Source organism: Papaver somniferum, chromosome 8 (assembly GCF_003573695.1).
Source record: "Papaver somniferum cultivar HN1 chromosome 8, ASM357369v1, whole genome shotgun sequence".
Lineage (NCBI taxonomy): Eukaryota > Viridiplantae > Streptophyta > Magnoliopsida > Ranunculales > Papaveraceae > Papaver > Papaver somniferum.
Window position 1 is genome coordinate 125,238,807 of NC_039365.1, and position 72,089 is coordinate 125,310,895.

The window sequence follows — 72,089 nt, forward strand, 5'->3', positions numbered from 1 at the left end:
TTTTTTCTGGTTGCCGACAGCATATGCCTGAAAGCACAAGAACAAAGGCCTGGGAAGGTCGGCATGGTTGTTGTCCTCCTACAATGCCGACTAACTGTTAGTCGGCAGGGATTATGAGGACAACCTTGCTGACCAAAATGGACAAAAAAATATATTGTTCTTGGATGTTCTTCACATTATAGTCGGCATTGTGTTATATAAATACACTGTCGACTGTAAGTTCGTCGACAAGCTCAGTAATCTGTTAAATGCCGACTGTTCCACTGTCGGAACGCTTTGAATTGTGTATAAAGCCAACTAAATTCGAATTAAATAACTTATAGTAATATGTATCAACCTTGACGATTATGAAGAATACTTCATTTTATATAAACTAAAACATGCCGACTGTTACATTCTTAGTACATTGAGATGCACTCAACACTTAATTAGAGCATACAAACCTTAAAAACTTAACCCTAACACATTTGAGACATAGATAATATCTTTTTCCGGTACACAATTTTTTAGGAGAGGTAATTAGCTTCATCTTACTGTCGCAACATGGATCTGTGCATGGTAGAAGGTTGATTTTAGCAACTTCATCTTCATAAGGAGCTAGGCGCTTATCTATCCAATATAAAAACCCACAGCAGGTGCATTTTGAAACATACGGTTGAAGATGACCACTTATTGCAGCTTTCATAAGAAATAAGAACCCCTTACAACCATCAATGGTGTATTTTCTTCCTTCAAAGGGACAATCATTTGCAAAATGACCACTTAGTGTACAAAGACTACAAATATTTGGTTGACTTACACCTGAAACTTCCATTCTTTATGCAAGGTTGAATATGAAGTTGAAACTGCTTTTATAATAACAACCCACTTAATGTCTTGATTTTGAAAGTTTTAGCCGTTGAGCATTCAATGGGTTGTACTTTGTACCTAAAAGTAATATTTTTATACTACTAACATTAACATGTTATAGTAAGTCGGCAAGGTCTAGAATTTCCAACCATGCCGACTACCTATCCCTGACAACACTGTAACAGAAAGGCTGGGATGGTCGGCAATGTCGAGCATTTCAAACCATACTGACTTACTACAACTCTAATATTGTTTAAACCTGCAGAAAAAAGAATAAGTTTCTAAAGAAAGTGAAACTGAAAAATAACAGAAGTTTAAGAGTTACCGACGAGTCTAAAACGACAATCTAAGAGTTCAAAACATAATACTGGAAACATAATAATGCAAACATATCAAACAAAGTTTCATGGATACTTCTCATTGTTGTTATTTTCCTCCGCATCACTAGTTTTTTCACCATCACCAGCTTTTTCACCAGCATCAGCTTTTGTTTTTCCCTTTATTAGACCCATGTAGTCACCAGCCTCATTGTAATAGGGGTTCACTCCAGAAAAGTCAGATGCCTTGAAGAAAACTCTTGGATCAAACTCCTCTTCTTCTTCCTCTGATGATGTGCATTCAACATAGTTGGGGGGATTGCTATAACTGTTCATGAACCTTAGAAATTCTTCAGGATCTTTCTTACCCATCATAAATAACTTACAGGGAAATTCTCTTCAGTTTTATCGGAAGGATCTTGTAAAGAAGGATGAATCTTGTCAATCCATTCTAATAGATATGCTGAGTTGTTAGGACAAGGGATATCTTCTATGTTTTCCCCTGGGAACCTAAACAATACACAAATAAAAGACACGAATTTTTACACATTGAAACATGGTTCTAGTCACCTAGTCGGCATGGTCGATATTATACAACACTGTCGACCAATATACAGTTGGTAGTGTCCTATTCATCAATAATGCCGGCTAATACTTAGTCGGAGGGGTTATGTTAATCTACGATGCCGAATAATAACAAAATCGAACTCAGGATAATAAAGTTTTTGCGAAATAAAGTCGTGACGGTACAAGTCTAGGAATATATTTTTTGTGAGTTTGAGACCTCATCAAAATTGGAGCCGATGTCGGGGAGAAGTCGATAGTTTTATTTGTTATTTAGTTTTCAGTTTTCGCTTTCTTTGATTTTGCTAATTTTTTTTTCTTTTAGAATCTTATTTTCAGGTACAATAAATCACTCCTTTTGCGTGTGAACAATTGGAACAAGAGGTAAGTCTCTAAATTAGTTGTGTTCATAAGTATTTTTCAAGATGAATCCTTTTGAGAGTAATGAATATGGTTCACAAGGCAGTGCATACTATGGTGATCAATTTAACTCTTAATCTTATTCTTATGACTTCCAACCATACTCGGGATATAATCAAAACCAATCTTTTGGATATAATGAACGATCACAATGATGAGAGGATAGTTGTACTTTTAATCAGTTTAATTCTATACATGTGTAGATGCTCGATAACATTATTTGTGAGATAAAGGCAGTGGAACAAATTGGTAGAAAACCAACCGGACCTGGATACAATGAGTCTATCCCGGGACCTGATCATTTTTATGATCATTCACCCATTCAAAGGGATGAGGCTTGGGCTGAAAACAATGAAAGTGATGATGTATCCAAGTCTGATGGAGCAATCTTCAAATCAGAAGTTTGATAGTTTTGTTGAATGTTTTATTCTCGTGATGCAACAGATGCTTCAACCTGATTGAGTCTGACACCATGCAGGTTTGCCAAGAGGAACCAATAGTAGTTCTTTCCACTTATGTTTTGTATACACTTCCGAGTATATAAAAGGTCAAGTGTGGGGGTAACTCGTTTGAGTCGATAGTTTCACTTTTCCCATTATTTGCTAATATTCTTATAAAGTTATTGTTATATATGCATATTGTTTTATGGGTAGACCCCCAAATTTTCAGATTGTTGATATATGGGGAATCTATTTTGGAATGTTACTCGTATGCGTCAATCAGGTGAAAAATTCCAATTCTTACTTCCTTGTCCTTTTCAAGTATTCCTCTTATTCTTTTTGCAATGTTTTGAAACATTGATGACAATGTTTGATGTAAGTGTGGGGGTAAGGTTTCTTAAAAAAATTACGTATACAAACTTCCAACTTTTAGATATTTTGGAGTCACGAGTATACTTCTAGCTATGTTTACACAATGAATTGTCACCGAAAGTAATGGAATTTAGAATTACGAAATAATATTACACATTAGGTGTTATTAATCTCTGTGAGAAGCCATTACTGTTTATGGCTCAACTTACCCATACCGGTGGCAAATGAGGTGCAGAGGGAAATGCATTATTAAAGTTGTTGATCAATCATTAGTGGAGACTACCTATTTTCATATCAACCGAGGGCACCAAACCAAAAGTTCTTTGTAGATGACTAAAGAGATTTCTTTTGAGTGTGTGTCACCGTACGTTAATTTCGGGTAGAATGGTGAGCTAACCAACTTCACAACATTTTCAGCACTATTTTTGATCTCTTGAGTGCTAATTTTGTCAATCATCAGGGTGACGTCTATAGATGAAAGCCTCCTTCTTGTAATTTGATTTGCAGTTAGCACCATTCTCTCGATAAGAACAAGTCCATAGAAACACACATCATCATCAACAAGGGAGCAACATCAAAATCTACATGGAAAGTTGAAGACATTTAAGGTTTAAAAGCAACACTACAAGGAAGAGCAAGTTTCATATTCAAGTAAAGCAACAAACATTGGGCAGATTTTTATATACATGTAGAAGACTTACATATAAGGAGCAGAATTCTATATCCAAGTTGAAAACTTATTTATAAGAGAAAATATTTCAAAAAACATGAAAGTTATTGAAGTTCACGATATCGAGACAATACAAGTTGTGAAGAATCATGCGGTAAAGTACTTCTTCCATGACCATATTTATTTTATTATTTTTCCAAGAGGAACTAATAGTAGTTCCTTCCACTTATGTTTTGTATACATTTCCGAGTGTATAAAAGGCCAAGTGTGGGGGTAACTCGTTTGAGTCGATAGTTTCACTTTTCCCATTATTTGTTAATATTCTTATAAAGTTATTGTTATATATGCAGATTGTTTTATGGATAAACCCCCAAATTTTCAGATTGTTGATATGGGAATCTATTTTGGAATGTTACACGTATGCGTCAATCAGGTGAACAATTCCAATTCTTACTTCCTTGTCCTTTTCAAGTATTCCTCTTTTTTTTGCAATGTTTTGAAACATCGAGGACAATGTTTGATTTAAGTATGGGGGTAAGGTTCCTTAAAAAAATACGTATACAAACTTTCAACTTTTAGAGATTTTGGAGTCACTAGTATACTTCTATCTATGTTTACACAAGGAATTGTCACCGAAGTAATGGAACTTAGAATTGCGAGAGAATACTACACATTAGGTGTTATTAATCTTTGTGAGAAGTCATTACTGTTTATGGCTCAACTTACCCATGCCGGTGGCAAATGAGGTACAAAGGGAAACACACTATTAAAGTTGCTGATCAATCATTAGTGGAGACTACCTATTTCCATATCAACAGAGGGGATCATACCAAAAATTCTTGTAGATGACTAAAGAGCTTTCTTTTGAGTGTGTGTCATCGTACGTTAATTTCGGGTAGAATGGTGAGCTACCTAACTTCACAACATTTTCAGCACTATTTTTGATTTCTTGAGTGCTAATTTTGTCAATCATCAGGGTGACGTCTATAGATAAAAGCCTCCTTGTAATTTGATTTGCAGTTAGAACCATTCTTTCGATAAGAATAGGTCCATAGAAACACGCATCATCATCAAAAAGGGAGCGACATCAAAATCTACATGGAAATTTGAAGACGTTTAAGGTTTAAAAGACTCAGTATTAAGAAAGGACAAACCATTACCTATATCGCATTCAACGAATCCTACCCGCCCAATCGGGGTATTACAATACCACCACTTTAAATTGGAGCCGTCCTCGGTCTTGTAATATACCCAATCCCATGTTTTCGACGTTCCTTTCCCCTAATGAGACAAGTACCTGACATATCCATCCAGTGTACTCTCCCACCCTCGGCAGGTGACGTGTTTGTCGGCTTTGATACCATTTGTAATGACCTGACTGATATATTCCCTACTTATCCATTACGGATATCCGCCAATGTGGGGTTTTCAACGGGCACCGTTGCAGTTGTGCAGCAGCAGCTTCTCTGTAGGTCACCCATCCCTGGATTATTGTCGTCGTGTAGAGTTTTCTGCCAACTCTGGAGCAAATTGTGCTGAAAAGGCCTCGTTTTTAAGAAAATACACATCATTACTTATATTCTAATCAACGAAGCCTACCTTCCGAATAGGGGTATTACAGTGCACTGGTGTATGTATTTATGAAGTGTGTCGCTGTTTTGGTTGCCATATAATGGGCTTTATCTCTTAGATTCAGGAAGATACTGTTGAAGACAGATTATCAGTCGTTAGTATCAACAATTCAAGGCAAACATCTAGTGAATTTAGAGCATCGCTAAAGGTAAGTAATTTAGAGAGTTGGTGTTGTATGCACACAAATAGGCTTGTTAATAACTGTGCATATGAGTTGGCTAAGTATGCACGTAAAAAGGGTGTATCTAACTGTTTCCTAAACCATTATCCAATTATTATTGTTTTTATAGTCTTTCATTATGATGTTGAGTAATTTTAATACAACATTTTTTTTGAATAATAATAACAAAAAAAAAAATCATTATGCGTGAACTTCGGTTCGCCGACCCCTACGAGATACAATTAGTTCGTTTGCTTACTGATGTGATGTGATATCTTGCTTGTTCATGGGATTCTCTCTATTAAGATGATGCATTGATGTGTTATGATTTGGGTTTCAAAAGGTGTCTTCCTTTCATCGAAAAATCATCTTCGGATTTGGATTTTTCCTGCTACTCAAGGCTTTTTCTTTTCTCAGTTTGACAAGTAATCATTCCAATAAACCCCATGTGATCAATTTTAAGCACTTTGATTGAGGGGGTTAAACCTAGGCTTCCTCCGTCCTAGTTCAATCTTTTGTATTGATTGGTTACCTTTGCCTTAACATATGTAAAATCTCTCAAGGTCTGCATAAAACCTATTTCAATTCAAAATTAAATCTACTCAAACTACCCTGCTCAAATCCTTTAGCCATGTTCAATTATTTTTTTAATTTAATTAGACCCATCAATTTTAGTCTTGTTATTCCTCTTGATTCTAGTTTCATGTAAACATTTTGCTCTAAATCCGAAAATATTTTTTCTCCTTGACCAATCCTTGGTCTGGTGAATCATCACCTTTAACCCTATCCATGTCGTGAACCAGATTAATTATAAACATTAATACTCTCAAACCCTACCAGAAATCCTAGTTGCATCTATTCTTCACTGGTTTTTTATTATTGTTGTTTTTGTTGGTGGCTTCCTCGTGTTGGAAGTTTCTTTGTGCTTGATTAGCTTTAATGATAGGTTCAAAATTGGTTTTCTATTATAAGTTTGCTTTCAGTTTTTCTTCCTAGGTTTGAGTTCTTTCTATTTGGTGATTTTTTTTGAGCAAAATCTTTATATTGAGATGGGGGTATGTCGATGAGTTGAGGCTTTGGAAGGTTTTCTTCATAGGGTGTTAACAAGTGAAGATTTTAATTCTTGAACTGTCTTCAAAACTTTCTCATCTTATGCAATTGTTAGAGAGGATACTTGTTTTTATCTTTTTGGATCTTATGATAAGCCGGGAAGCAATTTTATGTTTAGAAGATTTAGATGTCACGATGAAGATATTGGACCTTGAAAAGGACCTTCATGATCTATAATTAACCTCCGAAAATTCGAATGATATTCTTATGCTCTACCAGATCATGCACCAAGTAAATATCATTGAAGGTTACTTAAATCAGCGAAATCAATCAACCTATACCAACACCAAAGAGTATCCACTATAAGCATCACAAAAAACAACACTGTTGATGGTAATTTTCGACAAAGACTAAAATCATAAAATCATGATCTTGCATATTTCTGACAGGGCTTTAGACATGTATGTGAAACTCATATTTTAGAATTCGTGAAAGCTCATTTTACAATCTCTGACTAAGTGTACACCCTCTCAAAGCATGCATGACTATATGATCCTTAAATCCTCTCAACCGAGCTTTCAACACTTCATATAGTTCATCAATACTTATGTATAGGAACTTATGACGGTTGGACGGCTCCTAGACATATTGCATGCTGGTATAGAGCGTTAAAGTCTTCAGGATGTCTCAATGTTCCCCGAATATATAGAATTAATATTTAGAACGAGTATGATGTCTCTACCATCTCATACCTCGATTTCCGAATAAACGCTCCTAGACATATTGCATGCTAGTATAGAGCCATTCATAGATTAATTCTAACGCAACATTCATCAATTGAACTCCTAGAAAATAATCTATTTTATCTCATTACTCCTTTTCATGGCTTATTCTCAACTGAATTCCATGGATTAGTGATAGATATTCACTTTTCGGGAATTTAGGCCAGCATCGAGTAAGCCCCGAGAAAATGGTGCGAGTGTACTAAAAAATAATGCACGAATGAGCACCCAAATGCATAAATGAGTTTTCAAAAATATGGACGAAGAGGAAACCTATGCAAAATAGGAATGGAAAATAATAATAAAAAAATAAAAGAAAGGCACGCAGGGGACCGGGCCAACCGGCCGGCCGGTCATGCCGCCGTGGCTGGTCCCACGCCTCCCCTTTTATTTTTATCTTATTTTATTATTTTCTTCATCTCATGAAAACTCCCTTTTTTGAGCAAAACTCCCAGTTTCTCCATATTTCCTCACACAAAGATGAAAAATAATAATATAAAATAGGGAAAGCGTTTCGGTACCGGGCCCACTGGCCGGACAACCATGCCTTGGCCGGTCCCACCCCTCTCCAATTTATTATTTTATTATTATTATTACTTCTCCCATCTCATGGAACTCCCTCGTTTGAGCAAAAACTGATTTTTTTTTCTTCATATTTCTCCAATATTGCTCAAACTATCAAAAGCCAAAAAGTCAAAATGGTCACATGACCGTCAGGTCTTCTCACGAAAAATATTAAAATATAATTATTTTAACGGTCCGAGATTTATAACCCCAAAGGTGTCACTATCCATCTACAAAAAACCCATCAAAACGAAAGTAACACAAAACCCCCCAAAAAACAAAATTAACATAAAAACCCCAAAGAATTCGATGAAACCAATTTTGGTTTCATCATAACATTTGATGAAACATCAAAGAATTTCGATGAAACCAATTTTGAAATTTGGGGTTTTTGTATCAATTTTTAAAATTTTGGGGTTTTTATATCAATTTTGTTTAAGATGGAGTTTTAATGGAACCCAACATTTGAATGGGTTTTTGTATCACAAGTTTGGTCACTTTGGGTTTTTATGACTAGTTCTGTTGTATTTTAGATTCTTAAAATATTGGTCGCACGAGCAAATTCCTACTTGCTCATTCAAGCAAAATCAAGAGTTTCAGTCAAGATCAAACTCTTCTGAAAATACAAAATATTGCTCGAACGCACACCAGGAAATATCAACATTCTCATAATTGAGCCACGAGCAATATGGTGACACGGGAATGCTACCTTGATTGACCAATGTTGGTCCTTTGGCTTGCAGATCCGGTCCCACACCTGACCTAATTAATCTTCTACAGTTCATATTGGGTTCAAACATTTTCCAAACAACTTGAAATTTGATTAATTGACCATCAGCTGGTCCCACGACCACCAAGGGCCGATTTCATACCTATTGGTCGGTCCCTCCTCTCTCCATAATTAGGTTTATTACCTAATTCTCAGACGAACATTGCTCGACTGAGCAATATTCCTCATGTTGATTCAACTATTAACATTCGAGAATTCCACTATCCAGCTATTAATATTTCGTTGGTTCATCGACCAATATTTGGTTCGTCAGTCGACCATTATAATCTTTTTTCTTCGACAACTCAGGACACATACAAGTTCTCAACAATATTTTCTGTTAGCAATTCCATGATCGAGCAATCTCGTTGAACGCTCGTCGATTCAAGTTATCAAGACGTCATTAATACCTAAACTGGTGAAATGATGTATCATAACCCATCAAGACTCACTGTCTGTGGATTATTCTACCGGTAAAATGATATATCACAATTCAAGAAGACTCAACGTCTTTTCATCATTGTGCCCCATCAGACACCTTATGATCAATCCATGAATCTCAGTGCATACAACATTCGTTCATTATGCTCGACTAATCAAGGCCAAGACTCATCGTCTAGTCAAGTCAACAACTGACTAATTAAATACATGTCAGCCTTGCAGACTCCACATTCATGAGACATCAATCATGTCACATGAGGGATATTCACTAGGGATTTGGTCTGGCGTCCTACGGAACGTGTGTGCAACCACGATGAGAAATGTGAGTAAGTCGTGCAAGCAGTTGAGGGAGTTAGCAAAGTAGTGGATGGACAATCAACCAAGTCTCTTAACCATGATTTCCCACTTTCCCACTCTTTCACTCCAGCAACTGTCACACTTACTCGGATCAATGTGTCTACTATTCTTGCAATATAAATAAGTTTTTGAATCCACGATTGAAAGACAACAACTTCGACCAACAAGAAATTAACATTCAATCAATCAGAACTTATCTCATCCGAACCAGCAATTCACAAACTTGCAGAAACATTCACAATCCTTAATCATCATTGATCTCACACACGCTTCTCAGCTTTCCTCCTACAGATCGAACCTCATCTCTCTTTGTGGCCGAATTGACTCTGGAACGACCATTGTCTTGGTTTAGGCCGGAGTCCTACAGATTGATCTCTCGAACTCAAAGCACTCCCGTGCAGTGCATCTGTTTGAAAAAGGTTTAGGAAATTTGCTCGTTCGAGGAGTCTCCGCATGTACGCCCGAGTCTCTGCTTTCTTAAAAAAATAGCAAATCGTTTTTCCCCATCAACAAACACCATCAGCAGTTATGTTGTGAACATAGTTTCCATGAACTTACAATTCCTGGTATCACAAATCGGAGCACCGAATTTTAAATTGTGTGATTTATGGGCCGGTGGGATATCCAGCATTTCTTGTGACAACAATTTATAACTTTGTCTTGTTTTTTATTTTTATTTTTGTTTGCATGTTAAATTTTAGTTTATAAAGTGTATTAGTTCTTTAGTCCTTGTCTTCGTAAGTTGTAACTTAAGTTGTAGTAGAAGTTTATTATTATTAGTAGTAATCTTCGTCGTTTTTGGTGAATAAAACCTGGAAAGACTATTAGTGATATTATTCGAGCCTTTGGCCCAGATAGGTTCGACGTAATTGAGCACCTACTCAATTCTTCTTCTTCGTATTATGGTCTCTGGTTGTGGAATTCTCGAGTTATCTTCCACTAGCACCAAAACCTTCAAGGGCATAGATTGGAGACTACTTCAAGCCACAATCAAAGTTAAAGGCTCATTTAGAAGTCATGAGTAAAGCCGGGAACAAAAGAAATAGACAAATATCGTTCGGGCAGTACATCTCAGCATATGGATGCAAATGCCTGACTAGCGCCTTCAATAAATTGCGTCGAATCCCTATACAACATCTAAGTTTCCATGGATATAAAAAGTACAACTTTTTGTGTGGAAAACATTGACCGACAACCTTTCGACCTTTGGCTCCAACATCTGTTCCCGATACGACTCCAGTCTGAAAACTGCTATTCACATTCTGAACCAATTTCATGATGAATATAGATCTGTAGCCTTCCGATCTAATTGTAATTGATGAATTTTGGGGCAGGACAGACCCTAGTGAAATACTCCCTCCGTTCTTTTTTAATAGGCCAGTTTTGTTTTTAGCGAAATTTAAGGAAATTAAGAGAACTAATCATTGAAAGTGGTCCTCATGACACTTGTCAATAAAAGAAGTGAAGTGAAATGGTCCCCATGACACTTGTTAACAAAAGAAGTAAAGTGAAGTGGTCCACATGACACTTGTCATCAAAAGAAATTAAGAGAAAAGTGGTCCCAAAAAATTAAAATAACATTTGACTTTCCTAATTAGGAAACTGGCCTATTTTTTTGAAACTTTTATTTATAGAAACTGGCCTATTAAAAAAGAACGGAGGGAGTAACACGAAAGGACACATGAGCGAACCGATCAATGCACACCTCTCGCAGGTGTAATTTATACGGGGTGTGAGTCGTGTGATAGAGAGTACCCATGAAATTTTGAAAAATCAAAAAGACTAGCAAAAACTCTGGTTCTATCACCAACTAAAAACATTTCTGCCTGCAAATCCCCCACCTCTCCCCCCCTTTCCCACCTAATGTCCCGACTCTCGAATAAGTTATAAGTAGGGTTTAGTCTGTTTTGTTTATTTTCTTAAATTTATCATTACTTCGACCATTTATTTATCTCTGATTCGGATCTGTACAAATCTAGGGTTTTCAATTGGTCATGGGTTTTCAAAGATCATTTGATTTGAACTTCTGAGCTTCAAGTTGAAAAAAAAATGCAGAGTTCAGGGAACTCAATTGCCCAAGCAGAAGCAATATTAGAATGGCTTCAAAAAGAAATGGGTTACAGACCACAAGGTCCATTCTTGTCATCAAACAAACCAATGTTACCTTCAATCGATTCAATTCGAAAAATTTGTCGTGGAAATATGGTTCCAGTTTGGCATTTCTTGTTGCAGAGAGTTAAGTCAGAGAAAACAGTGGAGAAAATTAGGAGAAATATACTTGTTCATGGAAGTAGTGATGGTACAACTGAAGGGTCATCGACATCTACTAGTGAAGATGTGAGAAGAAAGGGAAGGAAACAAGAGAAGGAAAATGTTAAACTAAGATTTGATAGAGAAAGATCAGATGGGTCTTCTCCTTCAGATAGTAGAGAGATTGCTTTAACAGAAAGAGATTTAGCTGAGAAAGAGGTTGAAAGATTAAGACAAGTTCTTCAGCGACAGAGAAAAGAACTAAGGGGAAGAATGTTGGAGGTGTCTAGGGAGGAAGCAGAAAGAAAAAGAATGCTTGATGAGAAATCTAATCACAGGTATGTCTTATGGATACATTGCCCTAAAAACCTCATTTTTTTGCACTGTATGATAATTAGTTGCTTGGAGCCTTAACTTCATACATGGATCAAATTCTCAACTAGTTTATGTATCTGCGTATTCAGACACAGGCAAGTTATGCTGGAGGCTTATGATCAGCAATGCGAGGAAGCGACTAAAATATTTGCTGAGTATCAAAGGCGAATTCATCACTATGTTAATCAAGCAAGGGATGCACGGAGGTCTACTGGTGGCACATTTGATGTAACTGACGATTTCCACCCAAATAGTGAGAAAGAAGCAGTTTATTCAACTGTTAAGGGCAACAAATCATCTGACGATATCAGTCTTGTTGAGACTGCTAGGGACAGAAATATTAGGATTGCTTGTGAAGCCCTTGCTGAACATATGATTGAAAAAATACGCAATTCCTTTCCTGCTTATGAAGGAGGTGGTATTCATGTGAACTCTCAGTTAGAAGCTGCCAAATTAGGCATTGATTCTGATGGAGAAGTACCTGATGAGGTGAAGGCTGCTGTTTTAAAATCCCTAAAGAATCCTCCTCAACTTCTTCAGTCAATTACAATGTACACCATGCGGCTGAAAACATTGATTAGTAGAGAGACGGAGAAAATTGATATCAGAGCTGACGCAGAACTCTTGAGGTATTTTTGTACTTCTTTGTTTTTTAATTTCTGATGTTTAATGAAGGCTATAATAGATGAATTGTGCAAAACTTTGCTGTCTTTGGTTTTGTGAAATATTCAAATTTTAGTATTACCCCCACACATTTGCATTTCAACTGCATATGCCTATGAGAAGGGTTCAGACTTCAAATGTCTTCTTATGTAGAATTTTGACCTTCTTCTTAACATCTACTCCATTCAGCGGAACCTTTTATTTTCTTTTTTTAAATTAGAGGCTTGTACTTGCTCCATATGCACATTCTCCCGTGACTTGAGTGGAGAATATTTGTCTCTAAAATTGTAATGCATTTGTCTTCATCTTTGGCTCCTGGCTTGCCTAATAACTACTTCCATTCTATGATTGAGGAGTGTTGTATACTGTGAAAGCCCCACTATGCATTCATGCTTTAGGTTCATGAATTTTCTGGTACTTTGTCGTGATTTAGGATTTCTAATGTTTTTGAATATTTGAAAGCCTTTTGATAAGCTTATGCTTGGTATGCAAGCTCCAGGTGAACTGGTTGTTGGATAATTATTATTTTTCTAATTTTCGTCTCTAGATACAAGTATGAGAACAACAGAGTAATGGATGCTTTGTCTTTGGATGCAACATCACAATTACATTCTCAACTATATGACCCTGGGAAGATAGGAGTTGATGTTCCGAGCAAAGGTACTCACAGTCAGCTTCTCGAGAGACAGGTGCTAAATATCTTCCATCCTTCAATTTTTCTTCGTTAATTAGGGTGTGTTTGTTTTTGGTTAGTTATCCAAGTTGTCAATCTTGTGATGCTTACTTCGAGTGACTACTTACCTTTTTTCTCAGTTGAAGCATTATACCCAAATAGTTTTGGACTCTACTTTTAGGGCGTATCTGATGTCAGAGGACTACGAGATATCTAATTGTATTACTTTCATTGATGCAGTTATCTTGTTGCTTTTGATAAATATATACGTCACTGTTTTTACAGAAAGCACATGTTCAGCAGTTTGTGGCTACTGAAGATGCTCTAAATAAAGCTTCAGAAGCTCGAAACCTATGCCAAAAGCTTATAAAGCGTCTGCATGGGAACTCTGATGTAGATAACCCACATTCAGTTTCTGCTGGCAGCACATCACAGAATGCAGGCAGTCTGAGACAGTTTGAGGTATGTTTAATAGCCACATGGGCCATATTATAGAGTTTCAGATGATTTTCTCACCGGCAATTGTTTAATAAGCATTATTTTCTGTTAAAGCTCATTTTGTAAGTGGAATTTTACTTGTAAAGGCACTTTTCTACATCTTACTTTATGTGCCTAGAAAATATGCATAGATATCTATGAATTTCTATGAATTCTTTAAGTTCTAACTACTTAAGTTTGACATTTACTTTTGTCATTCCTCTTCATGCTGCTGACTCATCGTAAATTGCTTTTTACTGCCTGTGTCTGTCAGTGGAGCACGTTGGGTGTGTGGATATTTTTGATGTTAGCATTCAGATCCCTGTTGTAACAATCTTCCCTTTCTGTTGGACAGTTGGAGGTCTGGGCCAAGGAAAGAGAAGCAGCTGGATTAAAAGCGAGTTTGGACACATTGACATCTGAAGTCCAGCGCTTGAATAAATTGTGTACAGAGTGGAAAGAAGCTGAAGAGTCTTTGAGAAAAAAGTGGGAGAAGATTGAAGAGTTTGACGCACACAGATCAGAGCTAGAATCCATATTTACGTCTCTCATTAAGGCTAACATGGTAGGTTCACTGGCCTTTTAGATTACTCTATCTGTACACTAGTAAGTAGTAACTAATCATGTGACTGCAAAATTCAATCAAGGTGTAATCTCAACATGGTTCTCTGACTAGCCATGCCACATAATTCATTATATATGTTATGTTTACCACTGAAAATTTAGTTTCGAATCACTTCCACGACAGATCTAATGGTACGCAAGATTTTAGATACCATCTTTTTTATTCTTGTCATTCAAAGTCAAAGTGTTGCTATAAACTATGGTATTAATAAACACAATGCATTCCATTATTGGCTACATATATATCTACTTATTACATGATACTTGGATAGTCTGTCCACCAATCTCACTGACTAGTTATTGTACTAAATTTGATTTCTAGTATTTTTGGCGTCAAAACTTGGTGGAGCATGCAATTGGTTATAAAGAACGTCTTAATCATGAATTCTTTGTGCCTGTAGAACGCTTCTGCATTCTGGCATCAGCAGCCATTAGCTGCACGGGAGTATGCTTCAAGTACCATCATTCCAGAGTGTGCAGTCGTCACAGACATATCAAATAATGCAAAGGATCTTATCGAGAAGGAGGTTGCAGCTTTCTATAGAAATCCTGATAACAGCCTTTACATGCTGCCGTCTACTCCACAGGTAGGTTGAGATTCAGTAATCTTTCTTTCCCTGTCTCTTTACTTATCATTTTGCGATAGAAATCCTTAATCATTATCTGTACATGATATTTGTGGCTTTTTAGAGTCAGCTAATAACCCCTCCTGACGTAAAAGAAGATGAAGAGGTTCATGAGAATGATATATAAAACTGATCTCATTGGATTCATCAAATTAGACAGATTTTTTATTGGAGTAATCAAATACATGGCTGAAGGGTTTAAAATGCATATCCTTCTAGGCACTGACTGAGTTACTTATCTTCCCAATCAGGCTCTCTTGGATTCCATGGGTGTGAGTGGGTCAACAGGACCCGAAGCAGTTGCAGCTGCAGAAAAAAGTGCCGCTCTGTTGACTGCTAGGGCTGGTTCTAGAGATCCATCAGCAATTCCTTCTATATGCCGCGTATCTGCTGCCCTTCAATATAATGCTGGTGAGTTTGCACATTTGTTCACAAGTATGCGTCGGCATCGCTACTGGGAGTCGGTGGCACTTCCATGTGTTTCTTTTTTTGTTGTTCTCAAATCTGTCAGTTTGCTTTCATCTCATTAAGAAATTTTATGAATTTCTTTGTGTGGTTATGGATTTTCTTGGTTCTTTAATTCCCTCGTAGATAATGTTTACTGTATATGCTGGTTAGGTCTGGAAGGTTCAGATGCTGGATTAGCATCAGTTTTAGAATCTCTTGAGTTCTGTTTGAAGCTAAGGGGTTCTGAGGCAAGTGTTCTGGAGAACTTATCGAAGGCTATTAACTTGGTCCATTTACGTCGTGATCTTGTTGAAAGTGGTCATTCACTGCTAAACCATGCATTCCGTGCACAACAAGAATGTGATAGGTAAAACTTGGAATTACTCTCTCCTTTTATGTGAGAGGGCAGAGTTAATTCTCTGAACGCTTACATATTTCTTGTGTATTTAACTCGTTGGTTTGGGAAGTGATCTAGTATTGAACTTTTTGATGCCTGCAGGACAACAAGCCATTGTTTGACATTAGCTTCTGAGCAAGAAAAGATTGTTGTAGACAAATGGTTGCCGGAACTTAGAACTGCTGTTTTGGACGCCCAAAAATGCTTGGAAGATTGTAAGAACGTCAGGGGTTTGGTAAGTAACTATGAACAGATGAAATGATTAATCAACATGTTATATGTTATTAATTGGTCGTTGCATTTGAAGCATGCAGCTATTTCCTTTCAAAAGATTGTCTTTTATGAATTTTCAAACTATGGAATGCAGAATTTTCAATTAAGCCAATTATTCCTGTCCAACTTTAGTTCCAACTGTATACTCCTTTATATTTATAATGGATATTGGTTTTGTAGGTTGATGAATGGTGGGAGCAACCTGCTGCAACAGTTGTTGACTGGGTAAAGGTTGATGGCCAAAATGTGGCTGCCTGGCTCAACCATGTTAAACAGCTGCAAATGGCATTTTATGACAAGCAGCTTCTTTGAGTGAAATTTTCGTTCCTGTGTATTATTTGTAACATAGTGCAGCATTTGTAGTTCTTGGGTTGTCGAGGTGGTTTTTGATTTATATCTCAAGAGTTGATTGTCAGTTCATGTAGGGAATGCTTCAAAAAAAAAAAAAGAAGAAAAAAAAAAGTTCATGTAGGGAGAAAAAAAAGGGTCATGCGTTTGTGTACATTTTGATTCATGTAATTTCAATTCATATAATTTTTGTGTGTACTGTTTGAAATCCAAATTGGGGTCTCCCAATGGCTTAGCCCCAGCGCTAATGAGAAAGCAAATTCATTTTCCAGCTCTCTTGTCAGTTCTTTAATTCATCAGTTATAATTGACTAAGTTATGATTATAAACTTATTGTGAATGTGTTCTTTATATCCAATCGACTAGGTTATGATTGGATTTCGACCGTGTTCTTCATTTTCAAAGAACACCTCGTTAGCTGGTTTGGTTTTGCTTAAATGTAACTTGGCTGCATGGATGCTCTGAGGTGCACATCATTCTCCATTTAACTCCAAAATCCTAGGATACTTCTCCCTGGGACTCAAGATTGGAATCTAAATCAATGGCCGTTGTCATACATTGATTCTTTTCTATGCATTCTTTTTGTTGTTTTCTTTGGACAAAGTATTCCTTTTGTTGCTAGTGGCTACCCCTTGAGCCATTTCTTGTTTCCATCAAAATGACCAAAGTCTTGCCGTGAGAAGATGCACTCTAGTCAAGTCAAGTGTTGATGCAGCATCTTGATACCTTTCCTAATTTTGGTCTTTTTAGATTTCCTTTTTCTTTTATAATTCCTTTTCTTAGATGTTTGATTTTTAGGAAAGATAGGTTCATATAAATAAGGGATTGTAAGATAGTTTTATTCATTCAGTTTTTAAGAGATAATACGCTAGAGTTTTCTCTAAAGCCTTGCATTGATTTGATTCTGTCATCAATTCAAGAGCCTTGCATCGAATTTGATTGAACTCTTCGATTCAAGAAGTCAGGTCTCTAGAAATTTTAACCTATATTTCTAGATTGAGCTGAATCACCGTTGATACGCTGCGCCAGGTTGGTATCAGAGACAGGCTACGTTCTTTGTCTGTCACTACAATGGTGAGACCTCGTCGAACACCAGTTCGTACTGCAGCAGAAATCAATCGTGACGCCATTACTGAGCTACAAGCCCAGATGGCTTCCATCACAACTGCCCTCCAAACCCTTCTGGTTCAACAACCAGCACCAGCCGTACGCGAGCATGTTGCTCACGTTAACAGTACCAGAGACGATGTTGATGACGAAGAAAACCCGTTTGCAGACGACGTTAATCCCTTTGCTCCTCTACACACCAACCGTACTCTAGCACCAGATAACGTACCAAACGCAGCAGCTCATATTCATTGGGAATCGGGTTTCAAAACCGAGATACCAGAGTTTCATGGAAATTCTTCAGCTGAAGAACTGCTCGATTGGATAGTCACGGTAGAAGAGATCCTAGAATTCAAACGAGTTCCAATGGATCAATGTGTTCCTGTCTTAACAATGCGTTTTCGTGGCAGAGCAGCTGCCTGGTGGACACAATTGAAGACAACTCGTGCACGTCTTGGAAAACCAAAGATTATGTCATGGGATAAACTTTCATCAAAACTTAAGAAAACATTCTTGCCTTACAATTATGACCAGCTAATGTTTCAGCGTCTCCATACCATCCGTCAGGGAAATCGATCTGTGGCTGACTACTCTACTGAATTTTTTTTACTTCTCAATCGAGTTGATATACAAGACTCTGAGCGTCAACTGGTGGCACGGTTTACAGCAGGATTACGACAACAGATCCAACACACAATCAATCTCTTCCATCCATCAACACTGTCAGAAGCACATCAGCAAGCTTTGACTATTGAGGCGCAAACTAAATTATCCTTCTCATCATGGTCTACTGTTCGTTCTTCTCGACCAAATCAGACTCCGACTGCGACAGATGACGCTATATCTGTCAAAGCAGACACACCCATTGTTCCAGCTCTTGACACTAGACAAACTCGACCAAACTCAATTCGTTGCTTTTCTTGTGGAGATTTAGGTCATCGACAGTCTTCCTGCCCCACTAGAAACAGAAGAGGCCTCCTCCTTGACACTGCTGGTAATGACGTTGAAGTAATTTACGATGAGGAAACTACAGAGCCACAGGATGAAGTAGAGGTTCTTAAAGCAGATAGCGGACCAGCATTAATGTTGCGACGTGTGTGTTTAGCTCCGCGTGGAACAGATATCAACCCTCAACGACATAATCTTTTTCACTCAAAGTGTACTATTGGAGGCAAGGTGTGTAACTTCATAATTGATTCTGGTAGTAGTGAAAACGTCATTGCTGAGGAGGTTGTAACCAAACTTCAATTATCAACAGAACTACATCCTAACCCCTACAAGTTGGCATGGTTGGATCGGAATACTGATGTACTCATAACTCGACGAGCATTGATTTCTTTTTCGGTGGGAGATTCGTATAAGGATCAAATTCATTGTGATATTGCTCCAATGGATGCTTTCCATCTACTTTTAGGACGTCCTTGGTTATCTGATCTTCGAGTACAACATGATGGCTATCGTAATACCTACAGTTTTCGTTACAATAATCGCAATTTCACTCTACAACCTTCTTTGCCCGAGAAACAACATACACCATCAGCTCCAGTCCTTTTCTTGCAGCAAAAAGCTTTTGAAGAAACACTTCGCGAAGAAAGATATGTTCTAATATTGATCAATTCGGTTGTCAGAAAGTCTTTGCCGTCACCTCCAGAACATTTTCAAAGACTATTGGAAGAGTTTCAGGATGTTTTTCCTAATGAGTTACCACCCGGCCTTCCTCCACTCAGAGATATTCAACACCATATTGATCTAATTCCAGATGCTGTTCTTCCTAATAGAGCTCATTATCGTATGAGTCCGAGTGAGCATGAAGAACTTAGACGACAGGTTGAGGAACTTGTGTTGAAGGGATATTTACGTGAAAGCTTGAGTCCGTGTGCAGTCCCAGCTTTGCTTATACCAAAGAAGGATGGATCTTGGAGGATGTGTGTCGACAGCCGTGCTATAAATAAAATTACAGTACGCTATAGATTTCCCATTCCCCGTCTCGACGATCTATTAGATCAAATTGGAGCTGCAACGATTTTCTCTAAACTGGATCTTCGAAGTGGTTATCATCAGATACGGATCCGCCCAGGAGATGAATGGAAGACGGCTTTTAAAACTCGCGAAGGACTTTTTGAATGGCTTGTCATGCCCTTTGGCTTGTCCAATGCACCAAGCACTTTCATGCGTGTTATGAATCAATCTCTTCGGCCCTTCATAGGTAAGTTTGTAGTTGTTTATTTTGATGATATTCTCATATTTAGTAAGTCCTTCACTGAACATCTTGCACACTTAAGAGAAGTACTTCTTGTTCTCCGTCGAGATCGACTATTTGCCACACAAAAAAAGTGTGAGTTTGGCTCTCCTGAGGTTCACTTCCTTGGATACATCGTCTCAGCACAAGGTCTAGCCGTCGATCCGAGCAAGGTAGAAGCAATAAAATCTTGGCCTACTCCTACTACTTTATCTGAAACTCGAAGTTTTCATGGTCTAGCATCTTTTTATCGAAGATTTGTGCCGCAATTTAGCAGTTTGATGGCACCTATCACTGATTGTATTCGTCATGATAGTGTCTTCACTTGGACTGCCGAAGCAACTACAGCTTTTGAGATCATTAAGACGAAATTGTTATCAGCACCTATTCTAGCTCTTCCAGATTTTACTCAAGTTTTTGAACTTCATAGTGATGCTTCTAAGTTGGGCATTGGTGCTGTCTTGAGCCAACGCAACAAACCTATTGCCTTCTTCAGTGAAAAACTGGCTGGAGCTCGTCTACGTTATAGTACTTACGATGTGGAATTTTATGCAGTGGTTCAAGCAATCAAACACTGGAGACATTATCTTTTCCATAAAGAATTTGTTCTTTACACAGATCATGATGCTTTAAAACACCTGAACAGTCAAGATAAAATCTCAGCTCGTCACGCATCATGGATATCTTACTTGCAACAATTTACGTTTGTTATCAAACACACGTCAGGTGTTTCTAATCGAGTTGCTGATGCCCTGAGTCGTCGCCATTCTTTGCTGAGCGTTCTTCATGTATCAGTTCCGGGATTTTCCACCTTTGCTGATTTATGAGTCTGATGACTTCTTTGGTCGAGTTCTTCTTGACGTACAGAATGGTCTTTCTCGAGATTTCACTATGCACGATGGCTTTCTTTTTCGAGACAGTCGTCTTTGCATTCCAGACTGCAGCCTCCGTCTTAAACTTGTTGCTGAAACACATAATGAAGGACACATTGGTCGCGACCGGACGTTGTATTTACTTTCTCAGTCTTATTTTTGGCCTGCATTGAGACGTGATGTTGAGCGTTTTGTCGAACGTTGCACAGTGTGTCAGACATCAAAAGGTCATTCCACGAATGCCGGTCTATACCTTCCTCTCCCTATTCCAACACAACCATGGACGGACATCAGTATGGACTTTGTGATGGGTCTTCCTCGTACACAAAAGGGTTTCGATTCAATCTTTGTCATTGTTGATCGTTTCTCCAAGATGGTGCACTTCATTCCATGTAAAAAGACTTCAGATGCAGTCCAAGTCGCAACACTTTTTTTTCGAGAGGTTTACAGACTCCATGGATTGCCAACTTCCATCGTTTCTGATCGGGATTCTCGATTCTTAGGACATTTTTGGAGGTCTTTATGGAAATTACTAGGAACCAGCCTTGACATGAGTTCCGCTTATCATCCTCAAACGGACGGTCAAACAGAAGTGACCAATAGATCTTTGGGGAATTTGCTTCGCTGCCTTGTGGGAGATTCTATTAAAACTTGGGACTCAAAGCTTCCTCAAGCAGAGTTTGCTCATAATCATTCACTTAATAGAAGTTCAGGGTTCAGTCCATTTCAGGTCGTTTATGGTCTTCTCCCTCGTGGTCCTTTGGATTTATCTACTCTTCCAGACCGTACACGTCTTCATGGTGTAGCTGATGATTTTGTAGACAACATTCATACGATTCATACGAAGGTTATTACCAATCTCGAGTCATCCTCCTCAAAGTACAAAGTTGCGTCTGATTCTCGTCGCCGTCGTGTTCTCTTCGAAGTAGGTGATCAAGTTTGGGTATTTCTCACTAAAGATCGAATGCCGGCTCATGCTTATAATAAACTCAAGGCAAAGAAAATAGGTCCTGTCACAGTTGTGGAACGAATTAATGACAATGCTTATCGCCTACAACTTCCAGCAAACATCAACACTTCGGATGTCTTCAATGTTCGTTATTTATCACGTTTTGTTCCACCAGACCCAGTTCCAGATTCGTGGTCGAATCCTTCTTCCCCGGCGGGACCTGATGCAGCATCTTGATACCTTTCCTAATTTTGGTCTTTTTAGATTTCCTTTTTCTTTTATAATTCCTTTTCTTAGATGTTTGATTTTTAGGAAAGATAGGTTCATATAAATAAGGGATTGTAAGATAGTTTTATTCATTCAGTTTTTAAGAGATAATACGCTAGAGTTTTCTCTAAAGCCTTGCATTGATTTGATTCTGTCATCAATTCAAGAGCCTTGCATCGAATTTGATTGAACTCTTCGATTCAAGAAGTCAGGTCTCTAGAAATTTTAACCTATATTTCTAGATTGAGCTGAATCACCGTTGATACGCTGCGCCAAGTGTGGCCAAAAGTACATGCGCTGGTATCTGTAAACCAGAGAGCACTATTCAAAAATCACAATTTTCTCCTTCCAGTCTACACCCTGAAATTAATAAGCAGAGATTTTCACACTTTTTGGTTTTGTTCCACCACACAGTCATCACCGCACAGAGATTTTCACACTTAAAATCGCTAAATCTTCACTCTCTCCTACAAAATCCGAAGATTTTCTATTGCTATGCATTTCTCATAGTAAATTCTCGATTTCTTCTTCTTCTTCTTCTTCTTCTTCTTCTTCTTCTTCTTCTTCTTCACTTCCATATACATCTCAAGATACACAAATACTTACTTGGCTTCTAGTTACAACCCTTGAATTTGATTAGATATATCATATGATAAGCTGAGAGGAATTAGAGAAGATCGATCTAACTCTTTTGATTTTGAATCTAAAAAAAACTTGTCTAAATCGCTGATTTGGGGTTTCGAATTGTGGAGAGTTTAATCTGTTAAAGATGCGGCGACGGGCTGCCGAGTACCGGCGCCCGGTAAGAAGGAGGTTTTCATATTGGATCTGGGGACTTCTTGGATTATTCTCTATTGCAGCTTTAGTTATGTTTGTTATTCATCATAAGCATGAAGATCGGATTGAACCACCAAAAAATGTAAGTTTTATTTCATTTTATTATGATCTTTGGTTTTCGATATTTCGTGTTTATGGCTTAAATCAGGATTGAGCAGAAAAGAATAAATTTTTGATAAATCTAAGCAATGTGTTAGTATTTAGACTTTAAAATAGACGAAATATCTGAGGAAATGATTTGATTACTGTTGAAATTGGAGTTTAATGGAAATTACTCAGTGGACACTGAAATTTAGCGGCAGGAATAGGTTTCTCAAGACATTGAAACTGAACACAAGTAAACACATCTGAGTATGTTGAAAGTATAATCTATCTGTAAAAATGAGCCTTGTTTTGGGCATTAGCCTTTTCTCTCATGCTTGAACCAGTCTTTCCAAGTGAACATAATTATGCACATATGTCGGTAGATAGGGGCCTCTACGTCATGTGTACTTTACATACAGTCTTAGAATGGGCTACAACCATTCTAAGAATGTCGCAAGTGTTTTAAGTTTCTTTTTCTCTGACAACAAATACCAAAGAGAAAACTCTTTTAAACTAACTAATACCATATAAGGATTGGTAAGATTTTTTAATGATGAAGAGTTAATAAAGTTTAGTAACGTATCAATTACTTTGTTCATAGGGGTATGAATGTGTGTCGGGAAAATGATGCAGGAGCACATTAACATTTCCTTTCTACTTAGGATCAGTACTAGTTTCTATTCTATAGAAGGATGTTTAGTTCTGGAATAAGTATTTTAATTCTTTTCCTAGTGGTTCTATTCTACAAAACGTAGATAAAATTGAGTTCCAGGGAAGAAACCAAGATACACTTTTATTATCATCTATTACTTTGTTTAGAAACATAAACCTAGGCTAACATTTGAAAGACCCTCTAACAACTACTTACATTAGAAAAGAAAATCCTGGACACAGAAACAGAAAACCAAAACACGGTTCTGTAGAAACTGGTAAACAAAACTAAATAGAAAAGAAATGTGAGATTCTCCTGCATCAGCAAAGGAGGGTACATAGTTGTTACAGCTAACGATGTTTGTAGGGAAAAAGAAAGTATGTGGGTTCCAAATTTGGGGCATTTACACGGTATTTAGATGTTACTGTCATATCCCACTCATGGTCCTCACCTACCCAATGTACTCATGTTAGGCGTTGTAGTTTGTTAATTGTTGATTTCATTTGGAGTACGTTATCAAGCCCCCATTGCACGTTTTGTGCACTCTTGTGTTCTAAAGATCTACTTTGTCTTATGTCCTCCTCTTCGAAATTGTTTTTCTCACGATACCTTGTGGGGAAGTGCAACTCTGGTTTGCCTTACATCCAGCAACTGTCCACCTTCCTTGTGTTTCTTTCAGATGCATGTGTTGTTAATGTTGTGTTTTAGTTTGTTACACCTTTGCATTTTATGTCTCCTTTGTTTGTGTATGTGTTTTTTATGATTAAATGCTCTTATTACTAAGTGAGCTAAGCATTCCTATCTTAAAACCATATTTGGTCCTGTTGAATTTTGTAAAATTAATACATGCGTTGGTGGAAAATAGTTAATTTGGGATCCCGTCTTTATTTTCTTCCCTATAGAGCTGTCTTGTTATTCAGGAATTCAGTCTCATTAATGAACTTTCCACATGCTTGAATCTTTTAGTTTCATCTGATATCTCTTGCAGAGCTTAGTGTTTTTCAAAGGTTTAGTTCAGTGTCATTCTAAATTAATACTTGATTGTAGTTAGAAAATCAGTAAGCTCAAATATGAACTTTCCTGATGTTTCTTTTGTTGATTTGATTAGTGATGCCTCTTTGCTTTTTTCTTCAGACAAGCATTGTGAGAGAACAGTTTCCCCGTGAAGGTTTAAACTTTACTGAAGAAATATTAAGTGTGACTTCGTTTGCAAGGCAGTTGAGCGATCAAATGACTCTGGCCAAGGCTTATGTTATTATTGCAAAAGAACACAACAATCTTCAGCTTGCTTGGGATCTCAGCTCCAAAATCAGAAATTGTCAACTATTACTTTCAAAAGCTGCCATGAGAGAGCAACCCATCACACTTGATGAAGCAAAGCCTCTTGTTAAAGGCCTATCATCACTGATCTATAAAGCACAAGATGCCCATTATGATATTGCAACCACGATTATGACGATGAAGTCTCACATCCAAGCCATTGAAGAACGTGCAAATGCTGCAACAGTACAAAGTACAGCTTTTGGGCAGTTGGCTGCAGAAATGCTACCCAAGAATCTTCACTGCATGAATATCAAGCTCACAGCTGATTGGCATGGGAACCCTGTCTTAAGGGAAATTGCTGGAGAAAAGAAAAACTCCCCTCGGGTCGTGGATAATAATCTCTATCACTTCTGTATTTTCTCAGATAATTTCCTTGCAACTTCAGCTGTCATGAACTCCACTGTTTCCAACGCAGACCATCCAAAGCAACTTGTTTTCCATATCATCACAGATGGAATCAGTTATGGATCGATGCAAACATGGTTTATTGAGAACGATTTCAAGGGTGCCGCTATTGAAATCCAGAACATAGAGGAGTTTTCTTGGTTGAATGTCTCCTACTCCCCTGTGGTGAAACAGCTCCTTAATCAAGAGGTTCGTGCCTACTATTTTGGTTCGTCTGAGGATCCAAAAAGTGATGCAAAGTTTCGAAATCCGAAATACCTCTCTTTGCTGAACCATTTGCGGTTTTATATCCCTGAGATATACCCATCGCTCGAGAAGGTGGTCTTCCTAGATGATGATATCATTGTTCAGAAGGATCTGACTCCTCTTTTCTCTTTGGATTTACATGGAAACGTGAATGGTGCAGTGGAAACTTGTCTCGAGGCATTCCATCGGTACTATAAATATCTCAACTTTTCCAACCCAATTATCAGCTCAAAATTTGACCCACAGGCCTGTGGATGGGCATTTGGAATGAATGTCTTTGATTTGATCGCATGGAAAAAAGCGAATGTTACCCAGCGGTATCACTACTGGCAGGAGCAGAATAATGATCGAAATCTTTGGAAGCTTGGTACCCTTCCTCCAGGTCTTCTGACATTTTATGGATTGACAGAGCCACTTGATAGGAGATGGCATGTATTAGGGTTAGGTTTCGATACGAATATTGATAACCGCCTAATTGAAAGCGCAGCAGTCATTCATTATAATGGGAACATGAAGCCATGGTTGAAGCTGGCTATTGGCAGGTATAAGCCTCTGTGGGAACGGTACGTAAATCATACCCACCCATACGTTCAAAATTGTGTTACAAGCTAAAACTGCACATACTATACCTTCAGGGTTTATCGTGGTGCAATTGGTCTTGCCCAAAATGCCAAATTCTCAGTCATACAGAAGCAAAGAAAAAGGCAAAAGTGGATTCTTTTGGTCTGGTTGTATATGCCTGTCCTTTACTTCTTTGCTTTAAAACGGGTCATCAATTATTTTTCTTCTTATATACATCAGAAAGACAGGAATTTGTATTAGGCCTTTAGGTTTTGGGGGGAAATTCAATTTTGGCTGAAGGGGTTTCTCAATTTTCCCTTTCAGGAAGGTGTAGAGTTCTTTATTTATAGCAAATTTTGAAATAAACTCCCCATGTTCTGCTTCATTACGGCATGAATATTTTATTTATTTTGGGTATAAGACGTATTTGTAAACCAGATTTATTTATCAGTTAATCAATTTCATCATAGATAATTTATTAAACCATCTTTCTTCCTTCCTAGCAAGATTCATTTCTGTTTCTTATGGAGTTCTGGGTTTATTGGATTTTTGAAGTCTGTTGATATGAAACTGAGGCCAAGGCTCATGAGTTCCATATCTAGTGAAAGGTTTCTAGACTTGTTAATTTCACTGTAATTTTTTGCTAGCAGGAAGTTGCATCTTAATTTGAATTCATAGATCGACACTTTGTTGCAGCCTAAGGGGTCATTAAAAAGGGTTCAACATGCCCTGCACCATCTTTCTTATTACCTCACAATCACATCACCAGGAATGTAACCAATGTTTCTATGTAATCATTTGCCTCTTTGTTTAAGAAATCCAAAAGAGGAGACAAAAGAACATTGGATTACTGTGGCCATCAAATTCTGTGGATCATCAGCTAGATTCTCGAAGTTAACTGATTGGCATAACTCTCATGAATTTGTCAAGTTTCGACACAGACATACAGTTTCTTTGACTTGTTAAAGAGAAAGACGAAACAAAAATCTATCTCTGGATCAACAGAAAACCCTTCTCAATTCCGAAAAAGAACAACTCTGAATTCATAGACCATGTGATATGATATCCTTGAGCACCCGTGAGTAGATTAACACTTTTATATACCACTGATGCGTTACTACTACATCGACATCCAACAACCATACAAAAATGTTGTTATTATTATATAGTCTTTCTCTACACTATCTAACATTCTGACCTCTCGTTCATCGAAACGAATGCTACCTACTATGTAATAATGGATGTTGTTATCTTGTTGTATCCAGAATACATGTTAGGGATGATGGGTAGAAAAATCAACTCTTTATATCAGAAATAATAATAAAATACATTCTTTCGGTTTCTGCAAAGTGTTGATATCGCTTTTTCATTTTAGGCTAATTAAACAAGTTAAAACTTAGCTTGTGCATGCATATTCGAGACCAAAAGATTATTTAGGTTGGCAAATAGCAAGGAAGGTTGTTCGTTATCAGAGAATTTAAGAGGGACTAGGAATGTATTTTGTCAAGCCTGGTGATTAATAGGCTGTCAAAATTTATTGTTACCCAACATCTCTCGTGAACCAAATTGGACCTCTACTGTCCTTCCCACAAATTTATGATTGCCCACACCATACCGGTAAAAAGATATTTTTCTTAACTGGCAAAATATGAAAATTCACACACAGTGCGATTTAGATCAATGCGACAGAAGAATATCGATCTATCTATCTATCTATCTATCTATCTATCTATCTATCTATCTATCTTATCTGCAGTTGATTTCATTTCCGTGTTAGTTGTTAGGTTGTGAAGGAAACAAACCCCACAACACATTCACTGTTTATTGGTTACAGTTGAAATTTCCATGAAGAAGTATGATGCTTTTACTTGGAACAACAAAGAAAGTGGTAAAGACAGCTTCTCAAGAAGGAAAAAGATTGAAACCAATTCATTATAAATATGACTGCTTGCAGAGCCAAACCAGCTCACTAAATAGGTGTTCCTTCCATTTGAAAATCCTTTTAAGGCTCAGACAATTTCAGAGAATATGGGCACTGTCAGTTTAAGAATGTTATGGTTTTTCATATCAATTTTAGGATTTATAATCATCTTCAATCATGGTTCGGAAGCTAATCCTGACACAAACGATCATCCTTCTGCAGTTGTCATCGGAACAGTTTTTTGTGATGCATGCTTTCAACAAGATTTTTCAAGAACTAGTAGTCACTTCATACCAGGTTAGTTCAGACTAATATTTGTTTACCAAGTAAATTCGAATTCGTGATCTTCTAATAATCCAACAAACTTGCTGTTTTTTTTTTTCAGGTGCTACTGTTGCTGTGGAGTGTGGTAGAGATGAAAGCAGTTCTAAAGCTAGTTTCTACAAGCAAGTGAAAACAAACAAACATGGGAAGTTCAAAGTTCATCTGCCATTGTCAGTTGGTAAACATGTTAAGAAAATCAAGGAATGCACAGTGAAGTTGATAAGTAGTAGTGAACCATTTTGTGCAGTTGCTTCTTCAGCTACTTCATCCTCACTCCATCTCAAGTCAAGGAAACAAGGAACTCATATTTTCTCAGCTGGGTTTTTCACCTTTAAACCTTTAAAAGAACCAGAGCTCTGTAACCAGAAACCAAGCACTGCAACTTCTAAAGAGTTTGATTCCATCAAACATTTCTCCTTTACTCCAAGTATTCCAACATTTTCACCCATAACACAAAATCCAATCTTGCCACCCATAGCTCAAAACCCAACTCTACCTGATATTCTGCAACCACTCCTTCCTCCTACCGTGCCCATGGTAATGCAGCCTCTGCAACCACTCCTTCCTACCCCACCAATTACTGAAAAGACTATCTCGAAAATTTCAGGGAATTTGGCACAAAACTCTATTAGGCAGACGAAAGTAAAGAAATCTAGGAAGAGAAGAAGGATGTCATCGGGTTCTAAACCAACTATAACTGAGGAGAAAACCTTCTTTCCAACCCCACAAATACCACCAATATTACCATCACCACAGCCTACTTTTGGTGGAATTCCTCTACCACCAAATCCGTTACAACCAGCACCACTTCTCCCAAACCCATTACAGCCACCATCTGGCGGTCTTCCACCTCTCCTTCCCACGCCACCATCTGGTGGTCTTCTTCCCACACCAATCATTCCCCTGCTAACTCCGCCGCCACCACCACCAGTTTTTCGATTCCCTTTCCCACTCCCACCTTTCCCTACGCTCCCATTCCCACCTTCACCTGGATTCCCCGGGATTCCACCAGCTTTCCATCCCAAGCAAACCTCTCCATGATAAGACACCCTATCTAATGCCTACTGAGGCAGAAATACAACTACAATGTACTAAATTCGTTCGGTTTGTCTTCTTCAGTATGTTCTTTATCAGTTATTATAGGTGTAAAAGTGGAACCTTCTTTTTACTGTAATAAATCTATGCAACCCTATTTCTATTTTTTTATTATTTTAAGCAAAAAGATTATATGTATATCGAAGAAAAAAAACCTCAGAAAAAACTAAGAATTAGCACCAAGAGCTCTCTAACACATTAATAGTTGTTTCCCAATTAGAAACCCTTAATCTTCCAGCATTCTCACTTCCCCAGCTGTCCTCAGTCTGCCCCCATAAACTAACTCTACTCTTTAGCTCTCTCCATAAGCACCAGATTATAGCATACTGAACCAACAGCCAAATTCTTTTGCACCTTCTGTTCAGCCCTGCCATCGTCCGTCCTTCAAGTTCTATGCAACCTTAACTGCAAATGAGAATGTATGACCAAATAGAAATATCCCTCGTGGCTACTTTTAAGTAAGAATGACTGCTTGATAGTGATTAAAGGCTAACTAAAATTTCCTAATTAAATCTTCTTACAAAATTTACAAGTCTAATGTCTATGGCAATTGCACTAGTTCACCTGTTAGGATTTTCAGCTTTACACCAAGTTAAAGAAAGACTCAGAGTTGTGCAAATGAAAATGAACAGAATAGAAAATGAACAGATAATAAATTTCATAAACAGTTTTCATTCTTTTGGATGGAGCTGCATTTTTCCCTTAGCCATGCAGCAAAACATGCCTGTGCTTTCAAAGTAACATCTCTCAACTACACCCAATTATAGGTTACACGTCAGATCTTTAAACCATTAAGACACAGCAAAAAGAATCAAAAGAATACTAATTTCTTTACCAAAGAAAGTCTGGTATAGTGTTACATATATATAATATATACAAGAATCCTACTGTTTGAACTGAAACCTGATAAGTAGCGAAGAACCTAACATGATTCAGCACCTAGGAAATCAAAAAATAAATCAGAACCAGGCAGTTGTGACCATCTCTAATTATAGCACCTTCTTATAATAAACGCAACGCATAAACAGAACTCATAATAACTCAAAACAGTGTCACAATATCCATTACGTCAAATTGGTAATAGTTTCTCCTTCAAGCGCGAAATAAGCTTGAATTTCTCCTCTGCTTCAACCTGTTCACAGATGTTATTTCTTGATGCTCGATCCGGATGGAACTTTAGTAAGGCTTGTTTATAAGCTGTGTGTACCTAAATAAATAATCACCAATTGTATTAAGAAATGTAACCAGTATAGAAAGGGTGACAACTAAAAACATGGGATTAACACACAAGTCAAAACAGACCTGAAATTACCACTCCACATCATACTGTATACATAATGTACACTTTGTTTGAGTGTGCTTACCTGAATACTCACTTCTCATTGGATGCAGTCCAAATAAAATTTCAACCAATAAGAACTTAAAGAAATTTAAGATTTCAAACTAATAAGAATATAATGACACCCATTAATATTTGTTAGTAAGTCTTAAATCATACACACACTCTTGTTTAATTACCATAATATTTTAAGCCCATTCTAAAATACTGTGATAATTTATCCACCTAACAAAGAACATCAAAACCAATTCTCATATGGCATACGGTAAGTATATTCTGTGCATTAATCCATGGTAAGTATATTCTATGCATTAATCCTTCTTTTCTCTCACTACAGTCAGAATACATGATTATGAACAAAAGTACTCCTAGATTCCGCATTATTTGAGTACCTGAGAATAATAAGAGCAACTAAATACATTCGGATATATCCTCTTCAACAGAACGTGAAGTCTACATTCTACACAAAAACTAAGTTTTCAAAAAGAAACGTTCATCTGCCAGACTGACTACCATGATTATATACAATTAGTTTAGCATCTGACACACAAGTTTTACGGACTGATTAGTAATAACATTAACTAGGAAACATGATTAATACTAATGTTTAATGAATGCTTAGATTCATAGATAAACTAAGCTAGATGTGTCTTTCAACATTAACTATTTATATTTCATAACATCAATACTCCTTGCTGATATTGTCTGGGTAAATTCTTCATGCATCATCATTTTCATCTGGCATGATAAGACTCTTCAATAACAGATTATAGATTTTTATTTAATTCACATCATATTGATTTTAATAGAGGACTATTAGTTAGTCGTGGTTATGATCTTTCTTTGGTATCACGCAATACAAAGCAGTACCATTCTTTTCTTCCTATATTCAAGAAACTGCGCAGGAATTCCCATAACACTATAATGAATGATGTTTGGATACTGTTATTTATCACTGTTGCGGTTTCATAAGAATGGTGCAAGATCCCTATATATAGTGCAAGGCATGCAATGCCCAAGGATGTAAGGTCGTAGAGAGGCCACTTGCATAATATTCTAAATTTTTAGTTTCCAAGCTAAATGTTTGACATTTGAACTTAACATTTGTCTAATCACATCATTTGCCTAAAAATAGGTAAACTTAACAAGCCAATACAATGTAAGTGAATAAGAAAGACATGCAACTCACCTCACGCGGCATGGGATGGGGCCCCCCTCGCACATTGATCCCCAAGTAACGCAGTAGCGAAGCCATATCATAATATAACTTTTCTACTTTGTCGAGCTCTTTCCTTACTTTTGCACGAATCTCTTCTTTCAAGTTCCGAGTTTCAACGTCCTGATTTATTTGATCACATAAAAGAAACAAAATAAAGGTAAGTGATAAAATGAAGGCTATAATAATAAGATTGTATGTCCAGCAAGATAGAGGAAGAAAAAACATGGGTAGGAAAATATTGAACAACCGGCTAAATGAAGAGATTGTAAAAAAAACTGCTCCTGTATAAAGGGAATAGATGAAAAGAGAAACATTGACCTTCTTTTGTGTTTGCCGCATTTCTTCCAAGCGTTGCTTCTGCCTTTTCTCCATGTCTAACAAACGCGCAGTCTCAGCCCTTCTTCTCTTCTTTAAACGCTGTGCTTCTTCAGCCTGCCAGTATGAAAGCATTAGAAGGATCCTCAAAATTTAGGTAGTAAACTCACCATCTCCCATTTAACTAGCTACATAATATATCTTTGTGGTCATTAAAGATTGCAGTAGAAGGTCCGGCAAGACATGCTATAGGTTCTGAGTAGTGTCCTACATATTCTCAATGTAATTCCACCAGTCAGGGAATAGTGTATGCAAAGATACTCATAAACACCATGTCAATGTCAGGTTTACTAGCGAATTAGTAATGAAAGAGCTTAGTAAAACTGTACAGCTCAGTAGTTCACAGCTACATCAAAAGGCGATTTCGACAATCCAATGGTTTCACCTATTGCTAGAGCAAGTAAGCGGTATTAATTAGCAAAAGAAACATCTTTCTTTTCCAAGAATTTACCATTCGGCAAACCATAAAGTAGGATTATGGGTCTTTCCAGATAAGGTGTCACGGTCAACCCAATATCTATTCTAAACTCTCATTAAGTAGAAGCACAGAACACCAGAAGTGGGAACCTAAGAATGATAAATGGAATTTCCAAGAGACTATGCAGGAAAGGATTTTTAAATTTTGTAAGATATAATTATCACCAAAATTGACATCAAGTATATCTTGCAACGGTATATACACATTTCTTTCCTCGGGTGTTCCAGCGATGAGTATCCTTTTAAAATATAAGAAAAGACACTCAAGCATATAACTGCTTAGGAAGGAAAGAGTCGGATGTTTGACACCTTTGAAATTATCTATTTTAGTTACAATGTATGCAAGTGCTCTAACAGCATGTTGGCACACACAATAGAACTCCAAATGCATAAATTTGTGAACAGTTTCTGTTGTACCTTTTCTTGTTCAATCTCTAGTAAACATCAGTAAGAGACTAAACTACTACTTCACAACCAAAAAGACGAAGAAAACAATTTTGGGAAATAAACCACACGGCTTAATGAGATTAAAAGGAATTCAACGAAGAACATTTGTGTGTGCGGCAAACCTGATTTTGTAACTCGCGCTGCCTAGACGCCCATTCGTCTTCCATTGCACGCTTGTACTCGGCAGTTTCCTTGTATTTTTCCCTTCCGTCAATTAAATCATTCTGGATATCATGTGCAGTCTCCGCCTCTTGATCATTGCACAACAATGGATTGGCTGGTGATGATTTTTCTTCAAAAAATGTTTCACTTATGTGCGATGTTTGGGCATTGCAAAAATCAGTTTTCCCAGGAACTGACTTCTCTTTCTCCATTGAACAGGCTATACCATTATTAGATCTGTCGCAAGGAGTTTCTTGAAAATACCCAACATCTTCATCCCGAGTCTTGTATTTATCATAATTACACTCCGCTGCATCTGATTTTCTACTGTTGCTACCACATGCCTCTGTATCCTGTGACTCAGTCTTCTCCTGGGAAACTTTTTCTTTACCCAGGAAACAAGCTTTCCCAAAATCAAAATCCTCAAACGCTTTTCCCTTTTCCATGGAACAAGTCACGCCAGCGCTGGCTCTGTCATATGACGTCGAAAGCCCTTCATCTTTGTCTACAGGGTAATTGTCATGATTAACATGTGAATCATCCATATTTCTCTTTTTACTCACAAAGTCCTCCTCATTCGGCAATTCAAACTCGTCGTCTTTATTGGCCCTTTCATATATTGAATCCATGACAATGTCATTATCAATAAGCCCATCACCATTTCCATTGTTTGTACGATAACAATGCTCAGTCGTCTTTGGAAAGGCAGCATTTTCTGAATTATCAGTGAATGACCCAGAGGCACAGGCCTGATCCTTCAAATTAGACTGATCATTTACGACACGATCAAACATTTTTTTCTTTGAAGCAGCCCTTTCCCACTGCTCACGTATTTTTCCTGAAGAACCTTCCATAACCTCAACGTCAGAACTATCACTTTCAGAGGAACTACTATCAGAGTCAGTGTATAAGCCATAACAATTAGATTGTCTAGGCTTCGACTTAAATACATTCGGATGGGATGGACTTTCATGGGGAAATCCATGATGACCACTGTTTGATTCTTCAGAAAGTGATTGGTCAGAAGCATTACCAGATCCATTTCTTTGGCCAGCATGTCTCAGTACATCATCACTATTTACAAGTTCGTCAACATCGTCATCATCATCATCAATGCTAATAATGACACTACATGGTGACTTCTTTCTTTCAACTGATACCCTAGAACTTTGAAATATCTTCTTAGAACATTCTGGCTCATCGACGATGATAAAGTCATGTTCCTCACTACTATCAACATCGATTATGACCGCATTATTAACTTTTTCTTTCCCTCTACACTTTCCTAAAACTCTCCTGCCAAACTGAGTGCGTGTTTGAGATTGTCCCCTGGACATTCTTTTGAACTCCCTTGTTCCCATGAAAGGAACTTCGAATCTACTGTGTCCAATTACGGAGGAAGCCACGATATGCTACTTGACAATAATATTAGGAGTTGCACCTTAATTAACTGAACCAGTGCTACATATGGACCCTGACAAGAAACAAAATAGTCTTAGATGATAAAACAACTAAAGGTGAGAAAGCTAAACATGACAAATAACCATCTAATCAAACCACAATTCATACACTAGAAATAAGCCAGAAAATGGGAAATTTGAAGCTATCAAGCCAACAGGAACTTGTTAATGCATATTATCTTACCTAATACCAACACTCCTAGATCAAGACTAGTTTCACAAGTCTAACCCACACAATGATTAATTCACAGTCACTAGTCTGATCAAGAACGACGATAACTCTAATTATACATTCCAACACAACTTTAGCAACTGAACAGGATGGCAGGTCCTATATGAGTGTCAGACCCTAAAATTGAACATCAATATACAAGTATAAAAAGTACGAGTTTGTCGACTATCAACGAGTTCCTATAAATTAGGTAACTTCTATCATTGGAGTATATTAACTCATCGACATCACTGGGTATAATTAATGGTTCACTGAGTATATTAGTTCATGACCTTTGCATCCTCATGGGCGGCTCAAAAATCTCAAGCACATGACTAGGGCACCTAACATACGGGCATAGCTTCCACTAACAGATTAATGGTTTAAAAAAGAAATTTTAAACACATAGAAAACCCCTAAAAACAAAAACAAAACTTTTCATTTAATAGACCGATAATCTCAAATATTTCATACACAGGAAAGGAACAAAACCCTAACAAGAACTAGATCACCTAAATAAGAAACTTTTCAGGGATTTAGGTCAAACGGAAGCAAATTAACTGTGCTATTTCAAGACCTAAAAAAAAAAGATAAAATAAAAACAAAACAAAACAAAACAAAAAAACTCCAAGATAACAAGCCCACCTTTTTCTGAAACCACGCACCCTTGATTCTCTTTGGTAATAAAGCGAGCAGACACTAAATTCAAGAAGAAGATGAAGAAGAAGAAAGACCTCAAAGCACCAGGAAGATGAAAGATTTAATTACAGTTACCTACCCAAAAATGCGCATCCCGCGTACACCACATTGAATCGGGATGATTTATCTTCGTTAGATGACACAAATACCCCTAGAATTAAGAAGTCAGCGGCAAAGCGGACTGCGTCACATGTCCGAATCGTAGCTTGCGTTTGGAGTTTTAGAGAACCGGTTCAATTACTTATGGACCGTAACCGGTGATACCATGGTTCAAGGAACTCTTTTCAATGCAAAGAGTAAATGTGGATTCTTTCTTCTCTATGGACTTTGTTTGGCTTAACCTGAAAGACGATCCTACAATACGCAGCTTGTAAGTTGTTGATAGCTAAGGGCGTTAGCGGTCGTCTAAAAACCATCAAATTTATTTGAATTTGTTATAGTGCTTACGGTTCATGGATGTGCGGTCCATCAGATGATTAGGATTTTCCTCTCTTGTGTATATAAAGAACATTATATCTATGTATTATCCCCTGCCTCTTTTATCAATAAGAAATTTCTCTTTCTCTTTCTCTTAGTTTTACCTAATTATAACTCCACAACGTTATCACGCACGAGCTCCTCCCTGATTTTTTTTTCATCAACCCTACTGTGGTCTCGGGAAGCTAGATTCTTTTTTGTTGGTTCCCTAATCATTTAACTGGGCTAAACTCGAGATGGACCCAATTCGACCTGAATTTGAGCTTTTGGACTCAGCTGGACTTGAGTACCATCGTTGGGTAGCTGATGTGGAGACTACTCTCGTGGCGAAAGACTACACCGCTACCATCAAGCCTTCAACCGCTGCAAATGCTGTTCCAGCGACTGAGAAAGAAAAATCCAATGCCCTCATGTTTCTCAAGAGGCATATTGACCCTAACTTACTATGGGGCTACCACCATTTGAAAACACCTAAGGAATTGTGGGATGCTCTCGAAAGTCATTTCGGTAATATTCACGACTCTTTACTTCCACAACTGCAAGTCCAGTGGAATGAAATTCGTTTCCTGGATTATGTCAAAGTGAATGACTTTCAAAAGGACATGCTGCAGCTACAAGCACGTCTGGATTTTTGTGGCACCAAACTAACTAATGCTGAAATGATCCAAAAGACATTGTAAACTTTCCCAACATCTTCAATGATACTAGCGAACCAGTATCGGTTGGAGGTGGATAACAAAAGGATAACTACTTTTAGTAAGTTGATTAACTTACTTCAAGTCGCTGAAAGGCATAACGAAATCCTGGTCAACAACAATGCCAGAGCTGTGGGCAAAAAGAAAGTTCTCGAAGCAAATTATGGCAAAGTTAACGGAGGAAAGAACCCCAAAAGTAAGAGGGTTGGACATAATGATCATTCACATTCCCATGATTCACATTCCCGTACTCCATACGCACGTGGAGAAAGCAATACACGTGGAAGAGGACACAAGGGACCCAACAGAGGTCACGGATGTGTCCAAGGGCGTGGTGGTAATTCAAATGTTTGGAACAGAGATGTACTTTCTGGCCCAAGTGGTGGCAACTCCAAGGTCGAGAAAGCTCCAAGAAATCCCCCTAATAGAAAGGACGAAGTTGGAAACGGGCCTTGTTATAGGTGTGGATCCACTGCACATTGGTACCAGCAATGCAAGGCTAGTAACAAAGTTGCATACATCTACAAGAAGTATCGAGAGTCTGTGGAACAAGAAGCTCACTATCTGGAAGAAGATGAGAATGCCCCTGACATAAACCTCACAATATCAGATTTCCAAGGCAACAAGAGTCATGCCATATTGGATACACCTGATTTCGATTGAAAATGCTTCTTTAGTTACCTTTTGATCTCAGACGTTTATTTTAGTGTTTTACGTTTATTTTAGTAGAATTTGGTTTAAATAATTTTTCTTGATGGCTTGGACTACTTTATATGTCGTCATGATTACCTTATGAATGGATTATCTATGAGTATTTATTATATTAATCATATTTTGGTACTGATTTAATAGATTTTTACTTTGATAATTTGTTGTTTAACATATATATTAGAATGAAAAATATATCATTCTAGTAAGACTCAAATTCTCCAAAGTACATGAGATAAATTATTCGGATTTTGTAATGATACCACATTATCTACTTGTAGGAATGTTTCAAGGAGAGATTGAATGTCTGGATGATAGTGGAACCACCCATACTATCTTAAGAAATAGACAATTGTTTGTTAACTTGACCCCTTATAATACATCTGTGACTACGATTATTGGATCATCACAAGTGATAATTGGGCGAGGTAATGCTCAATTCATGTTGCCAAATGGCACAGTGATTAAAGTCACAGAAGCTCTATATGCACCAAGAGCTAACCACACCTTGTTAAGTGATGTGATTTGTAGATAGTGGTAAAAGTGGTTCGATTCTCAGACTTGTGAAGGATATTAATTAGACTTAAATTCTAATATTAAAATAGAAAACTCACTAAAAATTATAGCAAATTCAATCAAAGATGATATCAACACTAAAAGAAACACTGAGGCTAAGATTCCACTATTTTCCAAGTTCAAAGTGATTAAAACAATACTTATATTTATGCATTCTCGTTTAATTTGATTCCAAAATATTGCAACAAGTAGATTTTCAAAAGTAGTAATTGTAAATACCAAGTATGAAGCATCAAAAGTATTAAAACTAAGCATACTCCATCAAAATATATCACAATCACTCAAATAAAAATCATATTAAATAATAGTTCAAGCAAATAATCATATAATTATTGCAAATAAAAAGATAAAATAGAATTTACCACCTTTTATTGGAAAAATAGCTTCCTATATCGCCTCAGCAATGGGGTTTAGCTCCTCATACTAATCATGATCTCAAAATATGTGTTTGTTGCTCAAAAGATGATTAAAAGAGTGAAAAGTAATAACACAGACTGTTTGCAACGGTGTGTTGGTGTTGCAAAACAGCTGTTACAATGGAACTGTTACAGAAAACTGTTGTAAGTACTGTTGCTTTGTCGCTGATTTTAAGACCCTAGAATAGGACTGCCCTGCACAGCTTAATGTTCTTCAGCTGTTAAACAACGACACTGTTCTGCGACTGTCTCCTGTGCGTCAATGTTCTTCGCGTTCTTCCTCTTCAGCAATAGCAGCAGCAGCAGAAACAGAGTTTGGTAAAGCTCTGATTTCTTCTTCTCTGGATCTCCTTAGGTTCCCAAACTCTCGACACCTCTTCTATATAACCCAAGACATCTATTTATATCAAAAATACCGATTAAATCTCTCCCAAATCTTCCAAAATCTCTTTCCTTATCTTCACGGCCAAGTTGCGGAAATTTCTTGTTTTAGAATTTCTACGCGTTTCTGAGCTTTCCTTTTTATTCTAAACTCTTCCTTAGATATATACAAATCTTTGGGAAGGTTTACAGCACTTTAATCTCTCTAAAATTCCCTAAAACAGGTCACACACGTGACTTTCCATATTTTATGTTGTGAGAAAAATCCGTCGATTGAGCCCAGTCTAATCGATTTAAACACCCATATCAGATTCCTAGACCCATAAGGAGTCTATCCTATGAAAATCAGAGGTTTAATCGACCTCAAACTCCTCCAAATCACGATTGCCAAAATTGTTCTTCACTGCACCTATTTTCCCGCCAAAACCTGGTTTTTGAAATGTTGAAGATGGTTGCCCCTTATCCAGGGTAGGGGTGCGATTAGCAACTGCCTGGAAATGGGATGCCCTTAGTAATTAGGTTACCCCTTATCCAAAGTGAGATTCCGAATAGCAAATGTCCTCCGGGTGCTTTCCGACAACTTTTCGGGCCAATTTTTTCCAAAAATGTTTATTGGCAAAAAATACCTACAAATAAATAAAACACCATAATAAGTACAAAAATGAGCCCTAATAATATATAGAATGGAGACAAATCGGACACAAAAATGTGTCTATCATTAAGTTTCAAAGATATTCGTGCAAACGGTTATCATTTGGAAACTCACAATGAAAATGGAATTGAATACATACATGTTGCCTTTAATGAATGTGGAAGAAAACGCATTTTAGAGAAACTAATGAGTCAATCTAGTGGATTATATCTCACTACTATTCGGGTTATTGAATCTCATGTTGTTACCAACGATGAGTTGTTGAGTAGTGACTCATACAGGCTTTGGCACGACCGATTAGGGCACCCAGGTCGTGACATGATGATCCGTGTGTTTAAAGAACTCACATGGACATCCTTTTTTTCGAGGAAAAAAGAAAATGGGACAACAGACTGTTACAGTGCAAAGTAACCAACTACTAACTGGTCAGAGTGTTACTCCAACACGACAGTTTCCTTCTCAAGAAGCTGATGCGCAACATATTTCCTATTCTGCTTCATTGACTATGTCAAAAGCACATCATTTATTTTGCAAAGCCTGTTCTTTAGCAAAAACAGGATCAAGACCATCATATGCTAAAGATATAAAACAAAATATCCCATTTTTACATAGGATACAAGGTGATATTTTTGGACCTATACACCTAGAATGCGGACCATTCAGGTACTTTATGGTTCTGGTAGATGCTTCGACTCGTTGGTCACATGTTGCATTATTGTCCACAAGAAATGTTGCATTTGCAAAGCTCCTAGCACAATTTATTCGTTTGAGGGCACACCACCCTAATTACCCTATCAAGACTATCATACTTGATAATGCTGGAGAATTCACATCAGAAGGATTTGATGATTACTGTATGTCTAATGGAATTGACGTAGAGCATCCCGTATCCCATATTCACACTCAAAATGGTCTCGCAAAAGCTACCATTAAAAGATTACAGATGATAGCTAGGCAACTGGTTATGCGTACCAACCTTCCTATTACTGCCTGGGGATATGCTATATTGCATGCAGCTCTACTTATTCGTTTTCGACCCACTGCTAGCCAACCATTTTCTGCATACCAGTTGGTAACTGGATATGAGCCTGATATTTCACACTTACGCATATTTGGTTGTGCCATATATGTGCCTATTACGCCCCCACAGCGTACTAAAATGAGTTCACAAAGACATTTAGGTATTTATGTTGGATATGAATCCCCAACTATTATCCACTATTTAGAACCTTTGATAGGCGATCTTTTTACCGCTAGATTTGCGGATTGTCACTTTGATGAGACAACCTTCCCGTCATTAGGGGGAGATAAGAAAAAGGATTTTCTAATGGAATGACAGGAATTGTCGTGGTGTGTTCCCACGTTGTCTCACCTTGATCCTCGTACTCCACAATGTGAGAGTGAAGTGAAACGAATCATCGATCTTCAAAATGTAGAAGATTCAATGTCTGATGCATTTATTGATATCGTCAAAGTGACGAGATCACATATACCAGCTGCGAACGTGCCTGCAAGGTTAGAAATCCCTACTATGAGACTGAGCATTCTAGATAGAGGTGATAAGCTTACACTTGGTGGAAGTGTAGCTGAGGCCGTGGCCCCCCAAAGAAAAAGGAGGAGGCCACCTGGTTCGATAGATACTCACTCAAGGAAGAAAAGAGTGAGTAAGGCACAATCCGATCCATTTATCATTAATGCAGATAATCCTTCTCATGAAGTTGTCTCTGATTATAGTTATGTCCATGAATCAATATTGGAGGACGCTCCGATGTTTGAAATGACTCCAGAGAACAAAGAAATCTCTATGGATTATGAGAGTGCATCTGTGTTGATGGAGAGATCCTCCACGCGCATTGATGATATATTTGCATATATTGTTGCTCGAGAAATCATAGAGCACGATGATATCGAACCACGCTCTATAGCAGAATGCCAAAGAAGAGCAGATTGTCCTAAATGGAAAGTTGCAATCCAGGAAGAACTAGATTCACTGGCAAAGAGACGGGTATTTGGTACGGTAGTGCTAACCCCACTAGGTGTAAAACCTGTAGGACATAAATGGGTATTTGTCAGAAAGCGTAATGAGAAGAATGAATTCGTAAGATATAAGGCTCGCCTTGTGGCGCAAGGTTTCTCACAACACCCTGGAATTGATTATGAAGAAACATATTCTCTTGTAATGGACGTCATAACTTTCCGCTACCTAGTTAGTTTGGTAGCTTCAGAAGGACTTGAAATGCAGCTTATGAATGTGGTTACATCATATCTCTATGGGGATCTTGATTCAGAGATATACATGAAAGTGCATGATGGCCTTCCATTGCCCGAATCAAATAACTCCAAACCACGGAGTGCGTTTTCAATTAAGTTGAAACGCTCACTTTACGAATTAAAACAATCCAGGCGGATGTGGTATACCCGTCTAAGTGATTATTTGATTGGGAAGGGATATACAAATAATGAGTTATGCCCATGCGTATTTATAAAGAAAACGAGTTCCGGATTGCAATTATAGCTGTTTATGTTGATGATATGAACATAATAGGTATTGTTGATGAAATAAGAGAAACCGCAAGCTATCTGAAATCTGAATTTGAGATGAAAGATCTTGGGAAAACTCGATTTTGTCTAGGACTTGAACTAGAACACCGAGCCTCTGGAATATTAATCCACCAGTCTGCATATGTCGATAAGATACTCAGGAAATTTAATATTGACAAAGTGCACCCTGCTAGAACTCCCATGATTGGTCGAAGCTTAGATGTAAATAAGGATCCATTTCGTCCTAAGCAAGATGAAGAAGAAATATTAAGAGCTGAAACTCCTTACCTAAGAGCAATAGGCGCATTATTGTACTTAACACAATGTACTCGACCAGACATTTCATTCTCAGTGAACTTGTTAGCTAGATATAGCTCTGCGCCAACGCAGCGTCATTGGAATGGTATAAAGAATGTATTTAGATACCTTAAAGGAACCATTGACATGGGTTTATTTTATCCTTATGAGGACAAAGGGAGGACTGCTAAGACAACCCCCTACACTGAAACCCCAAATAATGTTTTGGTTGGTTTTGCTGATGTTGGGTACCTTTCAGACCCACATAAATCTCGATCTCAAACTGGTTATGTATTTACCATATGGAAAACATCGATTTCCTGGCAATCGACTAAGCAAACTCTTGTGGCTAACTCCACGAACCACTCTGAGATCATTTCCCTACATGAGGCAGTTCTTGAGTGTATATGGTTAAAGTCTATCATTACACATATTCGAGGGACAAGTGGTTTGAATTCTACCACTGAAGAGCCGACATGCATTTATGAAGATAATGCAGCTTGTATCGAACAAATGAAGCAAGGGTATATCAAGGGTGATAATACGAAATATATTTCACCAAAGTTCTTTTACAATCAACAACAACAGTGTCTCTTAAACATTCAAGTCAGCGAAGTACCGTCTGATGAGAATGTGGCAGACTTATTTACTAAGTCACTACCTAAGTCCTTATTTGAAAAGCAAGTAAAGAGTATTGGACTAAGGAAATTGTTCGAACTCCCTTGAACACAATCAGGGGGAGATGACGACATCAGGGGGAGTATCTGATGATATGATGTCGACATCTAGCTTGGTGTGCTGAGCTCTTTTTCCCTTAACTGAGATTACTTTTTCCCACTGGGTTTTGTTACTCGGCAAGGTTTTTAATGAGACAACACCAAGATTACAATTTCTCAATTGAGGTTTTTCTTTTCCCACAGGGTTTTTCTATTTTAGGAATTTCAGAAGCGACAAGAGAAGTGGTCAACTTTATGGAGCAACTTTACTAGGACTCAGCACGTTGTACTCTTTTCCCTTCGTCAAGGTTTTGTCCCATCGGGTTTTCCTTGTCAAGGTTTTAATGAGGTAACACATTTGGAAATCCACTTTTGAACCGCACAAGGGGGAGTATTATAGGGCCTACGACCCATGGATGTGCGGTCCATCAGATGACTAGGGTTTTCCCCTCTTGTGTATATAAACAACATTATATCTATGTATTATCCCTCTGCCTCTTTTATCAATAAGAAGTCCTCTTTCTCTTTCTATTAGTTTTACCTAATTATAACTCCACAAGAATTCACGCAAGACATTAAATATTGTGTGACTACCAAAAATATACTATATCATGTGGCTCGAGATTAAAGGTGGGGTAACTTAATATGTTACTAAGGCATACATTATATCGCTTCTTAGACCGCTTAGTTACTAAGCTATCTCTATCAACATGTGGCGCGATACTAAAGGTTGGAGTAGCATAGTGCCCTACAAACGAATGCGCCGCAATATTACCAAGATTGTTTAATTATTAAGCAATAGGCTATAGTATAGACACGCGGATATGTCTATTTGTCAGAGGCGGCTGAACAATCTACTCGGCATTAAATGCGAAAGGACGTGGTCTTCAATCAAGAGGGCTCGGAGTACGTATCACCCTTCAGCTGGAATAGGTGAACAGATGACGAAGGTACTAGATTGACCAAGGACCGTTCTTATTTGATGGAACGGAAGGCAACAAAGATGTGTCGAACACAAAGGGAGCTATAAATACTCAGCATTGTCTCAAGAGAAAGGGGGGACTTTTGCGTCGACATAATACTTTCTCTCCTCTCTCATTTAGATAACTTTATCTTCTTCTTTAATGGAGTTCCTCCATCCTTTTGTAAGAAGATCAATAATAAACTTAGCCTCTTTACCCCAATAGACGTAGGTTAGAATTAACCGAACCACGTAATCTCTTGTGTGATTTATTAACTTAGTTGCACTTAATATTATCTACTTATACTAAGCTATCTATCTAACTGAGCTATTTATTTTATAAGATGTCTCTTTATTTAGCCTGTTTGCTTCCCCGCCTCTATATTACGAGCATACTTTTATTTTTCTTAGCATATGCTCATACGAAGGATCTTTACTCACTTGGTATAGTGATCTTCTGAGCTGATATGATTTTGAAGGTATCATTATTTCTTAGTGTCAACTCAACCGAGGTATCTTTACTAACATAGTATCTGATCCACTGAGCCGATCTCATTACGTAGGTTACCAGAAAATTAGTAACCATAGTTTGGCGCTAGAAACGGGCTTGACTAAAAATCTTTCTTTTTTCATTATTTCATCATCTTTTTTCTTTTAGATGTTCATGCGAGGATCAGATCTAAGAGTAAGAAAGGTGGATCCCATTTTATAGTGACGATTTAACTTCTTTTTTTTTTTAAAGTTTTTAAAGTAATAAATCTCAAAAGGATTTAAATCGTATGGATCTACAAAAAGTGGTTAAGAAACACCATTAAAAGCACTTTCTAAAGCTCAAAAAGCTATTATTTTAATTTTATTTGCTTGCACATGAGTAAACCTCCTCTGGATCTGAAAATCTCTGTTTTCGAGGGAACCTCGGTGAAAAGTTTTGAAGTAAAATCCCCAGGGTCATTTATAAACTAAAGGTCGTTTTTAATAGACACGTTCTTTAACTCAGCTTACAATACTCTATGTCGTTTTTGAATATGAGATTCATTTAGGAACTAAGTCCCAAACATTGAACAGTTTCATCAAATACGAACTTAGAAAAACATACTTTTGTTAAGCTCTATACTTAACTCTTAATTGCTTTTCCTAACGGGGTTACCTAGAACGTACCCTACCCCTTTTTATCTTCACTCTCAGGAAACGAAAATACGAAGGTAAAAATCACGAAGCATTGGAACGAAGAAAAAAAATTATCTTTGGCTCGAGCGTATTCATATACATTCTCGATAACTAAAGATAAGAACGAAGACCTTCTTTGGATCGTACATATCTACGTACGAACTAGGGACGAAGACAATGGGTATCTTTAGCTCGAGCGTATTCATATAAGTTCTCAACAGCTTAAGATAAATACGAAGACTGTCCTTGGCCCGTACGTATCTACATACCAACAGTCAAGGACAAATACAAAGGTTATCTTTGGCTTGATGTATTCATATATATTCTCAACAGCCAAAGACAAAATTGAAGAATGTTCTTGGATCGTACGTATCTACGTATGAACAACAAGATATGAAGGTGAAGGTTATTTTTGACTCGAGTGTATTCATATACGTTCTCAAAAGTCAAGGACAAAGAAAAATATGAAGGGTATCTTTATCTCGACCGTATTCATATACGTTCTCAACAACTAAAGGCAAAAAATAAGGTTATCCCTAGCTCGAATGTATCTATACACGAACAACTAAGGATGGACGCGAAGGGTTATCTTTGGTTCGAGCGTATTCATATATGTTCTCAGCAGTTGAGGACAAGAATGAAGATTGTTCTTTTTTCGTACGTATGAACAGGAGGGACGAAGATGAAGGTTATCTTTGACTCGTGCGTATCCATATACGTTCTCAACAGTCAAGGACAAAGACAAATACGGAGGTTATCTTTGGCTCGAGCGTATTCATATACATTCTCAACATCCAAAGATAAAAATGAAGACTATCCTTGACTGGAACGTATTTATATGCAAACAATCATGGACAAGGATAAAGACAAGGACGTCTTCCAGAGACAAAGGCACGCCGATATCATCTCATGACCGCAGAGGAAGTTAAAATCTAAGGTCTGTCCAAAGAAAATGAAAACATGGTTGTGTATCACAACTTAAAGACCAGTTTCGCATTTATGGACACAGCATAGCGCGGGGATTACCTTTTCGTTATGCTGACTAGGGAAAAAACGCAAATTAGCAAGGATATATAACCTTCGTGTATGCATTCTATCGAAGGAAATGAGAAGAAGCTCATTGAAAGGATATACCCTTCGTCATTCAAAGAATCATTTGTTTTTATTTTTATACAGAAATATAGCGATAAGTGGCAAACCTGCTACAAACATGTTTTTTCTAACTAAGACGGGCCGAAGTGAAAAATATTCAAAATACAACTCACGTGGAAGAACAAAGTTTTGTTCTCTAAATGCTTAAGCTTATATCTTTGTGATTTTCCGTGGGCAAAAGAAGTTAATCGGAAGACATTACCTGCTCAAGGTTCATAACCTTGTATACTTCGTAAAGCAGAGTTCATCCAACAATAGCTCTGGGAACTACTATAGGCACGTAACATCAACATCATGAACGAAGGTCAATTCCCCCAACCGGATCTATAGGCGAAGGTGGAGGTCATGTTAATTGGAACCAAAGATGTTAGCAATGGTTTTGTTTCACAACTTACGTCTGAAACCGAAGGCATACATCGGAGCGAAGCCTGTAATACACGGATTCACCACTTCCAAGAAGTAGTTATTCAATCCCCATCTACAAAGATACAAATCAATAAAGATCAGATCTGTATGTGTACGCATACTTAACAAGATCACAACTCAGACTCAGCTACGAGGAGTCACACGACAACACATAAGCGAACACAATCTCACAACAATCATACTACGATGCCCCCAGCCTAGATATGCACGAAGCCTATATATATTTGTATACCCACAATACCTGCTTGGAGAAGGAATACCTCAAGTACACAACTCAAATACAACGATGAGCGAAGTATGTATACATCTGTATACCCAAAGGGTCGTTCCCCAATATCAAGCTTATAAGTATGAAGGTACTGTTTAATTATGTGGCCCCGGTGATACCCTAACTGATGTAGTTTTGAAAGTGGTAGTAAAGTTCGTTCAACTCGGACTTGATAAGATTGGGTTCTAGACTTAAAATAAAAATAGAAAATATATATACAAAAGGTTTGTCACAATGTCGAGAGAGACTGACACTCAGGATTCCACCAAATTCCATTCATGTGATTCAAATAATAATTCCAATCAATTATAGATCAAATATTAAAAATGTGGACTCTTATTCTTTGCCAAAAAGTAGATTTTTGAAAAGCAATGATTGTAAATCAAAAGCATGATGTATCAAAAATACATAGACCAAGCATACACCATCAAACGAAATCACACCCATTCAATAAAAATCATAAATCGATCAAAAATCGATGAAAATAGTCATAAAAGAATTATTAGAATTACCACATGTGTGAAAAAAAGCTTCCTCCGTCATCCCAGTGTTTGGGTTTAGCTCCTCGTATTAATCATGGTCTCAAAATATGTATTTAAAGCTCAAAAGATGATTAAAAGATTGAAAAGTAGTAACACAGAATGTTTAAAACGTTATATTGGCGCTACAAAAAAGCTGTTACAATGGACTGACTGTTACAGAGGGTTTGAATGTAACATCGTTGCGAATTTGAGACGATGTTCTTATTTGCAACGTTGTTCTTCAGCACCAGCAGCAGCAGCAGCGGACTCCCTGCAACTCGATCTCTAGAGCTCTGTGGTGCTCTAAAGCTCTCTGAAACTCGTCCAACTTCTCCCCAAACTCCCGATCCTCTTCTGGGACTCGTAGAAACTCCTTATATACACAAAAACCTAATCGAATCCGAGTATATCTCAGATTATTCTTTTCTTCCAAGTTACGGATAATGGATTTTTCCTGTATTCTCGCGGTTTCTTTTGTGTCCTGATGTGTTTAGAACTCTTCTATGATGTCCAAGGAATCATCCTAGCCATTGGTAAACTTCTAATACCTCACGTAATCTCTTCCTCCAATCAATAGAACCCGTGAAGCCCTATTTTTCTTGTTTTGATTAAAACTCGATTTCCAGCCAATTTGGGTACAAACCAATGATCATACTAGGCCTGTTTGGGTCCAAGGAAGATACACACCAAGTTTCAGCGATTGAATCGTCCTAGAACTCGATCAAATCTTCTCCCAAAATTCAACAGATGTGATGAACACTCCCGCCAATTTCAAAATTCAAAAGGTGAAGGTGACCTCCCCCTTATCCAGTTCCGGTGTCCCTTTAGCACATGCCCGAAATGGGTTACCCCTTATCCATAGTGAGAGTCCGAATAACACTTGCCCCTTGGGTGCGTTTAGTAATTTTTCTGGGATGTTTTCAACACTTTTCTCGGGGTTCCTCCGGGGTATTTCTGGGATGTCACTGGTACGTCTGCTACGGAGGTTCAAATGCCACGTTTTGAGCCAATTTCGCCGCAAAAGTTTATTTCTCAAAAAACACCTACAAAGAGATAAAATACCAAAATAAATACAAGAATGAGAACTATCAATATATAGAATCGAGACAAATTAGACACAAAAATGTGTCTATCACTAACTCTTCCATATGAGCAACGTGTGAAGTATCAAAGACTAATGCAGGGCAGTTCTTCGAAAGAAGAAAACCTTTGAGGCTATGAAGAAGCAAAACCTCAATCTGAGGGGTTACCCTTCGAATACCCAATGTGTCAAAGGAATTTTTATTTCAATTTTATGAAGGAACGAAGCCTGTAAGGGGAAACTCACTGCAACTAGAATGAAGCCTATAAGGCGAAAACTCGCTGCAACCAAAAAATTGTTTGTCAATTTTCTATCCAAGAGCGACAAGCTCACATGTGGGGAAAATTAAATCTTTGGTGGGAAAAGACGCAGCTCAAAGTGCAGGACTTTGAGAATTGTTTATTGCAAACAAAGTACCTTGTGACATCCATTAACTAAAAGCAGCTTCCCATGGCAAAAACGTAGCTGACACCGACGAGGAGGCAATCTCAACTTACATGGGGGAAGGCTCCATATATGCAAATACTTTTTATTTCAAAGCTTTGACAACCAGCTTTCAAAAGCGAAAATGGTAAAACATACACCAACCTTGTCGCCTCTACAACATCAATGAAAACCAATTGTTAGAGCATTGCTCGGTCGAACTCGCAAGCGTTGCTATCTCAAGCTTGTTGTCAATTTTAGTTGCCAAAACTATAAGTCTTGATTTCTAGCCTACTTATAGCTAAGTCTCGGATTAGGATAGAAAGTGTAGTTGAGCATTAAACTTCACGGCATTCATCGATCAAAGACGAAGAAAGTGTAACTAGCTTACTTATAGCTAAGCCTCGGATTAGCCTACTTGTCGAACTCATCTATCACTCAAAAGTCTATCTACTCTATCTCCTATTTGAGACAAAAGTCGTATAGCTATATAGACTTCGATTATGCACATTTGATATTTCGAGCTGAGTTTAACTCGCTTACATATTTCTCGAAATATGTGTTTGTAAGCTTTTGCTTTAACCAAGTTCATCTTATATTCTTGACGAAAGTCAAAAGATGATCATGTAAAAATCTCCTTATAACATATTACATGATTTGTGTGAGACAGTCATTTGATGTGGACTCGGAATGTTTCGTATTGATCATTCCATCACTTGAAAATTTCTTCAAAGCTAATAGTTTGTGTGAGACAGATATTGTCGTCTTCTAAGAATATTTCAATGATTGAAATGGGAGTTTAGAACACTTAACCATAATTGGATTTAATCACAGCATATGTGATTGGTCCAAGACCGGAATGTAGTATGCATACTGGCGAGGTCAGGTAAAGTCCGGGAGCTAGAGTATGCGTACCTGTACGCGTACTGGCGAAGTCAGTTGAAGTTCGGGTACTACAGTATGCGTACTTGTACGCGTACTTGACTTAATTGAAGTTTGGTAGTGTACGATAGTATGCGTACCCGTTTTCATACTGGAGAACACAGTCCAAGTCCAGCTACTTAGGTATGTGCCGGTTTGCATACTTGAGTGGGTTATGTTCTAAAATCGGTTTGTTCATGAACTAATACATTTATATAATAAGGAATGCAATCTTTTGCAAACCGTGGCTATGATGTTCATGAATTGATTCGAGTGAATCAAAATCGATTTTGTTTCAATTGTTTCTTGTATAATTCTATGAGAATATAAGTAATTGAACAACTCTAGAACTAGTTTCATTTAAGTCATTTGAACTAGTTATGGTTAAGATGAATAAGGTTGATATAAAAGTGTCCATATGGCTAACTTCGGTTAACTATTGTTGAGCCAACAAAAGTGTACACGTTTAGGTACGGTTACTCATATCTAAATGAAGTCATTTTTCATTTGTGTGTAACAAGCTAAGTTCGATCTAACAGTTGAAAGATGTTAGCTTGAGTCTAATCAGTTTTTCATGTAACGGTGAATATTTAATGCTTTGTTACCAAGGTAACATTGATTGCAAACCCTGATTTGAAGACTATGTAAAGGAGAACTCTAAAAACTGGGAAACCTAATCCCCGCACCTCCTGTGTGATACTAGTTGCGACTGGAGTCGATTCTCCTTTAACCTTAGGTTTTTACTAAAATCATGTAGGTTAACGAATTGAAGACTTCATTGGGATTGTGAAGCCAAACCCAACTATTTTTTATGTAGTTGCGTATTCTGTTTTCTCTCGTGATTGAGTACTATCTTCTCTAAGATTTGCTCGAGATTTAATCTCCGATAGGCAAGATAAAAAGTAGTCACAAACATCTTCGTCTCATCGTTTGTGATTCCACAATATCTTGTTTTGCTAGCATACGATTAAGATTATTGTGAGGTGATTGATATTTCTAGGCCGTTCTTAAGGAATAAGTCCGGTATATCAACTGGTTCCTGTTCACCTTGATTTATCAAAAGACGGAATAAAACTCATAGGTATATCTGTGGGAGGTAGATTTATCTATTCAATAAACTTTTCTGTGTGAGACAGATTGGTTTATCAAGTCTTCGACTTTGGTTCGTAGCAACTCTTAGTTGTGGGTGAGATCAGCTAAGGGAATCAAGTGTGCAGAATCCGACGTGGTTCTAGAGGTGTAAGGAACGCGACTGTACCTTGATCAGTGTGAGATTGGTTAGGGCTCAACTACATTTCAGTCTGAAGTTAACTTGGAGTAGGCTAGTGTCTGTAGCGGCTTAATACAGTGTGGTGTTTAAATCTAGACTAGGTCCCGGGGTTTTTATGCATTTGCGGTTTCCTCGTTAACAAAATTTCTAGTGTCTGTGTTATTTTTTTTCCGCATTATATTTTCTATATAATTGAAATATCACAGGTTGTGCATAAGTTCAACGAATTGTGAATCCAACCTTTGGTTGTTGATTGAATTGATTGACACTTGAATATTGGTTTTTGATACCGTCCAAGTTGTTTCTTGTAATAATCAGGCTCACGGATTTCTATATGTTTGATTTGCTTATTACATTAAGAAACATGGATATAACTCTTTGATATACTTTTATTAAGATTGAGTCTGAATGTCTAGTTGATTCTCTTAAAAGTATATTGGAGTAAGTCCATACATATTTCTAGCGAAATATTGGGTGTGGTTGTTAGACCCCCGTTTTTTCAATTAGTATCAGACCAGGCAAACACGTTTAAGACCTCATAAGTATGTGGTTGTAGCGATCTGACTCTATGGAAATTAGTGTTATCTCTGAAAACACAACACCAGTTCATAAGCACTCTTATTTGGTTCAAAGTCTTGAGTCTCCCTAGAAATATCTCACATCTTCTCCATTGACTGAAACTGTGTTCGACTGGGAAAAATGCCTAGATGAACAGTTGGATGATCTTTCAGATGAAAGTGATTCAGAAGAGGGACAAAATGTTGATGAGAAATTCTCACAATATATCAAGATTTTTGACCATATCATAAATAAAAAGAAGTCAACAGCTTGCTTGGCTGAATATCTGACACCTCTCTGTCAAGAAAACGGGAAATTGAGAAAACTCTTTAAGGGACATGATTGTGGTTACAAACTCCTACAATCTATTATTAAAGATCGTGAAGAAGATGTGCATTCAAAAAATTATGAATGTGATAACCTTCGTCGAAATCTCTTTCTGTTGAAAGAAAGACTTGCAGAAACTGAAGCAAGATATGACTCTCAAAAAAAATGTTTTAACAACAGAGAAATCAGCCTTCTCGCCATAGAAAAACAGCTGGAGGCTAATCTAGATGCTGCTCTTGATAAGGTCAAATCATTGGAAGAGAATCTGAAAAGATTCAATGCTAGCTCTACAAAATTATCCACTATGCTGGGAGGATTTAAGGAACACCGTGATACACGTGGTCTGGGCTATAAAGGAACAGACGCTCCAAGTACTAATAAGATCAATTTTGTTTGTGCTAATGACAAGTTTCTAAGTGAAAATTTCATTGACATCAAAAGTGAAAAACTTCCTTCAGCAGCTGATGTTCCTATGAGCAAAGATTGTCCACCTTAGAAAATAGCTCATATGAGAACAATCAAAAACATTCCCTACAACTGTTATTATTGCGGGAACAAAGGTCATCCTGAAAGGATATGTCGTTTCGACTGCGAAATGAAAAACTTCATAACATTCTTGTATGGATGTCTAAAGAAGTAATAAAACCTACTTCTCATTTTGCTGGAGTAAAAGGTCTTGCCTGCAATCAAGAAAAGTGATGTGATGACCCAATTCTTGATTGTAAATATGACACAAAACCTGTTTACAATTGTAAAGGTAAGAATGTCATATGGACAACTGTCTCTTCAAATTACTCTATGAAGAGAAAAATTCATCGAAGGAAGAAGAAATGTCCAAACTCCTTGCCTCTCACTGAAGAAAGTCTTGAATCTAAAATGTCTGCTCCAGAATACATTCACATCAATAATCGTGTCTCGGAGCTCAAGACAAGTATAAATAGACTTAAACGCAGAATTAAGAAGGCAAGGAGGGCGGCAGTTTCAGGTATCTCTTGCCCTCCTCTTGTTAATTCTCTTTTGACTAACCCCATTGTTTTTCTGAATATCTTCAAGAAAGTAAAAGGGAAAATGTCAATATCCTTGATTAGCAATATGCTCATCAAAATACAACTTGACTGCTCAAAAGAGAATCCTCTTTGAAACTGTGCGAGGATGCTAATGATTCCCAAGAAATTCTTTTGTATTGAGAAAGTGGTCTTTGTATTATTATTATTGTTTCTTTTTTTTTTTATTAAAATGATCATCTTACTGTTGAGCCCTGCTCCAGTATATTATTACATATTGTAATATATTTGATCATTAACTCTTGAGAATATTCTCTTTGTTGCTTACCTTGAAAACTCTTGTTTTCTTACCTTTGACGGGTGAGTTGTTGTTTATCAACAATTATCTTATGTTCCTTTGAGATAAGATTGTCTGTCAATATGTTTAGAATTTGTCTTTGATTTTTTATCAAAACTACTTCTAAATTAGGCTCCATTGCTCTCTTGGTTTTGAACCTGGTTCGCAACCATGAGCGTACGTCCACCCGACCCTTACCGAACGTAAACGAGTAACAGGGTTTCCCTATGAATCACATATATGTATCATGGTTTCCTCTTCTCCTGATACATACACATTCCGTAACGTCAAAAATTCTCTGAATCTTTGTGATGAACACAATGGATGGATGCAAAAAGGAAAACAAAGTTGAAAAGGGCAAGGTTATTGAGTTTCACGAGAACCCTGTTTTCATAACTTGCTATCATGTTGTTGATCATGAAAACAAACTTCCAGTTCAGATGTCATCTCAATTGGAAGGAACTTTTCTTCGAGATTTTGAGGTCGTTCGTGAACAACTTGGAATTGCAACAAAGAATCTTGAATTTATGAAAAATGAACCGAAGAAAGCAACTAATGAACTTGTTAGTGTTCGGTCTCTGGTTGCTGGTCATGTTTGATGACTCTCAGTTGCGTTTTCCCTAGGAGTTATTTTCATTTTGTCTAGGAAACTTCTTATGAGAATTTATTCTTGTGTTTTAAGAAGGATAACTAGGGTTTAGAATAACAATTATTGTGAGTACACATAGCTATTGCCAACGATTTTCATCTTGCAATGTTTTTAGATTTATTTATTTAAATTCTAAAGTTTATTTGGAAGATATTTTTGCAGTATTAATCTTTCTGGTTTTATATATTGCAACTTGTTATGGGATATGAGTGTTTGCGACCGTGAACTATGATTGTCCCATATATGTCAAAATTAAGCATATTATGTCATTATGCAAATATTGATGAAGATAGGATAAACTTTTGATTGCAAAGATTAAGTCTATTATATGTCTTTATGCGAATATTGATGAAAAATAGAATGAATCTTTGAATATTCCGTAGTATTGGTCTTTCCCTGATCCACTTTTATGTGAATGTATTGTATGGCTCCATAAGTTCTCTTATGTTGAGCATTTTCGATTAAATTAATCATGGGTTCTTGTTATTGTATTTCGATTGCGGTAAATAAGGATTCGTTGCTCGGACTTGTAAAGATTTAAAAATAAAAATATATACACAATATTTGTCACAGGATCAAGAGACACTAGGACACAGGATTCCACCATTAATAATTCACACAATTCATATATTTATTCGAAACAATTATAGATCAAATCATAAGGACTCTCATTCTTGCCAAGGTAGATTTTTAGAATATTTATTGTATATCACTAGCATGACGCATCAAAAGCACTGCGACCAAGCATACATCATCATACGATATCACAACCAATTAAGAAAAATCATAAATCGATTAATAAAAAGTGCAAGTAGTCAAAAAAAGAATTAATATAATTATCATATGCGTAAAGAACGGCTTCCTCCATCATCCCAGTGTTGGGGTTTAGCTAATCATAATAATCATGTTCTCAAAATATATATTTGATGCTCAAAGTATGATTAAAAGAGTCAAAAGTTATAAAACAGTGGTTCTGAGACTCACAAAACACGTCCAGAAAGAAACGATACAAGAAAACTGCAGCTAAACTGCGACACTTCTCCACTGCTGCTGGAACTGTTGAAGAACGACGGTCTTTGGCCGTCCGTTCTTCGTGTTCTTGAGCTCCTCATTCTTCTTCAGCAGCAGCAGGTGAACAATCCTGCAAGTCCCTATTTCTCGCTCCTCTCGGCTCTGGCTCGACCCCAAACTCTTGATCACCTTATATGAAACTCGAACAACTCCTTTTATACCATCTATCTCCACCAAATCCTCACCAAGAATCTCTTTTATCTCCCAATATTTTTTTTTATTCTTCACGTAAAGTCTGGTATTTCTTTCCCTGTTAAACTCTCTTTACGCGTCAATGATTCATCCAAAAACCTCTCCCTGTTTACTACGTACTATTCTAAAGATAAAAAAGAATCATGAGAAGATATTCTCCTCCAATATCACGCATGTAATCTTCCAACAGGACCCGATATTCTCGCAAAGATATTCTTCCTCTCTGTTTAGCTAAGTCCGGCTATTCTAGCCCAAATTCATTGATCAAAACAGACGTACAAGGCCTGTTAACTCCATTCAAGACCAGCCCAATGGTTTCCAGCGATTGAATCTCGCTCAAAGCTGCTCAAATACGAAGTCCAAAATCTGTAACCGTCTGCATGCATTTTCCCACCAATTTTTGAGTTTGAAAATTTGAATAAGAAAAGGAGTTCCCTTAATCCAAAATTTGGACGCCTTTAGCAGCTGGGGTGTCCAGGGGTGCCCTTATCCAAATGATGGGTGCCTTTAGCGATTTTTCTGGGGTGTCTTCCGCACTTTTTCGTGGTCCCTCCGGGGTATTTCTGGGGTACTTCCGGTGCATTTCTGCGGTGCCTTTAGTACTTTATCCTGGGGTGTAAAACACTACTTTCGAGCTCATTTCGCCGCAAGGACTTATTTCTCTAAAATTTCCTACAAAGACATAAAATAACACAATAAATACAAAATCGAGCACTAAATATACATACAAATGAGACTTATTAGACACATAAATGCGTCTATCAACACCCCCAAACTTATTATTTGCTAATCCTCGATCAAAACTAATATGGAAAATAAAATCTTAACTCACTAGGTGTCCCTAGTGACCGAGTTAATCTCGGGAGGGTTTACCAGAGGTATACCCACAAAACCAATACTCCAGACCCTAGCTATCTACACAGAACCTTGGAAGGCACTAAAGAATCTCCTTGGTTGGCATACAATCATTGACTATAGGAGGAAGTACCCTGATGCGAAATTCCAATTGCTGTACACGAGTTTGCACTCAAGCATACTAAAATTCATATAAAGTGACAGAGCTCTACTCAGATAGTTGCACGATGGACATCATACTCGGAGTCAGACTAATCATATGGATAGATTAAGAGATGGATATAGAAAAAATATAGATGGTTTTGATGTTAACTAGGTGAACGATGTTTCTCATATCTGTCTGAAGGCCACTGCCGAAATAAACCTATCCTAAATGACTGAGATAGTCTGACTAATATCAAATCACTGGCATATACAAGGGAACCAGTGTTCGATAATCCTAACTCTAGGTCAACACAACTGGGATATACAAGGGTTCCAGTGGTCGACTTTATTGAATTTTATTCCGTTTGGTCAAATGGTCTGATCTAAAACTTTTTTTTTTAATAATATTTTTTTTTCAATACTCTGTCACTCTATTTTACCCTAGCAGTGGTAACAACTTGAATCGTGAGCCCCACCTAATCACCTAGAGAAATATAGTTTAAAAATAAAAATAGAAACAGAAATGAAAAGGACTCAACGAGATATGGCGAAACTATCATGTTATTTCTAACACCCGAGCTCTGTGCTTTTATGAATAGACTCTTTATATGTTTCCATCTAGTCAGATTGGTCCCTCAACTCCTAAAACCAAGATGCTTCCATCCACTTAGATTAGTTAGTGCAAACCTTAATAGGCATAAATTTCTAGGCTCTGGAGTTTAATAATTGCAACTAAAAAGTTTCTCCCATACCCCCAAACTTAAATCTAACATTTTCCTCAATGTTCTAAAGATGAAATTAAAATCATGAACAAGGAGAAACTGTTACCAATGAAGCAAAAGAGATAAGGAAAGATATTACCGTGTCGCATGAATATTGGGTTACCTCCCAAGAAGTGCTAAGTTTAAAGTCTTCAGCCAGACTAAGCAGGGATTAGTCACCACGTATAATCATATATTAACAGTCGAAATAACTGTGGGTCATCTGGATCAAAAAGTGTTACCCACAAGAAGAGGAAACTGCAACAGACCAAAAAGATGCCGAACATACCCTTGTTTAAGACAACTACATCTAGTTTTGGCTCAGGTTCAGGATCTATAACTGGGTCTAGATAAAAAAAATTCATTGGCTGTGTTTCTTCATAGGTGGGATCCGAATCATTAGGTCCTAGAGTCTGGAAAAACTCAAATATGATCTTAGAAGCGCACAATAATAACCTAAATAACTGAGGATCCTCTAAGTCAATAAGATTTGACTTACATAATTGACCACAATGAGAGTAGTGGTCATTCTTAAGCAAATGTGTCGATTCTAATTTCCTAAAGCATTTAGGTTTAGTCTCACAACTTAATATTCGACACATTTAGAATATAAACGTTCCCACAGTTGGAAGAAAACTATTTGGTGGGAAAACAAAGTCAATCTGGGGATCATAGCCTGGGAAAACCACATCAACCAGAGGATGGGTTTCTAACGACTGAACTTCTTCCTGGACATCATTAGGTTCGGGAAAACGAGTATGAAGGTAATCTTGTAAAATTGTCGAGGCAGATATATCAAGTCCTAAGTGAAGGGACTTTCTGAGAGTTAAAGGTAAGGCACTAGGAAGGTGATAATCACCCCCAAACTTAGAGTTTTGGGTATCTCTAGATAGACTAGCTACAATTTCCCTAATTTCTAGGTCATCAAATTCCTGGAAATGGTCAATTGATTCTTCTAAGTCAGGTTCATCCTCACTCATCTCTACGAGTTCATCTTCTTCGTCTAAGACTATTGTTTCTAAATCGCTAGACTCTAAAACATTATTCTCAGAATAAACTCGTTCCTCTAAATCATTATCGGCTTTGTAAACAGGAAATACTACATCGTCTAAAACGAGGGTATCTCTAGTCAAATCCTCGTCCTTTTGAAATAGGTGAATAATTATTAAAATTATTTGGATTTGAACTAGAAATAATATTATCATTGTAAAGCTCAATTGGAGTAACCATTTCCTGATCACTATTCTTACATAAGTATGATTCTCCATCAACACTATCCTCATCATAATAACATGAAAAATATCGAACCTCATCAAAACAAGTAGTGCTACCAATTCTAACCTTGTCATCTTGATTATGAAAATAACTATCCTCATTTTTAAGGGTATTATTGGAAACACTATATTGGAAAGTAAGATTATTTCGAGCAAGTCTTTCGTTCGTCTCAGCCATCAGCTTGAGGGATTCCTCTATAGAAAGTTCACTCATTATTGTAGTTCTTTCGTCTAGAATTACACTATTCATCTCAGCTAACTTACGCGTCGACTCAGCTAACTCCCTGAGGGACTCTTCTAAAGGAGGAATAGGAACAGAGGGATCATAAAAAGGACTACTTTTCAATAGTTTGATTGTATCCTCTAGAGACGAAGAACTAGTACTATAATCTTCTTGCTCGTAAGACTGATGCATGTGTGGATAGTAATTGGGCTCACCAGGGTATGACCCATATCCTTCCAAATGATGGCGTTCCCAACCACTATTCCCAACATGGTCATAGAAAGGATGATGTCCATACTCAAATTCAGGTCGATAATCATTGTATTGGCTTCTATCATACCAGTTCGACATTCTTAATTGCAAGGGAATTCTACACAATCACAAACAAGGATGACTCGACCAAATCAAACCTATAAAATCTAGCAAACAACAAGCATGATGGCTCCACTTAGATTGTTTCTAGACCAGTTTCTAATCCTTCGAAAGGGAATTCGTTACAATTTAAGCAAACCCCTCTGGAATCAATCCGAGTCAAAGTAAGTTGAATTGAGGCGAGGGAAGCTCAGTAGAGCTTTGATACCCAAGGCCTCACCGCTATCACAAGGCGGCGCAGTCACGCATTCAACTCACAGAAGCCATCATGAACTTCGAAGTATGCTAAAAATAGTAACCAATATTTTTCGAAAGATTTTCCTACCAAGCTCGATACCCTATCGGTCTCGTTCTAATCAAATTTTAAGCTTGGGTTCGCGTTAGGTTTCGTTTTCCTAAGGCGGGCAAGAAGGGAGCGGTGATGAAATCCGAACCCTTATCTTGTATTGGCCAGGTCTTGCCCTTTACTAGGAATTTAAAAACAGTCCAAATTCGTCCTCAATCAATGAATCACCTTAAGGAATACAGTAACTCGCTTACAGGAGATTCGCGAGTGTTTCGATGGACTTACCTCCCGTACCAGACGGGGGATGAACCGTTGAAGTCGACTCGGGCCACGACTCCTATGTCATGTACGAACCCGAGGGGCCGAGACGATATTGTAATCGTCGTCCTTCCCTGCAAACAGTTTATATTTAATTTTTTATTTTTTTTTATATATAACCCTTCCGTAGGGTTTAAAATCAAAATAAATTGTCCAAAGTCCAGTCCAATGAAAAGAAATACAAATAATAATAATAATAATTACAAAAAAAATTTGGAAAGTCTCTTAAAATAAAATAATTTTCTTTTTTTTTTCTCTCTTTTTTCTTTATTTTTTTGCTTTGTCTTTTTTTTCTTCTCTTTTAGCTTTAAGCTTTGATTCCAAGGTCTTTAGTATCCAACTTCAAACCTGTAATACAAAGACACAACCAAAGAGACGTAAAAAGAACAAATGGAATAATAAAAAAATAATAAAAAACTAAAACTTCTACCTAAGCACAAATCCCCGGCAGCGGTGCCATTTTGTTATTGTATTTCGATTGCGGTAAATAAGGATTCGTTGCTCGGACTTGTAAAGATTTAAAAATAAAAATATATACACAATATTTGTCACAGCCTCTCGAACCCAAACTCTTGATCACCTTATATGAGACTCGAACAACTCCTTAATACCATCTATCTCCACCAAATCCTCACCAAGAATCTCTTTTATCTCCCAATATTTATTTTTTTATTCTTCACGTAAAGTCTGGTATTTCTTTCCCTGTTAAACTCTATTTACGCGTCAATGCTTCATCCAAAAATCTCTCCCTGTTTACTGCGTACTATTCTAAAGATAGAAAAGAATCATGAGAAGATATTCTCCTCCAATTTCACGCATGTAATCTTCCAACAGGACCCGATATTCTCGCAAAGATATTCTTCCTCTCTGTTTAGCTAAGTCCGGCTATTCTAGCCCAAATTCATCCATCAAAACAGACGTACAAGGCCTGTTAACTCCATTCAAGACCAACCCAATGGTTTCCAGCGATTGAATCTCGCTCAAATCTGCTCAAATTCGAAGTCCAAAATCTGTAACCGTCTGCATGCATTTTCCCGCCAATTTTTGAGTTTGAAAATTTGAATAAGAAAAGGAGTTCCCTTAATCCAAAAGTTGGACGCCTTTAGCAGCTGGGGTGTCCAGGGGTGCCCTTATCCAAATGATGGGTGCCTTTAGCGATTTTTCTGGGGTGTCTTCCGCACTTTTTCGGGGTCCCTCCGGGATATTTCTGGGGTGCTTCCGGTGCATTTCTGCGGTGCCTTTAGTACTTTGTCCTGGGGTGTAAAACACTACTTTTCGAGCCCATTTCGCCGCAAGGACTTATTTCTCTAAAATTTCCTACAAAGACATAAAATAATACAATAAATACAAAATCGAGCACTAACAATACATACAAATGAGACATATTAGACACATAAATGCGTCTATCAGTTCTCTTGTGGTTCATTTAATTGAGTATTTTGGATACAAATTCATGTTTCATGTGATTTGTTAATTTCCAGAGAAATCCTTCTTTTCTTGTGAAAGTAAGGTCGCTCTTGTTGTTCTTTCGGGAATGACATTTTATGGGGGAGAGTTCTTAACTGAACTTGTGCTTAATTTCCAAATCTTTGTGGGGAGTGCGGCTGTGGAATATTGTAGGAGTTTTTGTATCTTTATAAACTCCTTGATGAATGCACTAAGTTTCGATTATGTGAAATCATCGAAACAAAGTTGGTATGTTCCCTTTTAGTCATGAAGTATCTCTATGAGAATTTCATTATGATCCCACTAGTTTTCGTACCTTCTCCAATTTATATTGACAAAACGGGGGAGAATTAATATGTAGTTCACATTACAAATACATATGGTTTACGGATCATTATGTAAGGAGGACTGTTTTTCAAGTGAGATGAAGTATTGACTAAGGAGGAGTGATACATACCACCATAGTATTGTTGTCAAAGTTGTGATACAATTGGACTTTGATGCTGAGTAATAATACTATGACACTATATAACAATGATTGAGAGCTACTATTTTCTCATTGTTATAGCTAGGGATATTCAACGACTATGATGTTGAGTTGAACACATTCAGAATCACTGTAGTACTTACAAGTGACGAAGATTTCAAGTAATGTTGAAGAACCAAGGAAATCAAGCATTTGGATTGAGAACTAAAAAGTTTATTTATTTTGTATTCCATATGTATTGATAGTTTTGTTACTAAAATTGACAAAGGGGGACATTGTTAGAGCACTTCTCGGTCAAACTCGCAAGCGTTGATATCTCAAGCTTGTTGTCAAGTTTAGTTTCCAAAACTATAAGTCTTGATTTCTAGTCTACTTATAGCTAAGTCTCGGATTGGGATAGAAAGTTTAGTTGAGCATTAGACTTCACGACATTCATCGATCAAAGACGAAGAAATACTAAGGGGAGCTTGTGGAACTTCATCAACAAAAGGTATGTGGAGATTTGAACTCATCTATCACTCAAAAGTCTATCTACTCTATCGCCTATTTGAGACAAAAATTGTATATCTATATAGACTTCGATTATACACATTTGATATTGCGAGATGAGTTTAACTCGCTTACATATTTCTCGAAATATGTGTTAGTAAGCTTTCGCTTAAACCAAGTTCATCTTATATTCTTGGCGAAAGTCAAAAGATGATCATGTGAAAATCGCCTTGTAACATCTTACATGATTTTTTTGAGACAGTCATTTGATTAGACTCGGAATGTTTCGTATTGATTATTCGATCACTTGAAAATTGCTTTGAGGCTAATAGTTTGTGTGAGACAGCTATTGTCGTCTTCTAAGAATGTTTCAATGATTGAAATGGGAGTTTAGAACAATTAACCATAATTGGATTTAAGCACAGTCTGCGTACCTTCATATGTGATTGGTCCAAGACCGGAATGTAGTATGCATACCCGTATGCATACTGGCGAGGTCAGGTAAAGTCTGGAAGCTAGAGTATGCGTACATGTATGCATAATGGCGAAGTCAGTTGAAGTCTGGTTACTATAATATGCGTACCTATACGCGTACTGGACTTAACTGGAGTTTGGAAGTGTACGACAGTATGTGTACCCGTTTGCATACTGGCGAACACAGTCCAAGTACGGCTACTTAGGTATGCGTACCCGTTTGCATACTTGAGTGGGTTATGTTCTAAAATCGGTTTGTTCATGAACTAATACAATTATATAATAAGGAATGCAATCTTTTGCAAACTGTGGTTATAATGTTGATGAACTGATTCGAGTGAATCAAAATCGATTTTGCTTCAATTGTGTCTTGTATACTTCTATGAGAATATAAACAATTGAACAACTCTAAAACTAGTTTCATTTGAGTCATTTGAACTAGTTATGGTTAAGATGAATAAGGTTGATATGAAAGTATTCATATGGATAACTTCGATTAACCATTGTTGATCCAACAAATATGTACACGTTTAGGTATGGTTACTCATATCTAAATGAAGTCACTTTTCATTTATGCGTAACAAGCTAAGTTCGATCTAACGGTTGAAAGATATTAGCTTGAGTCTAATCAGGTTTTCATCTAACGGTGAATATTGAATGCTTTGTTACCAAGGTAACATTGATTGCAAACCCTGATTTGAAGACTGTATAAAGGAGAACTCTAGCAACTTGGAAACCAAATCCCCACACCTCCTGTGTGATACTAATTGCGACTTGAGTCGATTCTCCTTTAATCTTAGGTTTTTTCTAAATCCCTGTAGGTTAACGACTTGAAGACTTCATTGGGCCATACCAAACTCTTTTCTCTATAGTTGCGTGTTCTGATCTTGCCGTTTTATATCGTGATTGAGTACTATCTTCTCTAAGATTTGCTCGAGATTTAATCTTCGATAGGCAAGATAAAAAGTAGTCACAAACATCTTTGTCTCATCGTTTGTGATTCCATTATATCTGGTTATGCTATCTTACGATTAAGATTATTATGATGTGATTGATATTTCTAGGTTGTTCTCCGGGAATATAAGTCTGGTATATCAATTGGTTCATGTTCACCTTAATTTATCAAAATACGGAACAAAACTCATAGGTATATCCGTGGGAGACAGAATTATCTAGTCAATAGACTTTTATGTGTGAGATAGATTGGTTTATCAAGTCTTCGACTTTGGGTCATAGCAACTCTTAGTTGTGGGTGAGATCATCTAAGGGAATCAAGTGCGCAACAACCGACGTGGTTCTAGAGGCGTAAGGAACGCGATTGTACCTTGATCAGCGTGAGATTGGTTAGGGCTCAATTACATTCCAGTCCGAAGTTAACTTGGAGTATGCTAGTGTCTGTAGCGGCTTAATACAGTGTGATGTTCAAATTCTGATTAGGTCCCGGGATTTTTCTGCATTTGCGGTTTCCTCGTTAACAAAATTTCTGGTATCTGTGTTATTTCTTTTCCGCATTATATTTTCTATATAATTGAAATATCACATGTTGTGCGTAAGTTCAATCAATTATGAACCCAACCTTTGGTTGTTGATTGAATTGATTGACATTTGAACATTGGTTTTTGATACCGTCCAAGTTGTTTCTTATAATAATCAGGCTCTAGGATTTCTATCTGTTTGATTTGCTGATTACCTTAAGAAACAGAGATATAACTCTTTGATATACTTTTCTTAAAATTGAGTCTGACTGTCTAGTTGATTCTCTTAAAATTATACTGGAGTTGGTCCATACAAAGATTGCTAAACGAAATATTGGGTGTGGTTGTGTTGATGGTTGTTTTTAGTTCAGGTCTAAAATTGTAAAACCCTGTATTTAATGCGCCGTCATTCTGCAAAGAAGATTGAGCCATTTAAAAGTGATGAGTGCCCAAGCCTCTTTACTTACATATGTATTCAGCAACTCAGCATATTTATATGATATTTATTCAGAATGGTGCATGTAGCAACAACCCCAAATATTCTGTAAATTTCTGAATATTTATTCTATGCCATGTTCCCCAGTTGAACTCTTAATACTGACATGACATGACGATTAATGCTCGCTCCCAGCCGAGTAGCATGAATCTCCCGAAGTGTCAGGATTAAGATGTGTGTGGAAGTACTCAGTCAGAGGCACGCAAAGTTATACTACCCTTTGATATTAAATTAGTGGTTTTTTGTATAAGTATGCAAAATTCACCTCAAATTGATTGATTTTGCGACAACCCGCATAATTCAGTTCTTTAACATAATTTATCAATTTGCAAAAAATTAGGTTTTTGCACCCTGCGCAATATTTCGAAACCTATCGGTCGAAACCAAACGTAGGTGGATAGGAAATTAATCCTCCATGGATTAGTAGGAGCAAAATCGTACCAAAAATCAGAAAGCAATAAATAAAAGAGGAGTTGCGGCAAATAGGAGCAGCAACAAGAGGAGGCGTGGCCGCGCCACATGGCTGGCCCGTTTTCCCTAGCAGGCACCACCTGTAGCCGGATGGCCACACTACATGATGCCCTTGCCGGCCCCTCTTTCCCGTCGACCAATCAGGTCGCTCTAAATGTGCCACCTGCATTTAGAATGAGGTCGGCCCCATGCTACTTGCCGGGCCCCTTTTCATTAACCAATCAGGTCGCTCTAAATGCGCCACATGCATTTAAAATGAAGCCGACCCCATGCTGCTTGTCGGCCCCATTTTCCATCGACCAATCAGGTCGCTCTAAATGCGCCACACGCACTTAGAATGAGGCCGGCCCCATGCTGCTTTCCAGCCCTCTTCCCATCAACCAATCAGGTCGCTCTAAATGCGCCACACACACTTAGAATGAGGCCGGACCCATGATGCTTTCCGGCCCCATTTTCATCGACCAATCATGTCGCTCTAAATGCACCACACGCACTTAGAATGAGGCCGACCCCATGCCGCTTGCATGCCCCCTTTCCATCGGCCAATCAGGTCGCTCTAAACCCGCCACATGCATTAAATAAAGACAAACTACGCTAACACCTAGTGGTCGTCGCGTCAACATAGACGCACACACTAATTAGGGATTTTACATGCCAAACCCTAATTTGGTTAAGACCACTATGCCGTCCCATGCCAAATAATGCCACCTAAGGCATTAAGTTTGATACGACAACTGGATCTAATATTGTTGGGTCATATTTGGATCTAACACCAACATGCCAAGATATAGTGGCGGCGCCACTACGCCAGTATGCCACTGGCATGCGCTAACGAGATGTGGCCATAATCAACCGCCACCCTCTTCCATAAATTACAATCTCGGCCGTCTAATTTCGCCAGCCGAATTGACGGACCTAGATTAAATCTCAGGCGGCCAACCAAGACTAACTTAATAGCGTCACACGCTATTTCTTGCAGCAAGTCTCATGACTTCGCTCGCCACACATGGTCACCCGCCACCTAGTTTGCGCGCGATTTTTCAGAATAACTAGGTCTTGCACACAAGACTCACTCAGCAATCTGATGCATATTTTCCACCAAAATACTCGATACATCATCAAACATGTCACAAACTGGGGGATGCTCACTGGGGTATTGGTCTGGCGGTTTACAACATCCGGCGTGCAACACGCCCATTACGAGAAAATGCCAGGAAAAGGCGGATGGTTAATAAGAAGTAAGTGTAAGGCTGGCCAGTCTTCCTTCGTGATGAAACATGATGGTTACCACTTTTTACACGACTCCACTTCTCCACTACTTAACTATCTCTACTTCCTACGAGATCAGGTGTGCTCAATCTTGACTTGTATAAATAGGTTTTCGACCTATTTCGACAAGAGGGAGATGTTATCAACATAAGTTGATAGAAACCATATTCTGATACAAGTCATAAAACAACCATACCTTTTCAATTCAACATTCTGATCTGAACACCTTCTTCGCTTCCTTCCCTAAGATCAACCCTTCTCCTTCACTTTGTGACCGAAGCAATTCTGGAACGGTCATTTCTTGGTTTAGGCCTGAAATGTACAGATTGATCTCTCGAATCTAAAGTACTCCCGTGCAGTGCATTTGCTTAGGGTTTAGATTCGTTTCTCGGCGGCACACCCAAATTTACCATTTCCAGCAGAATCAGTTTTTACCCCAAAATAACTGGCGACCATGGTGGGAGATTAATCTCTCGGTTGCAAAATCAATTTTCAATTTCCTAAATTTTTCAAGATGGTTGATCTTAGGAATGGTTTAGAAACCCCCAATCCCAAATTTACTTCCCATAGCACTGACAATACTTCACATGTTATACATGAAACCATTCTTCCATTTAAAACCCTTGTCGGGGCTATGGAGTCTCCATATTTAACAACTATTCACGATTTGATGAAAATCCTGATTGATATTGTCAGGGATCAAGATATTATTGTTAAGACGTAAGACGAAGTATTTACGCTTTTGAAAGACCTTACGGATCAACTATCGAAGGGACCAACATGTATTCATTCTGGAGGAAACGCCATCAACAATTCATTTTGGACCAATACTGATGATCAAGATATGTTTTCTCAAGCTCGGAAAGAAGACTCGTGGGATTTGTCAAGTTCCCATCAGAGTCCCCGCTATGAAAATATGATTTCATTGTGTGTGTCCTTGCTGGAAAGTATCAATTCCCATATTGCATCAAAAGCTGCTAAGAGATCCGCTGCTGCTTTACTTAGTCGATCCGGACCGTCCCAGAATGAGGAAGCTCGTAAAGATGTTCAGGAAAGCAGGCGTTCTTCCAATAAAAGATTCAACCTCTAGTCAATCGCCAGTGAAAGAGAAAAGAGAAAATCTCTAGCAGCAGAACAACAACTCAAACGTGCGGCACCAGCGCAACAACAAGAAACTGGAGATGCTGCTCCAAACTTCCCATTCCTGATCGAGGAAGTAATTGAACTCCTGGAAATATGGATTCAAGATGATGCCATCAAATTACCTCCTATCAGGCGCCCACCAACTGAGGAAGAAATGGCAAATCATAAATATTGCCATTACCACAGGTTCGTCAGTCATCCAACCAATGAATGCAATCAATTGAAGCGCATTTTCAAAGAAAAGGTAGATGCAGGGGAACTTCAATTACGCACTGAAGGAGTTCGTAGAGACCCTCTTCCCGTCAGGAGCTGCATGATTTCTGGGGACCCCGTACACAAAACCGTACAGTCTATGATAGAGCATTTATGTGAAATTCTGTATTTCTCCAAGGCGCAGCATCAAGACATTTTTACATCCCTCAACCGTATTGTATCAGGCAAGCGTCTGTTTCCAGTCAGGGAAACCGCTCTCAAACCCTAATCTTTCTTGGAAGGCGCGACCGATAGATGTAACCGGGGACTCCTAACCACCGCTCCCGTGAAGGATGCCAAGTTTCACAACATATTGATTGACGCGGCCTCTGATCACCCAACCATAATCAAAAACTCAGAAGGAGAACCCAGAGACGCTTACGGGTACATCAATCTCGAAATCAAGGTGGGAGATGCTCTAACACACGCCAAATTTCATGTGGTTAAAGAGTACCCAAATTATGATATGATCCTGTGGCGCTCATGGATACACGGTAACAAAGCAAATCTAGGATTATGCCCTTTGCCAGTGTTTATACCTGAAAGGGTCTCCAACAGGTCGTTCAATCCTGAAGACTATTTGTTGTCGTATCAAAAACTTGCGAATGTGACACAGCTGCCTGGAGAGAGCGCATCAGCATTTGTTCGCAGATTCCGTACACACGTAAGTCTTATTGAACAACCCTTTTTGCAACCAGTCACTCCTCCTTCACCAAGGCTTTGGGACTCGATCCGACTATCAACCCAGCCGTCATTAGGAGATATGAATGGGATGTTGGTCCTTTCAAGTATTTTATCAAGAGTTTAGAAGTTGTCACAGTTAAAGATAAGGGATCTAGGAAATTAATGGCGCAACTCCCAAACCCATTCCAAGTTGGAGATATGGTAGTTGTGGCTCAGCCTGCTCCATCTGATTCCACAGGAAGGAAAGACGAGCCGTACCTAGTGGCAGAAATTATTTTGGGAGGTTACGACAGGCTCATCAATAATGACAAGCTAGAAGGCGTAGTAATACATGCCCGGTGTCTCAAACCCTTCAATACCTAAGATGTCGCGCCACCCTCTCCTCCAAAATTCCTTTTAGTGTTTCCTTTTGCAATTTCCCATTTCATGCAATATTTGCAATTCCTCCAAAATGATTGCACTGCTTGCATTCATAATTAGGGTTTCAATTTGTCAGTTAATCAAGTATCATTTCCCCTTTAGAAATCTCTTTACTCCTGAAACATCTCAAGGAAAAGTCGAGTAAACCCAAACCCTCACAAAATCATTACCATTAATTCGAAACCTGATGTGATTTCAAATTGAGTTGTAGTAAAAAGTTCGTTGCGACTTATGAAAGCAAAATATTTTAGATTTAATGAAATTTAAAAACAGACAAAACTTAATTCAAGATTATTAGAAATAACCAAGACACTGATTCCACTATCACACATGAATAAATTATGGCAAATAATCCAAAACTCTAATAATCTTTTAAGTCCCTTATTTCTTAATTCACAAATAATCAGACAAATCCTCAAATATCAATTGTATTCCCTAAGCATAGATTATCAATTGACTAAACAAAGTATAACCTATCAGATTGAATCACAACTAATTAAGAAAATTATGCAAACAATTTAAAACTCTGCAAAAGCAGTGATTGAGTGAATTATAAATTATAAATTAAAGAAAATAAAATAGTTACCAATTATTCATGCTAAGTAGTTTCCTCATTGCCTTGGTTGTGGGAGATTTAGCTCATTATCATGTTGGAAACACGCTCAAAAGTTGATTTCATTGCTCAAATGGTGTTTACAAATGATGAAAAGGGATAAATAATTCAAAATCGGGTTTGTAACGCTTATAATTGTTGCAAACCAAAGAACGTTACAGAGTATGTGTCACTGTTACTGTAGCTCTAAGACTGTCGCTGAGCAGTCGCAAACACTGTAGCAAAAACGACTGCTTATGTGGGTCAATGTTCTTCGTGTTCTTCAATGGCAGCATCAACAACAGTTTTCTCTGGTGATCGTGTTTCGCCTCTGTGATGATCCAAAGCCTTCCCAAACTCTCCGTCCTCCTTCTCTGTGAACCCAGCTCCCTTTATATACTCGACATGTCTCAAATCTTTCGTGTTAACTGCTGATAATCTTCACAGTAAAGAGAGAATATTTCCCAAAATATTTTTTTCTTTTCCTACCATGTTACGGGATTTGATTCCCATTTTATCTCTTCCACACGTCTTATGGTCGTGTACAGGTCTCATAGTGTTCTAAACATGCTCAGATCACAAGCCAATCCTTCCCGAGAATACTCCAAACTCTGTTTTGCTGAGAACTTCCCTATTTTGTTTCAATCCACGTAACGTTCCTCGTCACTCGAATCCAAGTAACTTATCAACCCTGATTCATCGAAACAGGCTGGTACTACTCCAATTCCATGCTTGAATCTCACCCAAATACTTCACAGGTCCAAATAGAATTTCCCGGAGAAGAGTAAACCCGAGAATACCATTTTCTTCAAATTCGCGATTCTAGCCAATTCTGGTCGAATCAAAGGCTATCACCAACCCTGATTATACATTAATAACCAACCCAATTAATCTGAGCGATCGAGTCTCCCTCTAACAACTCCAAAACTTGAACCCTAACTTTTCTGGTGACTGCAACAATTTGATTTTGATTATCCAGCCAAATTCTTTCAAATACAATGATTATACCAAGTCTGTTTAGTATTAACAGGTAGAACAAAACTGAATCCAGTGATTGAATCTTTCCCGAACATGCCTTAAAATCAAACCCTAAATCTGATACTTCACTGCAAATTCTTCCCGCCAAAATCCAAATTTAAACGGAGAAGACGACATCCCCCTAATCCTGTAAGGGTGTCCCTTTAGCACTTGCCTTATAGGGTGTAAATAGTAAGGAAGGTTCCCTTTATCCGTTGAGATGCCCCTTAGTAATTGAGGTGTTCTTTAACCAACATTGAGAGTCCGAATAACACGTGTCCTCCGGGTGCAAATAACACTTTTTGAGCAACTTTTTCCACACAAGTGTATTTCTCCAAAAACACCTACACAAACATAAAAACACCATAATAAGTACAAAATCAAGCACTAGTAATAGATACATTGAGGACAATTCAGACACAAAAATGTGTTTATCAAATATCCCAAACTTATTATTTGCTAGTCCTCGAGCAAATATAATCTAGAAAATAAAATGACTACACTTAGCACGTGCAACAAGCCGTTAAACCGCTAGGTGGCCCTAGCGGCGGAGTGTTGTCTCCGGAGGGTTTACCAGAGGTGTACCTACAAAACCATTACTCCAGACCCTAGCTATCTATGCAGAACCTTGGAAGGCACTAAAGAATCTCCTTGGTTGGCATACAAACATTGACTATAGGAAGAAGTACCTTGATGAGAAATTCCAATTGTTGTACACGAGTTTGCACTCAGCATACTATAATTCATATATAAGTGACATAGCTCTAATCAGATAGTTTCTAGACATCATAACCGGAGTCAACCAATCAGATGGAAAGATTAATAAGATTGATAAAGAGAAAAATAGATGGTTAAAGTGCACGGTGCTTCCATATCTGTCTGAAGGCCTCTGCCAAGATGATCCTATCCTAATGGACTGAGAGACCGGTCTGACTAATATAAACACAACTGTCATATACAAGGGGACCAGTGGTCGATAAACCTAACTCTAGGTCAACACAACTGGCATATACAAGGGCACCAGTGGTCGACTTTATTGAATTTATTCCGGTTGGTCTGATGGTCTGGTCTCAAACTTTTTTTTTTTGGTATCTCAATCACCCTAATTCACCTATCAATGGTAACAACTTTAGTCGTGTGCCCCACCAAATCACTTAAGAAATAAAAGCAGAAGGGATTAGGATTCAATGAGTTACGGCGAAACTACCATGTTTTTTTTTTTAAAATTCTAGCACCTGAGCTCTGTGCTTTTATGAATAGACTCTTTAGATGTTTCCATCTAATCGGATTGGTTCCTCAACTCCTACAACCAAGATGTTACCATCCACTTAGATTGGTTAGTGCCAACCTTAATAAGCATAAATTTCTAGAATCTGGAGTTTATTTATTGCAACTAAAAGCTAACAAAAAGTTTCTTCCCCACCCCCAAACTTAAATCTAACATTGTACTCAATGTTTATAATGAAATAGCAATACCAAAAAGAAAAGTAACATGAGGAATCAGTAAAGAGAGAAGTCGGAAAGATAGTACCTGGGTGAAGAGA

The 72,089-nt window shown here is 37.7% G+C and overlaps 5 protein-coding genes across 5 annotated transcripts; 4 read left to right on the forward strand and 1 right to left on the reverse strand.

The window, feature by feature from the left end:
* The first annotated feature begins 11,155 nt into the window (after positions 1-11,155).
* LOC113302918 (AUGMIN subunit 5-like) lies at positions 11,156-16,748 on the forward strand. Its single transcript, XM_026551884.1, has 10 exons — positions 11,156-11,975; positions 12,102-12,641; positions 13,223-13,364; positions 13,634-13,810; positions 14,181-14,390; positions 14,851-15,036; positions 15,327-15,486; positions 15,694-15,889; positions 16,022-16,154; positions 16,373-16,748. Exons 1-10 carry the CDS (start codon positions 11,437-11,439, stop codon positions 16,502-16,504), a joined length of 2,415 nt encoding a protein of 804 aa, XP_026407669.1. The 5' UTR covers positions 11,156-11,436; the 3' UTR covers positions 16,505-16,748.
* Positions 16,749-22,070: 5,322 nt separating this feature from the next.
* Positions 22,071-26,567, forward strand: LOC113302919 (probable galacturonosyltransferase 11). The gene is made up of 2 exons (XM_026551885.1): positions 22,071-22,892; positions 24,681-26,567. The coding sequence occupies exons 1-2, from the start codon at positions 22,743-22,745 to the stop codon at positions 26,130-26,132; spliced, it is 1,602 nt and encodes a 533-aa protein (XP_026407670.1). The 5' UTR covers positions 22,071-22,742; the 3' UTR covers positions 26,133-26,567.
* A 1,341-nt stretch (positions 26,568-27,908) lies between these two features.
* Positions 27,909-29,532, forward strand: LOC113302920 (vegetative cell wall protein gp1-like). The gene is made up of 2 exons (XM_026551886.1): positions 27,909-28,299; positions 28,388-29,532. The coding sequence occupies exons 1-2, from the start codon at positions 28,110-28,112 to the stop codon at positions 29,365-29,367; spliced, it is 1,170 nt and encodes a 389-aa protein (XP_026407671.1). The 5' UTR covers positions 27,909-28,109; the 3' UTR covers positions 29,368-29,532.
* Positions 29,533-30,229: 697 nt separating this feature from the next.
* On the reverse strand, positions 30,230-35,917 carry LOC113302921. Its single transcript, XM_026551887.1, has 5 exons — positions 35,757-35,917; positions 33,401-34,914; positions 32,298-32,411; positions 31,950-32,099; positions 30,230-30,628 (listed from the first exon to the last, which is right to left on the reverse strand). Exons 2-5 carry the CDS (start codon positions 34,799-34,801, stop codon positions 30,491-30,493), a joined length of 1,803 nt encoding a protein of 600 aa, XP_026407672.1. The 5' UTR covers positions 34,802-34,914; positions 35,757-35,917; the 3' UTR covers positions 30,230-30,490.
* Positions 35,918-36,523: 606 nt separating this feature from the next.
* Positions 36,524-36,967, forward strand: LOC113305999. The gene has a single exon (XM_026554989.1). The coding sequence runs from the start codon at positions 36,524-36,526 to the stop codon at positions 36,965-36,967; it is 444 nt and encodes a 147-aa protein (XP_026410774.1).
* The last annotated feature ends 35,122 nt before the right edge of the window (positions 36,968-72,089 follow it).

What these genes read in the sequence shown, in the direction of transcription:
- LOC113302918 (XM_026551884.1), top strand. Translation starts at nt 11,437, where the DNA reads ATGCAGAGTTCAGGGAACTCAATTGCCCAAGCAGAAGCAATATTAGAA. An exon ending in GCTGACGCAGAACTCTTGAG is followed by an intron (nt 12,642 to 13,222) that starts GTATTTTTGTAC and finishes TTTCGTCTCTAG; the next exon opens with ATACAAGTATGAGAACAACA. An exon ending in TGCTGCCGTCTACTCCACAG is followed by an intron (nt 15,037 to 15,326) that starts GTAGGTTGAGAT and finishes CTTCCCAATCAG; the next exon opens with GCTCTCTTGGATTCCATGGG.
- LOC113302919 (XM_026551885.1), top strand. Translation starts at nt 22,743, where the DNA reads ATGCGGCGACGGGCTGCCGAGTACCGGCGCCCGGTAAGAAGGAGGTTT. An exon ending in GGATTGAACCACCAAAAAAT is followed by an intron (nt 22,893 to 24,680) that starts GTAAGTTTTATT and finishes TTTTTTCTTCAG; the next exon opens with ACAAGCATTGTGAGAGAACA.
- LOC113302920 (XM_026551886.1), top strand. Translation starts at nt 28,110, where the DNA reads ATGGGCACTGTCAGTTTAAGAATGTTATGGTTTTTCATATCAATTTTA. An exon ending in TAGTAGTCACTTCATACCAG is followed by an intron (nt 28,300 to 28,387) that starts GTTAGTTCAGAC and finishes TTTTTTTTTCAG; the next exon opens with GTGCTACTGTTGCTGTGGAG.
- LOC113305999 (XM_026554989.1), top strand. Translation starts at nt 36,524, where the DNA reads ATGGACCCAATTCGACCTGAATTTGAGCTTTTGGACTCAGCTGGACTT.
- LOC113302921 (XM_026551887.1), bottom strand. Translation starts at nt 34,801, where the DNA reads ATGGGAACAAGGGAGTTCAAAAGAATGTCCAGGGGACAATCTCAAACA. An exon ending in AGCGCGAGTTACAAAATCAG is followed by an intron (nt 32,412 to 33,400) that starts GTTTGCCGCACA and finishes TCATACTGGCAG; the next exon opens with GCTGAAGAAGCACAGCGTTT. An exon ending in CCCATCCCATGCCGCGTGAG is followed by an intron (nt 30,629 to 31,949) that starts GTGAGTTGCATG and finishes TTATTTATTTAG; the next exon opens with GTACACACAGCTTATAAACA.